This window comes from Sinocyclocheilus grahami, unplaced genomic scaffold (assembly GCF_001515645.1).
Source record: "Sinocyclocheilus grahami isolate Dianchi unplaced genomic scaffold, SAMN03320097.WGS_v1.1 scaffold200.1, whole genome shotgun sequence".
Taxonomy (NCBI): Eukaryota; Metazoa; Chordata; class Actinopteri; order Cypriniformes; family Cyprinidae; genus Sinocyclocheilus; species Sinocyclocheilus grahami.
Window position 1 is genome coordinate 193,994 of NW_015505379.1, and position 72,089 is coordinate 266,082.

General features: G+C 39.2%; 1 protein-coding gene across 3 annotated transcripts; it reads right to left on the reverse strand.

Moving 5' to 3' along the window:
• Positions 1-5,420: 5,420 nt before the first annotated feature.
• kdm6ba (lysine (K)-specific demethylase 6B, a) lies at positions 5,421-53,866 on the reverse strand. 3 transcript variants are annotated; one of them, XM_016285632.1, is made up of 22 exons: positions 53,541-53,866; positions 28,840-28,901; positions 18,023-18,115; positions 17,568-17,691; positions 16,786-16,881; positions 16,497-16,707; positions 15,999-16,250; positions 15,719-15,883; positions 14,788-15,294; positions 10,560-13,630; positions 10,310-10,436; positions 10,050-10,155; positions 9,703-9,908; positions 9,375-9,487; positions 7,552-7,620; positions 7,232-7,380; positions 6,984-7,098; positions 6,676-6,863; positions 6,241-6,382; positions 6,018-6,144; positions 5,616-5,786; positions 5,421-5,534 (listed from the first exon to the last, which is right to left on the reverse strand). In XM_016285632.1, exons 4-22 carry the CDS (start codon positions 17,684-17,686, stop codon positions 5,511-5,513), a joined length of 5,958 nt encoding a protein of 1,985 aa, XP_016141118.1. In that variant the 5' UTR covers positions 17,687-17,691; positions 18,023-18,115; positions 28,840-28,901; positions 53,541-53,866; the 3' UTR covers positions 5,421-5,510. The 3 variants fall into 3 exon arrangements, with proteins under 3 accessions (XP_016141118.1, XP_016141116.1, XP_016141117.1); XM_016285630.1 differs by lacking the exon at positions 53,541-53,866 and adding an exon at positions 29,148-29,525; XM_016285631.1 differs by lacking the exons at positions 28,840-28,901; positions 53,541-53,866 and adding an exon at positions 19,519-19,619.
• Between the last annotated feature and the right edge of the window lie 18,223 nt (positions 53,867-72,089).

The window sequence follows — 72,089 nt, forward strand, 5'->3', positions numbered from 1 at the left end:
GTTGCTTTTGTCTAACACAACATGCACTCCTGGTTTTGTTTTTTTCAAGTTTGTTTGGAATTCCTTGTTCAAAAAGTTCTAGAATTTCTAAAATTCTAAAAAAAATTATCCTTGTGTGCAAGTCTGATCGTGGCTCTCATTTCTTGTTCTCTGAAGTGTAGTTGGTTTCGTCTCAGATTTGCTGTATGTTGTCCACTGTCTCTCTTTCTCTGTGAAGCAGACTGAGATATGGATGTGTCCTGCCTGGCAGTTATAGCAGTGCCTTTCTCTGTGCCTCCTTCATGCCCCCTCCCCTTCCTTGCCCTTTTCGTCTCGCTCTTTCTTCACTCTTTGGTGGGGGAAGGAATGTTTATTTACAGAGCCAAAGTGAGGACTTTAATTACTCCTGATGGATAGAGAGGACATGAAACCACTTCACATTTACACCACATCTTCCAAACCTCCATTCTTCTCTGCTCATTCCGTAAACTGCTGACCACATGGCTGCAAGTGTTTGTTTTCCTGTAATCATGTGTTGGTTTGGTTGATATTGCCATCTCGTGATATGATGCCATCATCCTCCACCTATAATACAATTGTTATGCAACAATCGCTGGTCTTTTAGGGGACATCCCTGTTGAAAAAGCCAGCAAATGCAGGTTAGGTATGTTTTGAATCATGGCAGCTGGTTTAAGCTGGTCATGTTCTGGTTCTAAGCAGCTAGCTCCTGCTCAACCAGCTTAACTTTCCAGTTAACAGCCATGATTCTTAGCCACCAGTCCAATTTTTATATATATATATATATGAGAGAGAGAGAGATCTTTAACGGTTAACAAAGTTGAAAGTTTAAAGTGACTAAGGCTAGTTCAAGGCAAGGCAAGTTTATTTATATAGCACATTTCATACACAATGGTAATTCAAAGTACTTTACATAAAAAAAAAAGATTAAAAAAATCACAATAAAACAAGGAATTTAAAACTTTGAAAATGATTTAAAAACTGATTTAAGAGGTTTAAAATGAATTTAAAACCGTTAAGAATAGAAAATGATTATAAATAAAATATAGTGCAATCAGTTTGGACATAGCACAGTGCTCATTCAGTAAATGCACAGCTAAACAGATGAGTTTTGAGTCTGCATTTAAATGTGACTAATGTTTTAGCACATCTGATCTCTTCTGGAAGCTGATTCCAACTGCGGGTGGCATAATAACTAAAAGCACATTCCCCTTGTTTTGTGTGAACCCTTGGTATTTCTAACTGACTTGATCCTAATGATCTGAGTGGTCTGTTAGGTTTATATTCAGTGAGCATATCTGCTATATATTTAGGTCCTAGGCCATTGAGTGATTTATAAACGAGTAAAAGTACTTTAAAATCAATCCTAAATGTAACTGGAAGCCAGTGTAAGGACCTGAGGACTGGTGTAATATGCTCAGATTTTCTGGTTCTAGTCAGAATTCTGGCAGCAGCGTTCTGGATGAGCTGCAGCTGTCTAATGGTCTTCTTGGGAAGGCCGGTGAGGAGACCATTACAATAGTCCACCCTGCTGGTGATAAAGGCATGAACAAGTTTCTCCAAGTCTTGACTGGAAACAAAACATCTAATTCTTGCAATGTTTTTGAGATGATAGTATGCTGATTTAGTTACAGCTTTGACATGACTACTGAAACTAAGGTCTGTCTCCAGAATCACAACAAGATTCCTGACTTGATTTTTAGTTGTCAAACCCCTAGTCAAGGTATGCATTCACCTTGAGAACTTCATCTTTGTTTCCAAATGCAATGACTTCAGTTTTTTTCAGTTTAGGGCCTTTTGATTTCGTAGGCCACATGGGATGAGAACAGAAAGGATCACACACAACTGATGGCAAGGACAGATTGAGAGAGCTGAAAGTAGAAAGAAGAGTGGGGCAGCATGGCTTCTCCTTCTAGATGAAAAGAATATACGAAAATGCAGTGGGAGTGGTTGCACATGGGAGGAATAGAGTAAATGTTTGGTTGCGTAACTGATAAGAGCCCATCTGTGGTAGAAATCAGACAGATCAATTAATGTGTGTCAGATATGATTTCCCTCTGCTTTCTAGAGTCTGTGTTTACTGTTTCTGTTCCCCCGAGTAGTGACCCCTGACTTCACTCAAAGCAGGACAGTTTAAGATAAATCCTGTACTAATATGCAATATATAGGAGCACTGAAAAGGACGCAACCAGAAGAGTGACATGATTTTTTAAGGAAAAATAATCTTTGAAGTGTGACCGATATTGATAAATGCTGCTGTGCAAATTATATCCCAAATATATCTCGTCATAGTTTGCACTGTTTTTTTTTTTGTCTTTGAGTTATTCACATTCACCAGCCTCTGGTTTGTTGGAAGTGCTATTTTGAGTTCACCACAGTGATGCTTGTCTTCAAGCTTTGTACATTAAACAAGGAGTTGGCTTTCTGAATGGAGCAAAATTGAGCATTGTGATAAAGGAAGGGTGAAAAGAGCTTCCTATACTTACAGGAAGTAGGAAATCCGCAAGCCTGTGCAATGTTAACCTCTGAATGAACCTCTAATGTCCTTTTTGAACTCTTTACTTGAGGTCCTGGATAGTTGGTGTTGCTACTTCCAAGTCACTTTGGATAAAAGTGTCTGCTAACGTATTGGGAGTATTATAATGGGAGTACATTTCTGCAATAACAGAGCATGAATTATAATTTGTTACAAAATATGTTATCAGTTGGACTGAACGCTTGATGTATCTGACCAGCGTTTCAACCGCTGGAGCTGTTATCTCCAGCCCTCATGGTTGTGTTAATATGGAACACTTAAAAGCTGCTTCATGAAGTGACCATTCTTGTGCCAAAAGTTTAGTGATCGGGCATGCTACTGAGAGCTGATCACAAACGTAAACAAGCTCTAGTTCCTCTGAACCTGCGTCAGCAGAGAAGAACAGGAAAGAACTTTGATAGGGATGAACCTGACACGAAAACATGAGATGAATAAACAAGGATAAATATTCAACTGAAGATAAGTGTGCCTGGTACAAGTTGATGAATTGGCAGTATAAGTCAACGATAGTGTGGGAAACCTTTGCAAACATTTTTGCAAATTGGTAACACTTTAAAATAAGGTTCCATTAATTAATGCATTAACTAACATGAACAATGAACAATACATTTTTACAGTATTCATCTATCTTTGTTAATAACAATGCAGTTGTTCATGTTAATTCACAATGCAGTAATGATAACAAGCACTTTTGATTTTAATAATGCATTAGTAAATGTTGAAATGAATGTGAACTAAGAATGAACAATACTTCTACAGCATTTATTAATCTTAGTTAATGTTAACTAAAGTAGTTAACTAATGAACCTTATTGTAGAGGGTTGCCAAAAAATGTAAACTTGAAAAATGTAAGCAACCTGATGACAAATATAAGATATTGTTTTACTCACCAAGACTTTGTGTTTGGATTCCAGCTTGCTAATGCCCCTTTAAGAAATGTTTTAAGGTATGGTACATCAATGTTTTTGTCTCATATATACAGTCGGTAGTATATAAATGTATTTTTTCCCCCGTTACTGCTTTAAATCTCCCTTCTACTGTTATAAGTACTGGCCTTTGTTTGTGTCATGTTAGAAAGTAATAAAATATCATGAAGGCTTTTGAAACCTTATGCTTTGACTAAATGAATACAGAGACATGGCACAGATCAAAGTTTATCAAAAGCATTTAATATTATTCAGAGTAATCACACGAATTCACAAAGTGTTTAAGACATGTCTGGCTCAGTTTGCTTCGTGTGAATTCCAAAACAGTGCAGATTTTAAATAACCACAAAAATAAAATAAAAATGAGGAATAGAGGAAAGTGTGTATATTGCAACAGGAAAAAATATTTCTTAAAAAAAAAAAAACAGTAGCTCTAGCAGAACTCAGCACCATCTATATCATAATAAAAACCATTTTCCTGATAATACATGAATTATTTCATGCTAACACCTCTAAAGCTGTAAAAAAATAATGACAGTATATAAATCAAAAACAATAATGCGTTAAATCCCCTTTCAATGTTACTCATTCCAGTAAAATGCCACAATTTACAGCTCAGTATGATTTTTCGCCGTACGGTTTGACAACCCACTGCAGCCAATTACTGTATACGGTGTATATAGAAAGTTTATGCCTGCTGTAATCAGCACAGCAAATGTGTCCTCAAACGAACAGCATTTACAACAGGACAGAAGCACCACTATGTGTAAGAGTATCAAAAACTGTTTTTAGCCCCAATTCATGAATCACCTGAATTCATGATAGAGTAGCTGCTAATCTAGGCTCAGAATTACTGACATCAGTCATCATCAGAGTCAAAAACAAAACGAAAGCTTCAGAGAGCACAGGTCTAATTTGAGAACTCGTATGAATATGGCCCCTTTAAATGTTTATTTTGGAAAAAAAAAAAAGAAACTGGTAAGTCAGCAGGTGTTCAAATACATAACAGTGCTCACATATGTCACCTGTTAATATATGTGGGGAAAACTCTTTTTTAAACATTGGTGTATAACAGACAACGTCCAAATTAAAATCTACCCTCTGTGCCCTACAATCTACATGGAGTCAGTTATGAGAGATTTAATATATATAGACAGTAAAAAAAATTTAAAGAATCAGCACCCTTGAAATCTTACAGAGGATTAAGTAACAATCGAACCCCTTAATACATCTCTAATAACCATGTTGAGGCAGGGGAGAACATTTAATATCCAATAAATAGAAAAACATTTTAAATAAAATTTTTTTTTACAATTTAAAATAAAAAAATCAGAGAAGAGCTCTGTATAGAGGTGAGAAACAATTCACTGAACAAAACGGATGAAACTGAACAATTATACTCACAAAATGCAGGAAAAATGATTGATTAAAAATGAAATCCTAAAATGCTTATATAAACAACATTCCATATGAAAACTGAAAACATCTTTTAAAACCCGTATGTTTTGAAGCATTCTGATCAACTGTATTTCTTTTAATTCTTAATGCTTTAGAAAAATGTCCATAGCTCTATTATTAGTATTATTAATTTTTATCTCTTCACTAAATACAAGTCACAAGGCCAATGTGGTATATATCTAGGCTGTTCTAGGTTTAAAAATAAATTATTGGAAAAAAAGAAGCACCCACGAAAAGTACAAAGAGCATTTACACACAAAAAAAGAGAGCAACAGGAAAGAAAACTAAGAACAAAAACCCAAAGGACAGGATCTCGGCAACTCTGCCGCTGGAAGCCATGCCAGCACCAAACTGCGTTCCATCTGAAGTCCCGCAGAGCCATTCCGACAGAAGTAAACTCGAGTCTTATTGGCTGATTGGTTCTGTAAACAATGCTGAATAAACTGGTTCTCAATTGGCTGTTCAACGAATATTAACGGTAGTCATTTTTTTCTTTCCAACGGTAAATGTTTTAATTGGACTAAAATAAAAGATCTTGTCCTGCGAGCAGGAGTTTTGGTTATGGCTGTGTGAGGGAAAGGGATGAGACGTCCTCATTGGGAGCTGGAACCGGTAGCCTGAGAAAGCACACATACAAATGACAGATGTTAGCTTTGTTCTTGTTTGTTCACATTGAGAAAACATGTGGATGCACTCACCAGGCTGAAAGAGTCGTACACGTTCATGAGCTCCTCCATGCGGTATTGCTCCAGCACTACTACACTGGAGAGGTTTGGGTTGCGCTGTCGTGCACAGTCCTCACAGTGCACCACATACATCTTCCGACTGCCATTCTCACTGGTCACAAACAGCAGGTCAAACACCTCCACCTGCACAAGAGCAAAACGAACACAAGCTCTTAAAGCCTGGGCCTTTTATGACACCAAAAGAAAACATCTTTTAGAATAATTAAAACTTGCATTATTATTTTATAACTTGAGATGACAGCTGTATGTTAATTATATATTCTTTTTTTGGAATAGAATTCTGCAGGTCTTTAGTGGGTTTTTCTATGTTGAACCTGCCAGTACTTTACAAATAATGAAGCACAATCAACTCACATCACACTCGTTACAGTAGTAGGCCGGCTCATCCTTCACTCTGCTCTGGTAGGAGATCTTCTTTCCTGTTGCCACCAGCTGGTCCCTCAGAATCTGAATGTGCTTAATAGACTGGAGGAGACAGTGTCTGAAAAGGAGGAAAGGCAAATGTATTAGATGTCCATGCTACTTAATTGTGATGCGACTTGATGAGAACAAGTCCATAATGCTACTGCATACTCACTTGATCATCTTGTAAGTGTCTGGGTCAGTGACTGTGACGTTGCTTGCCACGTTCCAGGATACGTGAATCATGGGAACGATGGATTTGACTTTCTTCACTTCGTTCCACTCAAATCTCTCTAAAGCCAACTGGTACTGATAAGCTACAAATGCAGAAAACATTTTTTTTCCCTTTTACATTTCTGTGCCCAGGATTTTCGTTTTACACATTTAGTTGCAACTGTTTACGACTGATAAAATGCAGTTTAAAGCAACTAGATTTTATTTGCCACTTAAAGAATGCTATTCCTGGCACACATCATGCATATGTTATTGTAATGACAATGAAAAAAAATCATAATTTTCAGCTACAGGCACTAAAACACCCGAAAGCCACCACTTTTTGAATGAAAAACAGAACAGAAGTTCTTAAAAGGTTATTGTGTAGGTTACTCACAGTTGACAGGTCCCACATTCCAAGCAATGTTGTTGCACCAGCCCACGGCCTGAACCCAGTGTACAGTGCCTGCATTGATCCATACCAGATCTCCTGGCCTTTGGATGAACCGGTACACGGGGATGTTAGCGCGGTACAAGTCATCCAGAACCGGCCACCATGATCCTGTCAGGTAATCGACGCCATGTCTGAGAGAAAATTCACAAACTTGTTAATAAAGTATTTATTTTGACAAAAATATATAAGATTGTTTGATTATTAGTGTCATTTGACTGTGTTTTTGGTAAAGTGACTTAACACTTTCTTACTTTTCACAGAAATCACTGATGGCCTCCCAGTAGTTGTCATGGACAGCAAACCACTCGCAGTCTCCAGGCCCAATATTGATGTTTAGAGAACAGAAGTTATTGTTCTCCTGGTGTCCTGATGATACAAGCATTGAACATGAAATTGAACACCAATACTACTACAATATGACTACCTGCCAAAGCAGACTATCTATCCTTGATTCTCTACAACTCATAAATTAAGAAAGCTATTTGTGATTGCGTCAAACCTGGTGTGCGGCAGCCAGGGATTTTCATGTAGAGTTGTACTGTATTCATTCCCAAAATGGTGTGGCCAACATGACTCAGCATATTCCCACTGGAGGACACACGCATAAATGCCGGCAATTTCTGCAGTTCCTGCAGCTGAGGCTTCCATCTAAAGAAAGACAACACAATTTAGGTTTGTATACATGCTTGCACATTACATGCGGAGCCACTTATTTCTGTATCCACAACTATGTTTTGAAGTTTTACATATTTAAGTTTTTTTATATCATCCAAATATGATGATGAGAAAAGGTTACACATTTATGCACAGTAGTCTTACCTTTTGTGATCGGATAGGTCAATGTTGGTGCCAAATTTGATTATCTTCCCCACAGGTTTCTGCTCTGAACTATAACGATAAATTAAACCATTTTAAGTAACACTATAGAGAGATCTTTATACATAGTCAGTGTAACTTCTGGTCATTAGATTTTCTACTTGTTTTAAGAAACAGACAAACTAAATTTTTGCTGAATTTTTTGAATGGGTAAAAATATGATTATGCTTTAATATTTGTTTTGTATGTGTAGGCCCTTCCGTCCCCCATCTTCCATAGCTACAACACTGTATAAGAGGCAACCGCAAGTTCAATTCATTTAACAGGAGAGATGCGCAGGCAAGTCAGACTTATTTACAAGAATCATGCGGCTTTGTTGTGTAAGCTACTAGCGGCGCTTTCAAGATAAAAAAATATATAAAAATTCCATGACTGCTGCAGATTTTATTTTTTTATTTTTTTTACATAACAGCAGTTTGTTGGGGGGAACCCAAACCACATAAAAATACCTCATAATTTATAACGCTTTACGCAAGTTTTCACTGTAATATTTAGTCTAGTCTTAAGGCCCAATTATAGGTTATACTTTGGAATTATGAACTGAAGCGAGATCATATTAATGCCTTTACTGTCATTGTTCCAGACCATTTCAAGTCCTGCATTGATTCAGTTTTCCACGTAAGCCCAACTAGTAAATGAGTACAAGCTTATGTAACTATGTAAGAATGAATGATTTTCTCTCGTCAGAAATAATCTCCTCCACTGAATCAAGCCCAGCATCGCATTGCATTCTTCTTCCGAGGTAAATACAAGGTTTATTCCTTGACCACTACAGATAATGAGCTCAGATGGGAAACACTGTACTTCTCGTTGGTTTCATACAAATTACATGAACAGAAAATAATTGTTTTCAGTTTGAATTGTTTAAAGGCAGACATTTCAGTCTTTGTTTGGTTCATATTTGTGACGCGTTTCAGAAAGACGTTTACAGAGACGGCAGAAAGCACATTCTGTTTGTTTTCTTTATTTTAAAAAAGGGTTTTGTAATGTTTTGTTGTTATTGTGGGTGTATGACCAAAAATTATGGAGTTTCTTTGCACTGTTATCGGGACCGCGTCGGCACCTCTGCCGACCTGAAGTGCAGTAGCCTACTTGTTCCACTCTATATGAGATGTATAGATCAAATTGCTGTTGTTTGTAACAGCGAATGAAAACATGTTACCTGTGAGGTTTTTCTTTAATAGGTCTAGAATAAAATGAGTAAGCTAAAATCAGCATGATTCATATTTTATTCCATGTCATTTTAGATAATACAGTAAAAGTCAAATGCCATTTTACTGGTTATGAATAAAGTAATTTCTGTTTTGTCAATAACATGCAGCAGCCGTGAAAATATAGATTTTTTATTTTAATCTTGTAAGCGCCGCTAGTAGCCTACATGACAAAGCTGCAGAATTCTTGTGAATAAGTTTGGCTCGCCTTGCCACGTCACTCCTGTTGAAAATGAACTTAGCTTGCGGTTGCAGCCTATACGGTGTAGTACAGAAGATGGGGGACGAAAGGGGCATTTCAGGGCCGCCCACAAATACGAAACAAATCTAATTTTTTTGCCAATTAACAAATATACGAAAAATCTAGTTAAATTTTCATTTTCCGTTTCTTAAAAACAAAAAATGAAAATCAAAACGTTTCTCATTTCTATTTATTTATTTTTAAGCAGAAAATCAAATGACCACAGGTACACAGACCACACATACGTATAGAAAAGTACAAATAAATAAATAAAATAACAAATGCAGATATTTGGACAAATTTCAAACACTTACCTGGAGCTGGGAGCTGAGGAGTTACTGGTTGGATTCTCAGAGTTGGTGGCCAATTTCTCATCATCATCATCATCATCATCATCCTCCTCCTCGTTGTCACTACCCTTCTCTTCCTTTAAAGGCAGACAATGGTATAGGTGCATGTTGAGTGCATGATGTATATGATTCAAATGGCATTCATTTTATAGTTTATATCAGACAGAACTGTACAAACAAGAATTACAAATTAATTGCAAAATGACTAATAAATCTCTGGAAACCAACAAACACTGTCCTAATTTTTGTTGTGTAGGGGGAGGGGGGGGTGTGTGTATGTTTGCGTTCAAACCTGCAAGCTCTCTTGGAAGCTGGAGGCCTGGTACTGGGCATACTTGGCAATTGTTGTATGCGACCTGCTGCTCTCGCAGGGCCAGGTCTGGCCAGTGCCGCTGGGATCCCAGTTCTCATCAGCTGGCTGCTGGACCTGGGTCCTGACCTCTACTGCATGCTCCCCATTTGCCTCCACCAAAGATTTAGTGGAAAACAGACCAAGATCTATGAAGAGGAAGGAATGAAAAATGAATTTTAGTTAAAAAATAGAAAAATTGAAACTTAGTTTCCACAACAGCAACAGTTAAAAGTTACAAAATGTATGACTTGGGTATCTGTCCATCCATCCATTATACATAAACTTACTTAATCTGAGGGAGCCAGCTAGTCCCCGGATGACAGTAATGGGGTTCTTAGAATCTGTGCAAAACTGCAGCAGGACCGGAGATAATGCATCTCTTTTACTTTCCAACTGCAGAGAAACAACAAGATGGAGTCATTAAGACAAACTTTTATACACCTGAACATCAGCTGTGGCATTACTTAAGCAGAGGTTATTGTGCATGTAATACACAAAAATACCACAGGGGGGCAGAAGATGCTGGCAATGCTACTGCAGTGCTTACGTAGATGCTAGGTGTGGGGGGGTTGAGTTTCTCTCGAGGGATGGGCTGTTCTGTGGTCAAAACTGGTTTAACAGAGAGGGCAGGTAGGAGGTACGACTCCTTAAATTTCCCCTTCAAGCGAGCTCCCCTGAAACAACAAGACATTACGTATTAGATATGCCTTTCATGGTCCAAGTCGCATCAAAATAATTGCAACTGCAGCCAAGAAATCATTTGTTTTAAAGATTTCCTGCACACAAATATTGCTTACTTGCAGGCTCTGACGATTTCACTAGCTGTGTTCTTTATGGTGATTTCCTCCAAAGGAATCCTTCTCTCCTCTACCTCTGAAGCAATAAATGTCTCCCTGTCCCCACTCTCTACCTTTATGAGGCGTATCTTCAGTTCTTTGGGTGGCCCATCTGTCAGTGCTTTCAGTTTCTGAAAGTCATCAGAACATAATGCTGAAGAAGCTGATGGGAGATCAGAGGAACGTCCTGAGCTGGTGCCCTTGTCTTTACTCCGTGCCCATTCTTCTCTTTCACTCTGGGGTCGGCTACATTCCTCTTTCCTTCTCTTTTTGTCTCCGTCATGCTCTTGTTCCATCTCCCTAAACTCCTTACTCTGAAGGTACAGGTTACCCAGTACCTGCCGGCTCTTTTTTTCTTTGTGTGACTTTCCCTCCCTGTGCCGTCGACTGGAGCTGGAAGATGAGGATGAGGAAAGAGACGCATCCTCGTGTCTTTCTCTGTGCTTTTTCTTTCTCTCTTTCCTGTCCTCATGTTTTTTGCTACTGCCACTGTTTTTGTGTTTCCTCTCTCGTTCTCGGTCCTTTTCTTTATCAGGTTTGCATGTCTCCTGTGACTCTGCCTTTGAGTGGTCTTTATAAAGGAGTATATGTTTGTTCACCTCATAGCTATGACCAAGCTCCGCTAGGGAAGACTCTGAGATGGTGGTCAGCTTTGGTCGTTTTTCCAACAAGTCTTTCACAGTTCCAGAATCCTTTTGTCCTGTGGGTTCGTATGAAATGTCTTCCTCATCATCATTGCCCAAAAGATCTGACTGGCTTGTGTTATCCCCTCTCTTCCTCTCCGATGCCCAATCTGTAGGTGAGAGGGGACGAGGCTGACCTGAGCTGCTAATGGCAGGGGTTTGTGTTGGACTGCTGAAACCTGGGTGATTGGCTGAACCTGATGTAGGAGAAGTGCTTTGTTGTTGTCTGCAAATGTCAGGCTCCAGTGAAAGAGATGAAGAGTACTTCACTCCCATAAAAGCAGAGGGAGGAGGACGACCAAAGGGCCCACCTCGGTAGGTGTACTTCTGGCTCTCAAGTACAGATACAAGGTTTTTAAACATGCTGTTCACACCTGTCTGATGGAGATGTGGCCGCTGTGGTGGTGAACAGGATGGAGTTTCATCTTCCCGATCCGCTTCTTCTTCATCATCCTCACACTCACTTTTCTCTAACTCTGGAAGGCCATACAGCTTGGCCAGGTCACTATGGCGATAGTTGGTTCCTGTTGTGGCAAGACTGCTTTCTTGAGACTGCATGTAAATGGAATTGGCAGGCTTGGGAATGACCTTAAGAACCTCCTCTTCTTCCTCAAGTGAAGTACGGCTACAAGGAGATGCCAGCGAACCTTGCCGACTTAACACAGGTGGGCTTGCATGGCCAATTGGCTGATAATCCTCAATTGGAGATTGCTTAAGGGCAGGCATGAGGTCTGGTGCACATACATAACTCTTCATAGGTACCACGTTAGTAGAAAATGGAGGTTCCGGTACTGCCTGTTCTCCACTCTGACCAGAATATAGCTCCTCCTCTTTCTTGATGGACTCATCCAGCATCTTTATAATATTAGCCAATCCATCAGGCAAAAGCTCAGAAGTTTCCTCCTCAAATTGGGCACCATCAGAGTCACCACTGCAACTTCTAGCACTGCTACCCAGACTACCAAGTCCTGTACTGGGCATACGTTTTTGAAGGCTGCTTATAGTCGTGCTGATAGGCGTGCATGAAGAACGAATATCCTTGGGGAAAGCCTGGTAAAGTTTGGGTGGCTCGCGCAGAGGTGGAGGGTTGGGAATAGTGTCTATAATCTCAGCATTATGAGAGGTTTTCAACATGGTGACATCTTTGTATGGATCAGGCTTCAATTTCATGGTGTGGCTATGGTTTTCGGAGGGGCTGATGAGACCCGAATCTGAGGGGTATGTGGGATTCCCAGTGGAATTCTGAGATGGTGCTCCATTCTTCCATTTCTCTCTCTGCCTTTGCTTCTCACGGGCATATTCTGTCTGGGGGGTAAGAGGAGGTGGTTGTGACCGTTCCAAAACGTTTGCTGGAGTTCCAGAAAGACGTGGGGGCACTCCTCCTCGACTCAACCAGGGATAAGGTGGTGAATTCTGGCTAGGAAGTGAGACGGAGGAGAGTGCATTGGTTGGTGACAAACGAGGAGGTGGAGGCTCAGCTGCACTACCTGACACCAAATGTTCCAGACTCTTGATAGTAGACTCACTGGGTGGCTTTGTCTCCACTTCTTGTCGTTCTACATTCCGTTTCCTCTCTTCATTCTGGTCTCTCCTCCGCTCTTCTGCTTGCATGTGGCCTTGCAGCTCTGCATCAAGTTTATTTAAAGCATCAGCAATGGACTGAGAGCTTAGGGCAGCAGGCTGTAAACAGGACCTTGGGTAGACTGGGGCTGGAACAGTAGTAGTTGCCTGAGAAATTGAGGAGGAAGCTTGGATGGGTGATGAGCTGTATGAATTACAAGAAATTGCCTGTAGGGCTGAGTTGACTTTTATGTGTTCTGGAAGCTGAGGGCAATGTAAAGGTGAACTGACTTGAGGGAGAGTGTTATAAGTCTTGCTGGTGATGACGCTCTCCCCTGATCTCTGAAGTCCTGAGTTTAGGTTGGAGGGAGAAGAGGACACTGGGGTGTAGTTGGGTCTACCCAACTGTTTTGGAAGGGTTCCAACACCAGGGTGGACACCCTGATACCCTATATGTGTTAGATTTTGACCAATCATGGATACATGGTTTGGGTTTGAGACTAGCACTGAAGAATCTGTCGCTCTCCAACTGCTCAGGGAGCTAGGAATGGAGGAGGTGGTAGAGGGTGCTGAGCTCAAGGCAGGAATGCTTCCAACATTGGTGTATAGTTTTAGAGAGCAAGGAGTTTCTAGGTTTGGGGTAATGACAGGTTTTCGAGCAGGGGCCTGAGGAGGGCTCACACGCTGGTGGGTCCCTGGACCCTGTTTGGCCCCAGCAAACCTATTCGGTGCCTGAGAAAGGCGTGCGGCAACCTGAGAATCCCCTCTTGCTGAAAAGTCACGTGATTCCTAAAGGGAAATTAATATTACAGTCAGCAAATCATAGGACACAATATTGTAACTACTAGGGTTGGGTATCATTTTAATTTTATCGATTCCGATTCGGCTTATCGATTCCGATTCTTATCGATTCCTAGTTTTGATTCCAATAAGATAAAAAAATCCAATATAAAAGAAATTAAGTCAAACATTTACAAAGCATTCTGTTGCAGCTGAATAACACGAGCAAAAATCAGCAGCCTACAGAACACTGCAAGAGGAATTTTGCCTATGCTTTAAAAAAAAAATACCACAGCAAAAACAACTAGATTAATATAAATTTCAAATATTAAAGTGTTAAAGACAAGTAAACAGTCAGTTATAAGATAGGGACAAACAAATCAATTAGCAATATCATAAATAAATACAACTGAACAAAATTTCAGGTACGGAAACTGTAATTAAAAGTTTAAAAACACTGCATAGTTTTCTTTTCATAAATAAAACCGATTAATCAAATAAAGATCAGTGAATTATGTTTTCTTCTTTGGTTTACATTGATGACAGGCAGCGCGTTTATTAGGCTGCGGTCTCTTTAACACCGAATGCACGCAGATCTAAAAATACTGTACATGTGTGTTTTCTTTCTCATCTGTTTACGTTCACGTAAGACAAAACCGGCTGTGTTTATGATGATATACTGCATATTGGTTGACAAATATGAAAGTCAGTTTCGGCCCGGAACAACATTTTCTACAGTGGAAATACACTGAACGTTTTGAGAACGGACACAAACCGGGAACCCGTACCGCGACCTCTGTGCTCGCGCATCGTTTGTGCTGCACACAAACAGGGCATAAGTTCTTTACATTCCTGCACTTAAATCGTTTTTAATCACATTAAAATGCGAACGCAGGAATCGTTAGGCAGAATCGAAATGCACGTGTCTTATCGAATACCCGGTTCTTGTACATTTGGAACCGGTTTTCGATACCCAACCCTAATAACTACTGATAACATTTATGGTTTATAGCATATATTGTGTAGCATAGTATTTATTAGTATTAAACAGCCAGTCATTTTTAAGCCTTAAGCAGGCAGATCTGTTTGCGTATCAAATTGGTTTTGGTTAATGTAAGTTGAATCTATGTGATCATCAGCTATCATTGTGTGTGTGTATGTGTTACCTGATTCCTCCAGGGTTTATGGGGGTTGTGCTGAGGTACTGTGGCCTGGGCCTGGTTGCTGGCTGGTGGGCTGGAAAGGACCAGCCCTGGGTGAGGCTGGAATTGGGGGTGACTGTAAGGCACAGAGGTGTTGTTTGCTGGTGATGGTGCAGGGCGCACCCCATCTGCCCGTGGTGATGATGAGGATGTATGTGGTGGTGGAGCCTGGTTATCCAAAGAACTCACTCCAGAACCATGTCCTCTTTGTGGAGTAGTACCACGTGGTTCCCCTTGTGTCTGAGCTGAAGGTCTGTTGTTGGGGTAGGGGTATGGAGAATGATGGATGTGAAGGTTCTGTGAAGGTGGTCCCAGAGACTGTGGTGACAGAGCAGTCTTGTGGGACTGTGGTGGAGGACCCCTGCTTTCTTCGTAGCCTCTTATGGCAGAAATGGTGGGTGAAGACATGGTTGATGGATTCAAGGGAGGCGGTTTATAGGTGAAATTTTCAATTCCTGACTTAGCTGAATCCTGTAAATAGAGAATAGGAATTGGCCAAGTAAGCCAAGCACATCTAATGTAAAACAAAAGGGAAGACTCAACGTCAGTAATAACGGTCACACAATACACAACTTTCTAATTTGTTGGATTGCTGTTCTTTACACACACTACACAATTCTCTATCATTGTGCGAAGTGAGTTACAGTCAAAACATATTTCACACTACATTACTTGGATTGCAGACAGGTCTAGATATTTAACCTGCTAAATAGATTTGCTCCTGATTTCTGGCCTTTGTTACAATCTCCACTGACAAGTGGAAAGTCAGGGCAAAAATTTTGAAAAAGTGAAAGCTAATAAAGTGGCAGTGACAGATGATACCATACATTAAACTGTCAGACAGAAAACAAGAAAATATTATTGAATATTAACATTCAGATCAGTGATGACTGACCTGGAAATCGATGGGTCTGCTTTTGTGTTCATTCAGGTTCCAAGGTGCTCCTCCTTTGTGCAATGGGTTCCAAAAGCCAGGTTTGGGTAGGGGGTAGATGGAGGATGGCTGCTGTTTCAAATGTACAGGCAGCCCAGATATGCGCTGCATGGCTGAAGGAGTCATCTGCAATAAGAAAAGTTTTAAAAAAGGGCTTCTTAGAACACTTGTTAAAGGCGAGTTTTAGTACAAAAAACGTAGAGGTGAGGACATCAAAAGACGTGATATGCTCTCGACTAACCTGTTCAGACCCAGAGCTCTTCTTTCTCTTGCTCGGACTGGGGCAGTCCTCCATGGGCCAGTGCAGAGATGGATCAGGGGTATGCTGAATGACAGAGTGCTCTCCCAGTAGGGGCCCAGGCCGTTTTAACTGTCCAGAATGAGAGTGAGGTCCCCTGGGTTGCTGCTGAGTCTGAGGTTGAGTCCATATATCAGGTAATGGAGGCATGGGCCGTGAGACATGGGCTAGGAGCTGAGGATGAGGCGCACCATACTTGTGGATAAAGCAAGAGAAAGAGAAGTTGGCGAAAGTACTCTAAACTATAGAACACAGTTAAGTGCGCTATACATTCAATTAAATGCAAAAATTTGTATAACAACTTCAGTGTAATATAAAGCTAGTCTTTCATAACTTGTAAATTTTAAAATACTGATATATATATACAGGAACACTATTCATTTTTATATAACAAGAGCGCATATAAAAGGAACAGTAATGAAATAGAAGGTCAGTAATCACCTTCAGTAGCTGACTGGCTCGAGCTGTGAGGTGTGCAGGAGGTCCTGCATTGTAGCCATTGTGCAGTCGGTTGTGGTTATCAACAGGCAATGGCTCATATCCCTGGCCAGTTCTGGTTGGTTCCCAAGGCTTGGGAGGAGCAGGGGGCATCCTTTGCAATCCTGGCAACAAAGCCTGAGACAGGTCTTGCTTATCTCCTCGATGTAAGGGACTGTAAATACAAAGACACATTAACAAACCTATGCCAGAAGTATTTGTAAAACGACAATAAAGCTTAATTAAAACCCACCCATTGTTTAAAAATTTACTAGAATGATTTAGCCCAGTCATGTGACTGGGTGGCATATGGGGGAGGAACTGGTGCTGATTGACACCTGGTAAGCACCTATCAAGAGAAGAGAAAACAAGGTTTTGCTTTGATCATTCCTTCTTATAACTCAGGAGCCGTTTACACGACAACGTTTTCAGCCAAAAACAGGAAACTTTTTATGCTTTTTGCCAGTTTGTTTACACGACAACTGCGTTTTGTGGACTTAAAACACAATTTTGAAAACAGGTTTCAAAGTGAACTTTTTTGAAAACGTCACGCACGTGCGTAGTACGTGTTAGGTATGAAGACATGTGCAGTACGTGTCGATTTTAAAGGCAAGCGCAAACAAACATACACAACAATGGCGGAGTACGTTGTAGTGTTGTTGCTGCTTAAGAGTTTGCTAACGCTTTTTCAGCAAAGTGTGGATTTACTTACAACCAATATTACAACCAACAGCGGAGACGCATCATATACACATGGCAACAGGTTTGTTTACTAACAAGGTGACAGCGCCAACTACTGGCCTGGCATACGTAATACAGTGTTTTTGGCCATTTTCGCGGATATGTGTAAACACGAATCGTTTTGAAAACGTTGTGTATATACGTCGTGTATATGTGAAACTTTTTAAAAACGCAAGGGAAAAACTTTTCAGTTTTTGCCCACATCGTTGTCGTGTAAACGTAGCCTCAGTTAACACAACTTTATCAGTGAAGTCACTAAAAGCATGACGCGGCCCTGATCATGAGGTATATTACCTGGAGGGAGGTGGCCAGGCGCGGCTGCCCACAGGAGCCCATGGTCCCCGGTTGAGTCCGTCCAGAGGAAAAGGGTCCCGTGTGCTGCACCCGGCGAACTGTTCTGCTGTGTGATGCATCCAGCCTAAACAATAAACACACATCTTTAATATCTTAGCCAATACATCTGTCACTGCACTGCTGGGAAAAATACTTAAAGAGATTGGATGTCTGCTATTTTATTTATTAGCTACACTTTAGTCTATTTATTAGCTGTTACTTTAGTATTAGTTATTTATATACTTTTAGTTTTAATATTTTGAATTAGCTGTTACATTTATATTTTAGTTGAAATTTTAGTCATTTTGTTGTGCTTTTATCAGTTGATTTTTAATTTTCTATTTAGCTTAAATTTTTTATTTCAGTTAGTAATTTTGACTTATTTTAGTTAGAGAACAGTACACATGGTTACTTACCACACTAGCTGTGAGTGTGAAGCCCTCCACTGCAAAACAGAGAGGGCCACTCACCAACACGACGGAGAAGCTGTTTACTGCTACTCCTGTCAACTGGAGAGAGAAAGAAAAGAGGAGAGATGGGGAATAAGAGGTTGAGGCACAAAAAACGGCCAAATCCATTAAACACAGGGGAAAAACATATCCTTTGTAGGCTGTATGAGTGTTTGGCCTGAAGGCAGCTAATAACAAAGGAACCCTCCAGAACTTCAGTGCCACTCGCTACCTCTAGGGTGCAGTGCTCTTCTGTATTCTAATGGGAGGAAAGGGTGCACAGATGGGCTTGTGGGTGTTCACCTGTAGGGTGAGTACACTGAGGTCATTATAACCCTTCCTAGGGCCTCTTGGCAGAGGGTGAGAGTGATGGGAAGGAGGGGACGAGCAGAGCAAAGCCCTGGAATCAAGCCAGCGGTGTCTGTGTGCATGTGTACATAAAGGAGTGTGTGTACTTGTGTTGTGTTGCTCGAGTTTGATTATTTGCATGTGTATGAGTGTGTGTCTATGACAAGAGAGACACCGAGGTTAATCTCATTAGGCCAGGCATGATGGAGAGAGGAAAGGATAGAAAGAAATAGAGCAAGGGGTGGAGGGAGGAAAGGAACAGCAGAAGGCTTGAACAGGATGGATGGACAGATTAGGGAAAAAAGAAGGGTCTAAAATTAAAGTGTTCTTTAGGGAGACACCAAAGTGAGAAGACCGGCTGTGCTCCCATGAAACACCCATGCATGCAAACACACTGAGCTTCCCACGCATTTTAAACACACATGGCACACAAAGCACACGCTGGATGCACAAATATTGGCAAGCGTGTGCACACACCCGATTGAAATCGCTTGGCACACGCACATACATACACATACAGCAAAGGATGCCTAGTGCACACTAATTATGGACTTGGCAAAAGCATTTCAAGTGTGACACGCACAGGCTTTCTCTTTCTATAGCACAAAATAAACCCACACACACTTATTATACAATCAAATAGGCCACAGATGCAAATCTTGTCATCCATAAAATGCTGTATAACCTGATGGGTTATTCCGGAGTTACAAACTCAACATGCAGTGTAACACTTACTAATGAAATGTACAAGCCATTAATACAGTCTTTAAGATGCAATTTTGGTGATGAGGCCTAAATCAGTCTAACAATAAATAAGTATGTGGCAGTATTCAGAGATTGTTTGGATACAGCGTGTGTGAGCTATTCATTGCTCAGCAGGTTTAGTCAGACAGTACGTATGTGTGCGTATTTTGAGCAGTGCACAGGATCCCACCCACTCCTCTCTGGCTCATGGTGTCGCACTATTAAAAGGCTTCTGCGATATTTCAAGAACTCTGCATTTAGCTGCTGGGGACTGAAATAATCGTGACCCTGCAGTGCATTGCATTCTTAGAACGGTTTCTGCATATTCACACACACACACACACACACACACACACACACACACACACTACCTGTCAAATAAGCATCTAGCACCACTTCTCAAATGTCTGAAGAATTAGGGTTTAGCACCAACAGTTGATCATCCCAGCTGACTCTGTGGTCGTAGATTGCTGGAGAAAGAGATAAAGAGATAATCACCAGTGCATTGAGTTTACACGCATTGAGTTTATTCTCATTTGCGTTCCTGATCTTTTGCATTGGCTTAATTCCATCCAATCAGAACAAGTGCTGTAAAAACAGCCAGGGTTCACAGCTGTGCCATCAATACCCTATCACAGACGATGTCAAAAATGACTCCATTGAGGAGAAAAAGTTGACAAATTGCGATTTGGAATTTAAAAAAAATCCAGACGAGAATTTGTTTTTAATAAAACTCATTTGTTTTCCCCATATTATTCTATTCTCTATTAGGAGCACAATAAAGAATAAAACTATTTTATATGGACAAACTGCACTCTAATAAATAAATTCTTTATTCAATATTAACCATGAAGTGTCAGTTGTAACATGAAAATTAAAAATAAACTAAAGGAAATCTGTCCCTGAAGAATTAGGGTTTAGCACCAACAGTTGATCATCCCAGCTGACTCTGTGGTCGTAGATTGCTGGAGAAAGAGATAAAGAGATAATCACCAGTGCATTGAGTTAACACGCATTGAGTTTATTCTCATTTGCGTTCCTGATCTTTTGCATTGGCTTAATTCCATCCAATCAGAACAAGTGCTGTAAAAACAGCCAGGGTTCACAGCTGTGCCATCAATACCCTATCACAGACGGTGTCAAAAATGACTCCATTGAGGAGAAAAAGTTGACAAATTGCGATTTGGAATTTAAAAAAAATCCAGACGAGAATTTGTTTTTAATAAAACTCATTTGTTTTCCCCATATTATTCTATTCTCTATTAGGAGCACAATAAAGAATAAAACTATTTTATATGGACAAACTGCACTCTAATAAATAAATTCTTTATTCAATATTAACCATGAAGTGTCAGTTGTAACATGAAAATTAAAAATAAACTAAAGGAAATCTGTCTGCAACACTGGAATCTCTTAAGTGGTGAGCAGGACAACAGTGAGAGGAAATCCATGATACTGTCTCTCACACACAATGGTGAGAGTTATTGTGGGGAGGTGTCTGAATAAACACAGGCCTGGCTCTCATAGAGACATATCGGTGTGGAAAGCCAACAATCACATGTGAAAACTGTGGCTCAGGAAAAACACCCCATGAGAAATAAAGGTGGAATTGATGGGTTTATAGAAAGTGTTTTCAGTGGTTGGTATATGTGTTTTTTGCATAAGAGAAAAATTTAAGCTTGTATAAAAGAGGCACGTACACAGAGTAAACCAAGGGTCTTCAGCAGTGAGTCTGCCATATTATTGTGTAATGGTTTAAAAGCTTACTGGTTTAAAACTTAAAAAAGCTAAAGCTTTATGTCCAACTGGGAGGTCTTTTGCCTAAAAAAAAGTTTGAAGACTGCAGAGGCAGACAGCTGTGGGTAGTGGCTTTCAGTGTACATTCATAGTATAAAAACACAAACTGAAACTTCTCCATACTACATTTCACATAGAAAGACAAATCATACTGCTACAGCTTTGCTTTTACCAGAATATGTTTTGGATTACTACTAATATAGATTTCTAGTAATGTGGGAACAATGCAGCTCTCCGAAACTGATTCTTATTATTGTAAGAGAGATATATCGAAACACACATACATTAGGTCTGATAATAGCTAGTGGTCTGCTGCATAACTGGGGAACTCCCATGACTCAACCATGGAAAGGGCTTACCCCACAAGCCAGACTCTGCCCCCTTCTCTCACACACTCTTTACGGTCAGGTGATCGGGGACGCCCACCTCAGTGACAGCATAGGGAATTTCTGAAAGTGTGCCGTCATTGATATCTGTCACAGTGCGTTGTTTTAGATTCAAAACATATGAACTGTAAAATTACAGTGGGGTTTTTTTAATGTTTCACCAAACCGGGGAATCCAAAACTCACTGACATCGATCAGACAGGAGAAAACGGGTGGCTTGCGGTGCAATTGATTATACGAGTGAACGTGGTTGTGTGGTTATTGGTTTATTGCACGGCATCGCATCTCTATTCGTTTTCATGCTTTAGCCAACTGTTTTCTAGAAATGTCATGTGTATTTACTCATACTTCAAAAACTCTTTAGAATTAAAAAAAAAAAAAAAAAAATTTAAAAAATAAATTTTCCAAAGCATTTAAGTAGATAAATAAAAATGTAAAAACTTGCTATTGACCAATCAGACGGACCAAAACTAGCATGGAACCAAACTGAAAAGAAGAGGACATCAAAAAATTCATTTTTATTTACCCAAAACTAAAAAACCCTTTAAAATAAAAAAAAAAAAAAAAAAACTTTAAATCATAAATGTTCCAACGATATTATAATTTTAAAAAATTCCCCATTCACCCCCACATCGCCCCTCAGCTTGATAAAATTACCCATGACAATAAACATCAAAAAACTATTCCAGTCACTGGCTTGGTCGTCACACTTACCAGACCAATGCCTGAAAACACCAAACCAAATGAGGGCCACGCATGTGGGCGTCTACAACCAACCTGGTCCAATCAAACAACAACAAAAAAAACCCTTCAGGAAATCACCGTGAGAACTAACCAACCATACAGCTGGACCAAAAGATATGACGTCTGAAGTAATGTTTTCAAAAACTGATTCAGCTTATGATCCACTTTTAAATAGATGGGGACTGACATCTGGAACATGGCAATGTGAAAGCAATTCCATTTTAAAATAGTGCTACGGGTTGTGTGAATGATGGCATCTCCCAGCATGACGACAACGTCCTCATTCCTGCCAGAAACTACCATGAAGCAACATGGAGAACCAAAACAGCTGAGCAAGCGAGTATGTGGAAGAGAACGACATGGAATGGAGTCAAGGAATTAGGCCAGGAGAGGGAAAACGGATTGGTGGTAAAGCTAGGTACATGAGAAGAGCAGGGGAATTGGGAGAGCTGGAATGTTCCTCAGTGAGCTGGCGGAAAGGCCTGTGGGTGAGGGCTCACATGTGGCCATTATACAACCCACCTCAGATAGAGATCACACACACACACACACACACACACACACACAGAGGCACAAGGAAGCACGTCGTCACAGTAGGCTTGCATCTGTTCCCTTCCCTATGTGTGTGTGTGTGTGTGTGTGTGTGTGTTTGTGTGTGTGTGTCTGCCTCTGCCAATGATGCAAGGCTGAGTCGTCACAATGGCGCCGCTGCCTTCCAAGCCCACACTCATAGTCTCCACACAAACATGCAACAGAGTGTACATCCTGATCCTGAGAGTGAGTTCAGCTGAGGACACATGCAGCGCTCGCTTCTGTTTGACTCTCTGGCCGACTCCTCGCATACATGTAACTTTGTGACAACTTTTCCTCAACCTTGCACCACCCTTACAAAAATAACATTACAATAAAAACTTTCACGACTGGCCCCTATGCACCGACCACGATTGTTTTCCCTGCTCTCGTTTTCATGTCATCGCCCTTGACCTATTTCATCGTTCCTGATTTATGGTTGCTAGACAGATGATAAATCCATCTGGATGGAGCATTTGAAGATAAGCACTAACATCACGATATGATATTGACACTAAAATGTTGTCCATCTGGTATCAGCTGTTAATGAATACATATGTAGGCTAATATATAAACCAGGACACATCAGTGGTGTATAAAAGTGCTCAGACTGTCTTACTAGAGGGGGAAGGACTCAGGTGACCCTAATCTAAATACTCTGTCATTCCTGACATGACACCAAAATCAACAATTTTACTAATAATGTGAATCTTGAAATCAGGTGTCAGTTCTCAGTTGTTTCTCGTTGAGTTGACACAAAGAGAAATATGAATCTTTTCTTAGTAACTCTAGTGGTCATGTCCTGTTAAGAGTAAACCATGCTGTCACTGTGGTAAGCACTGCTGAGAAAACACCCTTAGTCATTACCTAGAATGAGGTGTATAACTGACACTGATATTACTCATAAAAGGAGAAGTCAACATGAAACAGTTTACAAACCATTTTACTTCTGTAACGTGTCATTTCTAAGTGAGAAAGGATATGCATTGAAAAACAAAAAAAAAAATGTAGTGTTGGTCTTAATTGGATTCTTAAAAGTGGCATCATCTAAAAAGAAAAACCATTTCAGAGGTGGAGTGAGTTGTTACTTCGATGAAAGGTTATGTAGGCTTTGAAATAAAGTGGACAAATCGTTCACAATTAGACCAGAAATGTGCATTAAGAAAGTCTATAGGGTCAATTTTGATCTCATGTTGACCTGATGAAATGAAAGTGACGACAGATCTTTTCTTCAGGTTTGTGACGTACATCACAGATTATTGGAAAAATAAATGTAGGGTGGGGACTTGGTTCTATCCATTTGTCAGACCTAAGATATTTTGAAATCTCTGTCTGGATAGCCAGAGAAAGTTCTGCTGTTGTGTTTGTCTGTGAATGTGAATATACCAGCATGTGAGTTTAAAGAAAGCAGAACAGATATAAGAAGACAGGAAGTTGTCGTCAGAGCAACAGGAAGTGGGCCTCTCAAAAGAGAGAGGGGGGTCTTAAAAGGGACTGAGGGGAATGATGTAACATCCTGTGGAACATATTCTCTGTGTGTACATATTTATGAATGGCCCAAAAAATGAAAGCTAGGCCTGGTCAGGTGTCTAGCTTCTCATCATGTTAAAGGTCCCCTATTTTACACCGTTCTGGAGTTTTATTTTAGGTTTTAATGTCCTTAAGAATATATATTTGCGGTATAAGTACCAAAAACCATCTCAATATATTTTTACAGCTCCTTTCTCAGGAGCTCTGCTGAGAACAGGTCGATTTTGGCCTGTCTAATTAATATTCATGAGCCTCTCTTCTGATTGGCCTGTTGTTTTCTGAGTGACGCACGGCCAGGCCAACCACAGGTAACTAGGGTCAGCGACGTCACAGCGCTAGCTGCAGGCAGCAAAACAAAGAAGAAACTGGAGGCAGCCCATTCAAACCAGCGCAGATTCAGCTACATCTTCTTGTGATGTTGGGTGCCAGAATCGACATAATACAGCCTCAAATTAGAAATTTGATTGCATATCTGATGCCACTGCCTGACAAAAAAACAACGACAGCTGTGGTTAAACGTGATAAAACGAGCAGACTGGACAGAAACGATCGTCAAAAATGCTCGCGTTTGCAGCACACACTTCTTACCAGAAAAGGTTCAATAAAATATTGTCTTTTGTTGTTATGGGCGCGTCTACAGATTTCTTGCCATATGTCTATGTTTCTTGCATCTCACGACTATGTCATGTATAAAATAATGTCTGTGTGCATGTGTATAAAACAACAAACTGACCATTTATATATATATAATCATTTGTAATTGTATATACATTGTTGTGATTAATTGTGGCTGGAACAATAATGTAGCTGTAAAAATAGTTGCCTGCTGAAATTGAAATGTATATACATCTTCATCATGACTAGATAGACATGGTGAGTTTGTCTTTACTATACACGTTAGATGTGATCACCTCATAGTAACAATCCTGTCAGATCGTCCATCCTTTGAGTGAGAGTGTAACGTTACAGGTCGGCCGATCTGGTTTCGTGGTTAAAGTTAACCTTTACGACATGTTTCCGCAATGTTGTCTGGGGGTTTGGCAAAAGGAGACTGGGACGGTGGGCGGTGCTCGGGGTTGTGACTGTGTAGTTCTGACGTCAACTTTTTACGGAAGTCACAACGGTTCGTGAAAAATCCCAGCTACTTTATGCAGGCTGTGTGCATTTTACTGTAGACTGACTGTTTTGAAACTTATATGGTAGTTACATAGCACCTAGACCTCAGTTATCATGAAAAAAGCCAGGAAATTTCAGTTTTGACAATATGGGACCTTTAAGTCCTCTGAGTCTCGGTTTCTGATGTATTTTCTGTCTGGGTTATATCCACACTGCAGTCAGTCAACTTGTGTAGTAATTCTTCAGAGAACTAGAGTAAAACTTTTAAGGAACAGAAAGATTGATTGACGTGCTAGCACATTACCCAACAGACACAACGCAAATGGCAAAAAGCTGAAAGACGGGTGCTGTGCGTGAATGGCAGTGACTCAGTGTGTGAGTGTCTGCTAGACATGAAAGTCTGGAATGTGTCTGCACAGCCATCTGCGAGAAAACTTTTAATGCACTCAGCCGCACAGACTGTACAAATGTGTCACCGTGTCACTGTGAGATGTCAGGAAACACGAGTTTGCGCTTTCATTCTCTTTTAACATTATGAATACAAAGTACCAGAAATGACCTTTCTCTGTAGCCATCAAAACATCTCAGCTTTTCATTACTGTAACAGTCAAACCTTGAACATCTGTCTCTCTGCCTTGTTTGCATCTCATTAGCTCCCAAAAGTCCCCACCTACATTCAAACTCCTCATTTCCCAGAAGCAAGTGCATTAGACACCAACAAAACAGGCACACTTATTAGTTATTAGTAACAAAAAGATAAATCACAAACAAGCTGGCTCTCAGGTTGCCATGGCAACTGGTTGTCGTGGGGTACAGCAGCACTCGTGTCTGACGCTCACAAAGTTGGAGAGGGATCCAGCTGAGCAGGATGAAGAGTCACGTCTGGCATGTAAAATATTTCAGACACTCTAATTGAAATATGATACAAGTTATTGACCATAAATAGATGGAAAATTTTGATGTGAGAGAGACAAATCAAGATGTTTGCAATACAGGAAAACAATCCCTCCTCAGTCACGTCTCCCCCCACGTTATGACGCACGTCAACGATCTCGGTGTCTTACCCTTGCAGCTCACGCTATCCAAAAAACATCTGACTGAGTCACAGAAACATGACTGATCTTTTTTGTTTTCCACCACTCTCCCTCCCTTCATTCCTCTCAACCACTCCCACTAGAGTTTCACCGCCTCTCCCTTTCTTATACTCACTTTCCCTTTTCCCCTAACTCTGGTTTTCTGCCAAAATGTGAGATAACAGACCGGCAAAGTGACAAAGGAAAAAATAAACCAATCAAAGGGGAAAAAATGTGGTGTCAGACAGTATTAAACTCTTTTCTTTCTTGTTGTCTTTAATTGCACAACCTAAGACCAACTCATCAAACTTCATAATAACACGCGTTCACAGACTCACATACTTTCTCTTGTGAAATTCCTCAAACTTGCCAATATCACTTCCTTTTACCACAAAAGTACAGTCCTAAAAACTCCCCCACACACAACCGTTAGAGCTTGATGGAATGAACAAGGAGGAGTTTACAGTCTACAACTTTTATATATTTTTTCCCATTTGGACAGTCCTGAAATACGAGTACAACCACACTCTCGTAAGCCTGGCTCTCTGTCATCATCACTGTCAAATGGCTACCGTGACAAGCATACACTGACTAAGCACTCCAGCAAGCCCCCTGAACTACATAATACATCATCATTCCTTGGTTTCACACACTCACACATGAAATGTGCAACCGACACCGTTCTCTCTTTACTCCACCTGTTAGGATCAAATTAACACCACAAACACACGCTGAATGTTCTAAAGTAAGTTGAAATTAGTAATGGGAAGATTGACAATTCTGCGAAACGGTTCATTTCAAAGAACAATGATTTAGCGATTCTTTTAGGCCATGACGTAATTATAATTCAAACCAATGGTTCGTGTATCCTCAAGATATTGCCCTCATTCAGTCTCATACACAGTTCTACACACTTTCAATCCATTAGTCACAGAATGAGTGATATATATATATATATATATTCACACCAAGTTTTTTTTGTTTTAGTCTGACCTATAGCTTTAACGCAGCTTTATGCCATCACAATATAAGGGCAGTGACATTGCAGTAAGGCGGCTGATTCAAAACACCCGCTGGTCTGAGGAGGACTGAGTCTCGGCAGCTCGAAATTTACAACCCACAACTTTGAAGCGAAACAAATGCAGCCTCTCTGTTTTCATGTCAGTTGTGCTAATTGATCAGAAGAAGTCGATCTTCAAAGTGATCTTTCTGTTCTTCATATACTCCTGTATTTACTTCCACGGGTGTTTATGACCGCCCATAAAATGCAGTGTCCCAACTCGCTCCCCCAGACATGCTCATACAACAAACACCTAACTGTTTCACTGTAATTTTACATGTTGTCAGCAATCTTTATTCAACGTCAACACAAATATTCCTCCTAGCATGTTAGAGTAATTTCCCCTGCATATTCCCTTAACCAAGACACCGGAATATGTTCGAACGCACATGTAAACGCTGAGAGAAAAAAACACCCCACCTCCAGGCAGGGCTGGAGGCTTGTTGTAGTAGAAAACGATGCAAATGATTTCCTTTCAGACAGACGCATTCAGTTCAGCACGAGCAGGCTGAGGCAATCCATTCAGCTTTATGAGACAGCCCAGCTCGGCACATCCACGCAGTGCTCTCCCGTGTCAAACAAACATAAATAAAGTGAGGCTCTTTTTTGGTTCTTTAAAAAGAATTTATTGCAACATTTTTTTCGTCCATAGAGCTGAAAGTCAATAACATTCTGATGCATGAAGATAGTAATAAAAGAAACACTAGTAGTTTGGCATACTATTGTGCTATTGCTTAAAAAATGCAAATAAGCGACTTTGCTTTCAAATATTATTAAGAGGTCACTATGGCTTAACAAGTATGCAGGCTATTTTGTTGTCATGTGACATGAAAACCATATAATGGGACTGGTTTAGACACTCATGACTGTATCAAGTTCATCAAGATTTATATAAAACAAAGAAAAAGAACTTTTTTGTCTGTTTGTTTTGATAAATAGTGTTTTATATTTTAGTATTTTTAAATGAAAAATGTCTGTTTGACCCAGGTAGGCAGGACTCGGCAGTGGGGATGGGCCGGGTCCGTTTACACAGTGAACCCAACCCCCTTACACACACGTGGGACTGAGACTTTACGACCTACATCTAAACAATGTCTGCCTGAACACCCCGCGGCGATAAATTACACCGTCAAACGACCAACTCAAGAATTAAACAATGATTTGATTTGTCTAAAGAATATCTCTCTAAAGACAGAAGGCCAGCCATTGTTTCAAAGGCACGAGTTGTGGGTAGTAAAGAGTTAATGCGCGCGGATCTTCCGGTCACCGTTACTACAACGCGTTCATTCTCAGACTGTCGCTAGCCTGTAATAAGGAGTGCAATTTCTTTCAGTCACGGCCAACACTCAGCTATGAAGTAGTCACGAGTTTACCATGGGGATAACAATGAGAAAACAACTGAGGAAACTGACTTACCTTTAGTAGTAAAACTCGTTCAGCTTGCGTCTCCACTAGCGCTCCCAAAAGTTAGACAGGATCTGTTGGAGAATAAACGAGGACATCTTTTAGTTTTCCTTACAGGTGATTCGAGACGTCTGATGTAGGACACTCTGAAGGTGAAATGATTAAATTATGAGTGATCACATATAAAGAAGCTTGTATTACAAGCGGCGCTTTTGTTATAAGCGATGCGGGAATAAAATGCTGAAGCGTCGCGTCAACGCTGCCTGAGAACAAAAACAAGGGCTAAAACACCAATGTGCGACTAAAATTCCCGTCAGTACCCGTGAGTGTCGCGGGCGCAGTTTATCCGCAACTTCTCCTTGGCGTATAACAGTTACCAGTCCGACCCGGCTGAATAACAACAGTAGTAATCCGCAAAATCGTTTATTTTCCTAAATCCTTCGGTTTAAAAGCCAAGTCTGTTGTGTCTCTCCGCAGAGGGCGTGCTGCTGATATGTAATGTTGTTGCTGGGTAAGTCTCCGCTCTCTATAGCGAGCACAGAGCTGTGTCTGTGAGTTAAGACAGGGATCGAGTTGCGGTGAGCAGGGAGTTTTTTGAAGGGACTCGCAGGCTCTCTTTCTCCTCTCCTCTCCTCAGCGCCGCCCCTCGGGCTGCCTTACGTCAGCGCGCACGGCCCCGGAATTCCCTTACAGCGTCTCCGCCTGCTGCCTGATTTAAAATACTCCTGACTCGTGACTGTCCTACTCTCACGGCCACCCGGGACAGCGCTTCCGCCTCCTAACTATTAATAAGTCAGAACACGATAATCACGCCTCATCACACAAAAAATAGTCGACAAAAAAATGCTGTACCCAAGACTCACTCTCCTCACTCATTCAAATAACGTCAAAAACACTTCATACCATATATAGCCTTAGGACATGCTGTTCAGTACATAATGGGGCCAATAATAATAATAATAATTATCATCATCATCATCATAATTATTATCGATTATGTTTATTATTAGTAGTAGATTTTGTAATTTGTTGATTTCAATTTTGTCACAATTTATATTTTTATATTTATTTATATTTATTAAACAACAACAAAGATGATAATAATATTCCTTTATTATTATTATTATTATTTTGGCATACATTTAAAAGCAAAAACAACCAATTGCTAACAAAAAATGTAATCTGATGTTCAGATTAACTGAAAAACAATATGGCAGTTATTGCAGGGTTTACTCAGGACATGATCGTTTTGAAGTTGAGAAAAAGTTAAAAAGAATAATTTCACAGAGAATGATCTGAGAGCGGTGGACAAGCCGGATGAGCACTGTAAATCAAAGAGGAGTAAAACTAGGACAGACATAACATATGGACCAAGAAGTGCTGAAATCATTTTTAAAAAAGGACAGGAAACTGGATAAGAGTTTCAAAATTACACTTGGAAGAGTATCTACTTTTTTTCTGACTTATTCAACAGTCCCGATTGAAGTGTTTTTTTTTTTTGTAATGGCATCTGCAATGTCAGGATGTTTCTTGACTGTGTGAGGACAGCATGGTATGTTCATTTAATGGTGAACAGATGCTGCATATGTGTGTGTGATCAGCACGTTATTTTTAGCAAGGTTACATTAGTGGCAGCGAGACAAAACAGGCTGGTCAAACCACGGGAGTGTGTCACGGGAAGCAGGCTTCTTGGACACAGGACGTAAGCTGCTCTGACCACAACGTCTACCAAAAACAGGCAAATATCGACAACAGCAGATGTGCGAATGGCTTCTTTGGGAAACAGTGAAGAAAAATATGGCTTTTCTTCTTCTATTATTAGCAATCTATCTATCACTTCTCCTTATCACATTCCAGCTACAGCACTGTCTTTGCTGTTCACTGTGGGTGTGGCGATGACCACATAATAGGATACACCAGACAGGGAGAAGGGATATGACCAGTGTGACCAGGGTGTGACGCCCTGTGATCTCTCACACCCACACTCACCCATTGTGCTCATGTGCTCATGTACACTAACATACTATCATTACAACAGATTTCAAGAGATACGTGCATGTTTTTTTTTGTTGAGCACTTTCATTCCAGAGGCAGGCTAGTAGTTCCGATTGGTTGGCTCTGGCCTTACAATCAGGGAGGGACAGAGCTCAGTCTCCCGTTCTCACACGGCAGCTAAGTATAGCAGCGTTCCCACGAGCAAAGCAGAATCCAGAACACACACATACACAAAACTGAAATACACAGAACTGTCAGATGTGCAATGGCAAAAGTGAGTGGTATGCGTGTGTGAGAACTGACAGCAGCCTTTAGATCAAGACTCTGCTCCCACTTTGTGGGCTCCACTGAGTCAGCACTAGGGTGCACTAGTTGTCACAGCTGTCACATATGGATGGATGGTTCATTCAGAGGGTTAACTCCCACCTCTGCCCACTGTGCCTACATCTACCCCACATACACACACGTATGAATTACACTCCAAGAGTCCATGCCAACTGATTCTGAAAGTGAATGTCCCACTCAAATCGTAAGGGGGCTGTAACCACCCTTTGAGGACACAGGAGGAACAATATATAAAAATAAGGATTGCAAGTGGAAGCAGCATTGCTAAATCTTACATTCAGTGATCTTGTATATGTGTATTTTTGCCTCGCAAACGTATTAACTATAGTTTACGGTCATATTGCATAAATAGTTTATCGCAAAGAAAACTTGACATTTAATGAGTCATATGAATATTGTTTTAGACACATTTAGAAATGTAATTTATACTTTATTTTTAAGATTTATACTTGGCTTTTCTTTTCTTCTTACACACATATGCTCAACATCTAAACAAACAACAAAGACACATAATGAATCATGTGTGTGTGTTTATATAAATAATTTCTCAAAATAAAATGTATAATTATGGTGGTGGAAATGCTGGAAAAATTTAAATAAAAAATAGAAAAAAACATTTCCCGACTAGGACAGAAGAAAAATCCTTACTGTAATTTATTTTGGTACTCTTTAATTTTTGACTTTCTCCAAATCTCCAACTTCTCTCTGTTTCTACCCAAAGCTGTAGCTTGAGGGTAACATTTAAAAGCCCCACTCAAACCCATTCTCTCTGTAGTATGAAAATTACAGCAATCTTTGGTCAGATAAAGTGGGTTTATTTGTTTATTGATGACTATAAAACAGAAGTGGTTAGGCTGCTTGACTTATGACCTTAAAGTCAAAAGGTCACACCCCTGCAGGCTGACAGCTGCTCTGAGTTTTAAAACAGGCCTGCAGCAACAACTGTAAAGTCAACACAAACTTAAAATCCAAAAGCTGTGTAGCTGCCAAAAGCACTGCTATTACTTAGAAAACTGTTTAGGATGAAAATAAAACACAACAGGCCAGTGTTTACCTGGCTTTAATATAACCTGACTGATCACTCTGCGAGATGGAGAGACAGAGATGAAAAAAAAGTGATATCTTTGCTGGAATCAAACCCTGATAGCAAATTTCATAGCTAACATCTAATGCTTCATTTTAAATGTCACTGTGAACCCTGACACACTCCATGAGCTCAAAGGTCACAGTGAGGGGGAGTTTACAGGATTTAGATGAGAAATTGCCAGTATCTATCTCCACTACCAAAAGACAGAGGACTAATCTACTCTCTGAAGGAGAAGAGAGGATTCAGGGAATTCTAAGAGAACACAGACCAAACAAGCATGAGGAAACCTAAGTCTACGAGGGACAGTGTGACACTCAGACTCAAAGTGTTCTTGATACAGACGAGAGGAGTGGTGCTCAGAGAGCATGAAAGTGAGAGACAGCCTGAGAGTGAGAGAGACAGAATGAAAAAACAGTCTCCATACCTGCTGGGAAATCCAGCTCAAAATGGCAGCTGGTAAACCAGCCTGAAATGAAATATGTTCTAAATGCATGTTATAGATCTTATAGTTAAAGGGTTAGTTCACCCAAAAATGAAAATTCTGTTATTAATTACTCACCCTCGTGTTGTTCCAAACTCGTAAGACCTTCGTTCATCTTCGGAACACAATTTAAGACATTTTTGATGATATATGAGGGCTCTCTCAATGATGACATCATTACGCCGGATCTGGGTCAGCGCCGGCACCGTCACACGCTCACGTCATGGTACTGTCGTGAACACGTGTCAACAAATGACGCAGTAGAGACGAAAATGTGGAATAAAGTCGTTATTTTAGTTTTCCTTATTTTTGTAGCTTCGAACAACACGAGGGTGAATAATTAATAACAGAATTTTTGGGTGAACTAACCCTTTAACAATTCATCACTGCATGTTTAATTTTTACTTCTTTTTTTTGTTGTTGCAACATTTAATCAAAATACCATTATGAGATCTTCCAGCTGGTTTGTTGCTGGTCCAAGATGGGTCACAAGCTTTAGCTGGATTTAGCAGCAGAGATTCTCTCCCTTCCCTATTGCATGTGCACCAGCTGGGAACATGTGCACACACATACACACGCGTTTACTTAAGGCAGGCGTACATGGTGCGATTGTTGTTGTACGAGCTCGCAGGCAATTTTTTTTCTCTCGGGAGAAAATCGCAGATTCTCGCATGGTCGCAGCTTGTACCGTGTGAGAAGAATTATGGGGCCGATCCGAGAACGAGTTACGAGCACCTCCGATAATTTTCAAACATGTAAAAAGAAATCGGATGCTGTCGGTTGAACGAGATGATTTGGCAATCCATCTGAAGTTGACCAATCAGAAGATGACAAAAACAACGTATGTACAGTGGGGCAAAAAAGTATTTGAACTTGCACAATTGGTGGCTGACTAAATACTTTTTTGCCCCACTGTATATAAATAGTCTATATAATAATTTTAGTTTAATTATACAGCTCTATTTTTTATTTGTTATTCTGAATTGTGCCAAATTTGCCGTTCAGCTTTATGAATGAATATGCCTGTTGTATTTCCGGCAAAACGAGCAGAAATTCTGAAATCGCTTACTTGACTAATTTCGTCCTCAGAATCCATATTTTTATGAATGGTGCGAAATGTAATGCTTACGTCAGAGTTTGTAAAATCGTAGTAAATTCGTGTTGTGTGTGACTGCCTCCATACGATTTTCAGATAAACTTAATCATGACATGTGCGAGGGTTCAAGACGTTCCGACCATCAGAATCACACCATGTAGGCCCGCCTTTAGCTATCTAAATGGGGACATTACATAGACCTCTATTGTTTTTATATACAGATAGTTATACACTTTTTAACCTAAACCCACCCCTACCCCTCACAGAAAACTTTCAGCATTTTTACAATTTCAAAAAAAACTTTGTTTACTTTATTTTTATACCAGTTTTACAAACGAGGACGTCCTCAAATGGAGGTTTTTGGCGATTTTGTCAGGTTTTGCTAACTTTTGGGTACAAATTTGTCCTAAAAATATGGTTAAGTAGGTACACACTAGAGCCCTGCACGGGCCTCAAATATAGGCCCTAGCCCGGCCCTTGTCAGACAGCTCATCAGAATTGGCCAGAGTCCGACCCGAGCCCGTCTTTTTTTCCCCCCCTTCTCCCAACACAGCTCATACTACTGTTTCAGCCATTAAAATAGTTCAGTTTTGTATGTAATGTCGAAGTGATTATATTTAGTTTTGTTTTTTTATTAAGTTAATTAAAAAAAACGTTTGGAGCATTTTTTTGTTTGTTAAATGTAAGTTTTTGTTTTTTAAAGTAACGACCAAGCGGCCAGCGGCAGACAGTGAGTTGATCATAGCCTATGTTTGATCAATTTAGCCTTCTCAAATCATCACGACTTGCCTAAAATAAAATCTATAGATATAAAACAGTTCAAGCATATCACAATGTTAGTTTAAATGTTTAACCTATATAAATGTGCGCTATTAGACGCATATCTAATTGTTTGTGCGGAGAGCTAAAGCGCGCTTTACAGGACATGGAGGCGCCGGCGCGATCACTTGCATTGGAACAACTTAAAATATGTAGTCATTTGTGCTCATAAAGGTAAGAATAATACATCACTCGGAACTGTAATGAATAATTCAAATATCTCCTTACTATTACAGGCTTGCAGGTCTCTAGTACACACACACACACACACACACACACACACACACACACACATATAACATGATGACCTACTGAATACACACTCATCTCGCCCAACACATACTACACTTCTAAACCCGGATAAGTTGAGTTTACTTAAACATTTTGAGGAAACTGGTTGCCCTAAAAAATTTAAGTAATGTTAACTTGATAAACTTGAGTGAAATTTACTTAAGCCATTTAAGTTTTGTTAACTTGATTGAATCTGTGATCTGAGGAACATTACGACTCAGAATTACTGACTCCCAGAGTGCATTTATTTGTAAATAATTTATGCAATTGCTTTGTTTTACAGTAGTTGTTTTTATTTTCCAATTTTATTTGCTGTCTTGTGTCAGTAGTAGCACAACAAAAAGAGCAAATAAAATGTTTATTGTTACAATTAATAAAAAGAATTTTTTTTATTAATAAAAAAAATATAAAAATTAAGTGGAGGCAGGGTATTTAACAATTTAACAATAAACTTTATTATTCAAAATTAGTCTGACATTAGTGCACTTAACACTAAACTTCACTTCACTTATTATAAATAACTTAAATAAGACAAATAGAACAAAATATATATAACCTGAATTAATAAATTAAACAAGGTAACTGTGTAGAGCAAGCTAGCTACTGCCAAACCAACAGGGGCAGGTTTATGCAGGAAGCACAGCTTTTCCAAATGTAAACATCTAAAATATTTTTTTCACAAATTCTGTGTTGTGTATTTTCTGGTAATCAAATGAACATGCAGAACATTCGTATTTAAATAAGTCTTTTGCAGTTTTGTACTGACCTGTTTTTTTATTTATTCATCAAAAATAAGACAAATTCCATGAAATTTTGCATTATACAGTAAATTCCGTTCTCATTGTTAGAGTAAAAGACGGGGACATTGTTGTTTATTTATTTAGCATTGAGTCTCTCCAACTAGGTGACAACGTAGCGTTAAATCACCATTCAACAGACTCAAGCCACCACCGCACTGCCGTCTACTGGACTGCAGAAACATACTAACTTTTCAATCTGCTACGTTACTGACTGTACTGACAAACTATGCTGACACCGTGTCTGTGCTGCGCGCAACAGGACGCAACAAAGTGACCATTGAAAATCATTTGAACTTTGTGTCAGCACGTCATAAATAGAACGAGGCATCAGTTTACTGCATCCAGTGCACCATTCAACAGACTCAAGCCACCACCGCACTGCCGTCTACTGGACTGCAGAAACATACTAACTTTTCAATCTGCTACGTTACTGACTGTACTGACAAACTATGCTGACACCGTGTCTGTGCTGCGCGCAACAGGACGCAACAAAGTGACCATTGAAAATCATTTGAACTTTGTGTCAGCACGTCATAAATAGAACGAGGCATCAGTTTACTGCATCCAGTGTAGACAACATCACTGACTATAATGGGTTCTATTCAACACCAGATGCGAGCGGCGCATCAAAATACAATAGAAATTATATTGTATTTTGTCGCGCCGCGCGATGTGATGTGACCGATGTGAGAAGCATGAGTTCTGGGTCGTGGCGCGGCCGATATAAACACCAGCATTGACTGAGTGACCGCAATCAGTTCCGGTGGCTGTAACACAGGCTTTAATGCACTGCAGACGCTTGCCGTGATGCACAGATCAGCTCTAGTCTCTAACGTCACTGAATCTGCTGTTAAAAATGAACCATCCATTCATCATATCATCATGCAAAACTAAGAATTAGAATCATTGTAATGTGACGATCAAATATAGGTGCGGATGGGTGGCGGGCGGATAATTTGAAGCAGTGGACTCGGGTGCAGTTTGAGCTCATCCGCGCATCTCTACACTACACTGACCTGGGTCGCCAGTAGCAAACAATGGAGCACACTCTGCTGGACAAACTAAGTAATTACACCATTCAGAAGCATTTAATCTGCGTTATATGTTCTGTGAAAAAAATTTCATATTGGCGGAATATTCGCCGATACTGAAATATCTGCGACAGGCTCATATTAGCCGATAATAACGGCAAAGCGATATATCGGTCGGGCTCTAAAAACAACTACACAACCCCAAGCTGATTTATAAGATGGTAAATGTCAGTGTAATCAGGTAGTGATGTGTGCATGTGTGTCAAGACTCAAGTCCATTTAATCTCTTATTCATGACCAAACTTAGCTTGTGACACGGATTCTACAGATACCCACAATTCAAGTAAAAACAAGATTACCCCCCACTTGCATTCGCCATTACCCCAGAGCTGCAAGTCAAAACATTTTAGTAAAACAGTAACTATGTCTGAATAGCTTTTCCACCCCTGAGGGCCTCAAACCCAGATTACAAGCTGTGACACAGTTTTATCAACCTGTGTGTTATAGAGCATTGAGGTTATATCACTTTACTTACCTAACCAAACTCCTTACCAAACCTACTCCTTGCAACCGACACTCAAGCTGACACAGACCTGCATGCGTGCACCGTTTTTATGGGTGCAACGTGGAAATCTAAGTGTCCATAAATTCATGTGTGAGCTTGTTTTGCATGAATCAAGGTACTGTATTCAGCTGTTCAGAGGGTTAGTCACTATATGACTCAGAGCTGTTCCTCGTGTAGGGACAATAGACCACATACCCCAATGTGTACACAAAACACACACACACACACACACACTACAACATTCACGTGAGCACAGACATACAGCTACTTTTTGAAGAAAATGTGCCTGTGCAAAAGTCGAAAGTGTGTTGTGGGTGCCTGCAAAGGCATTGCTATGTAGTTGCTAGGCTGTTCAAGGTGGTTACTAAGGTGTAACTTGGTGGTTATAAAGGTATTCTAGGTTGTTGCTAGGTAGTTATTTACTGGCCAAAAGAACCTACCAAAAGTACCTGTGATATTCTGCAGCCAGTTGTTACAAACCCTTAAAAAAAAATAACAAATAAGTAAACCCTTATTGATAATTTGTTCATAATTATATCTAAGAGTTGTCTTAATTTAAGGAGCTTGTTACAATTGGGTCCTGGTACCTAACGTTTGAGTTCATCTCTCAATGTAAGTCTACTATATTTTTTTCTCACTGTTTCGTGGTCAACCAAACTGATTACTTTAAGATAAAACTACACACCTTTGCTTAACAAGTGCAGCAGAAGATGTAGGCAAAACACACCTTGAATGCATTGTAGGCTGCCTTGGATAAAAGTGTCAAATGCTTAAACAAGCTTTGTTTCAGGGTTCAAAATTTACGGGGGTTTGGTCAAATCCCAAATTTACCCACAGTTGTTCCATTATATATTATTTTATATTGTATTTATTGCCTGTATTTGCTGAACATTGTTAAGTCTGCACTGCTGTTTCCTGAAGGAACCACATTTGATTTTCCTCCACAGCCCTGCAATGTGTTAAAATAACAATAAACATGACTTTGACTAAACACAGTATGAACAACTGTAATAGCAACTACCTTGGCAAGCACTCCTAAATACAGAAAGTATGGTACACTGTCAACATCAAGCCTTACAAATCATTAAAGGTATATAATATTATTAGTATCTACATTCTATGGAATTCAAACCCACAAACTTTCCGTCCTGTTGAACTAGAATGTTACAGAAAATCTTGCAGAGACAAGTGATACCAGGTCAAATCATGATCCTGCTTACGTCTGCAAGTCCATTTCATTTGTTTTGGTCTAGCAGGTTGCTGCCCACTAGTCTGCGTTAGTTTGTGTGGTTTTGATTGCGATCAGTCGTGTGTGTGGGTGTGCATCAAGGTGGGCGGGTGCAAAAACCACGCTGAAGATTTGGTTTAGTGAACTTTTGCCACACATTGCATGAAAAGGTCAGATTCAGCCATGTATGGTTTGCGAAAATTACCCACATGCAAACCTGTACCCACACACATGCTAATGTCTAAACAGTAACCAACAAAGCCAAGCAGGAATCCCTAGCGCTAAACACAGAGCGTCTGTGCGTGTGCATGTGCATTTGAACTCTCTCATGAATATTTAAAACGTCTTTGAACATTTGTCAGTCATTCATGAGGGTGTGGTGCATTTTCTTTAGGTCACACACACACACACACACACACACACACACACACTGACCACATAACAGTAGCCTGAGTTTGAGAAACAGACAGCAGCCCACAACAAAACAGCCATTTCTCTGTTTTTCCCATACAAAGTTCAATAAACGACTTTCCATCTACATCTACAGACAGCCAGACTAGACAAAACTGTCTTTCTTACACACACACACACACACACACACAGACAGACACACACAGACACACACTTGCGGTTTACGGGGACTCTCCATAGGCATAATGGTTTTTATACTGTACAAACTGTATTTTCTATCGCCCTACACCTAAACCTACACCTTACAGAAAACTACTGGCAATTTTGGAATTTCATAAAACACCGTTTTATGTTTTTTAAGCCTTTTGTTTTACGGGGACACAGGAAGTGTCCTCATAAACCATGTTTACGTTGTAGTACCCATGTCATTATGCACATTTGTGTCCTCATAAACCATATATACCAGTACACACACACACACACACACACACACAAACAAAGCCAGTAACAAGAACATCCGCTAGTCAGGTAAAACCATGCTGAGGTGATCAACAAACAGGCTCACACATGTTTCTGCACCTTCTCCATTACAAACACACACAAATAAATCCTAAACCCTGAGGGACCAACTTCTTCTGTAAATCAATCTCACAGATCAAGAGTTTTAAGCCAGCATTTCTTTACTGACTTCAGTTCCTGCAGAGCATAGCCAGTGCAGACGACTAGCACAGACAGACAGTGCAGACTGTCATTATACGCCACACCAAACATAGCAAATATAGTCTTCAGAGTTTAATGGCACTAGTGTTTCTACCGTCAAAAACATTGGGGCTGCATGTGCATTTGTGACCAGTAAAAGCTGTTTTACTATGTCCCAAAGAGGTAAAGTCATACAGAGGCAGAGATAAAGTCTGTTTTACAACCCGTATAGCCCATAGTCTATGTTTTATAGCCTGTAAGTCAGTGTTTGTTCTTTTTTTTTTTTTTTTATTATAGTCAAATAGCTACTTTTTCCTGATTGTACAGTTACATAGACATAATTATGCCTTGACGGGATAGTTCACCCAAAAATTAAAACTCTTGTCAACATTTACTCATGTCATTACTTCATGTTGTTCTAAATCGGTGTAACTTTCTTCTGCAGAATAGAAATTAGTCAGTGAGGTCCAAATAACATTGGACTAGGGTTGTAATGGTGAGGAAATTTTCCCAACGGTTAATCGAGGTGTGACAACACCGGTAATACCGGTATCACCGCGGGGGCGTTCCCTCTTTTCCTCACTTTCCTTAACTTTTAAATAGCTTAAAATTGCCTCACTTTTGAATTAGCGGCAATTCGGCGTCAGTTGCTTGAATGCAACAACAAAATACAACATCAAACTCACTTTAGCCTATATATAAAACATATAACTTTTATTACAAAAATGAATAAAAATACACCATGCTAAAGGGCAGGCTATGCCTAATATAAAATAACTTACATAAAGTTTAAATAGGTATACAAAACTGGAAATAAGTAAACATGTATAATATAACCAAATAAATAAGAATGAATGTTTATTAGCAAAACAAATAAGAAAGCTTGGAGGCACGACATACACCTTGATGTCAAATAAAATCAATAAATTATACAAAGTTGAAATAAAGTAAAAATCAGCAAACATTGTGGAACAATTAAATAAGAAACGAATGTTTAAAAAAAACTTCCAAAATCACCTTAGATAAATGGCAAAATTCAATAGGCTTTTCAAAATCCAAAATATTGCCAAACAGGCGCTTTTGCATCTCGTTTCGAAACTAAATCATCCGTGATCGTCTTGTCTGTCTCCCCCCCCTCTTCTCGTCAGTCAGCTCGACTCACTCTCCTCACTGGATAAATGAAATCTGATCTGTGATGCGACTGTCGTTCGGCACGCTGCATTGAGCAGCCGCGTTCAGTTTTTAATCGTAGCGTCTGTTCTTTTACTGAACTAAATGATTTTTATTACTATAAAAAAATCAAAACGACGGTGGGGGTCGGTGCCGTGGTGGGAAAGTGACGTAACCGGTGTTGCGGCTTAACACCAGTATCACCGTCAGCACCGTCTATCGCGGCAAGCCTACATTGGACCCCAATAACTTTCATTGATTGGAGTATGTAAAAAGTGAAGTGAATCAGAAAACATGGAACTATTCACTCTGAGTGAGTGCACTTAATATTTGTTGGGCTGAACGAAAAGGAAATGCACTCTAGTATTATCCACCTTATTTTTTAACACAAGAGGCACGGCGATTTTACTTTGAATGTGCAGGGCTTCCCGTGTCAGCTGTTTCTGGCTACTCGAGCTGTACAAAACCAGTTTGTTACACTGCTTGAAATTGTCGACTGGTATTTGTTATCATAATTGTTTCATTTATTATTATAATTATAAACACACTGTTTTGTTGTGCAAATAGTTTACCGCACTTTGTTATTTTTGTATTTATTAACCTATTGGCTAATTCAAAGGAAATACCATAATCCTGCACTGAAAAATCAGATGGATAGGTAGCACAACACAACTTTTGGCTGGCCTGCCATCCACAGTAAACTGTAAAGGGGAAAAGAAAGCCAAACAATACTAACTAATTACAAAGAGCTGTTGAACAAAAGACAAAGAGTAAGTAATTTAAACGTTATCTGATGGTTTGCAAACTGACCTAAAAGAAAATACCATGTCCATATTTAATTGATGCTCTGAATTTGTCCTCATTTTGTGTCCGGTGTTGGTGAGCAAAATAGCTTTTGGTACATTAGTGCAACAAATGTGCTGGAGTAACCAAGAGGTCAAGGTCTGGCTGGTTAGCATGATCTGTAGGTAATGCAATGTGTTGACACATTATGTCAATTTGATTCTTGGTGAATATGATTACATTTAAATGACTAATGTTTTACATATGCAAAATAACAACTTACACAATTTGTTTAACTCTGTGTCTGCATGCATGTACTTTATATTCTATTTGTCTGTGTGAGGGTGTGGGGTTAGATGAGTGTCGTATTCATAAGTAAATCCATCTGTTTATACTAAAATTCAAATTCACGCAAAAACGTACAAAATTGTTTAAACTCACATATGATTCAAACACACACACACACAAATACTTAGAATAAACTTTGTAAAGCAACACATACTCAAATTAAACAAATTTGTGTTCGTATAAACACTTGGTTTAAAACAAGATGCTCAGTCAAAAACACTGTCATCAAATCTAAAACATGCGGCAAATTTAAGGCATGATGAGTATGTGATAATGTCTGCAAAAGAGGAAGAGAAAGCAGACTGAGAAAAAGTGAGATGTGGGGATGTTGAGGGGGATTCTGGGAGTTTCGTACTGATGTTTTGATTTTGTTTTGACTGGAAAATGTAGAAACCATGTTTAATATCATGTGAGACCACACACTACATCATAGCATCAGTTGACATTCCTCACTGCAGAACATCAATCAGTGATCATGAGATTATCTAGCCTCTTCTAATAATGGGGTTATACACAGCATAGTAAACTGTCTTGACTAGAAAAGCATTTTCTAGTGTTCCCTTTTTTATTTTAATTTTTTTGTGCAAAGGACAAAGTGTTGTTTTGTTTTAGTTCAACATAATCAAATGGAAGTAAACTTTGCCAATCTCAGCTACAAAATACAAGCATAAAGTCCAGGACTGCTCTGGTTCATGACATCTTGTTTCTTCTGAAATCATCCTAATTATATGGCAATAAAGCAAGGTAATTTACATTGATATCTATAAATATGACCACAGCAGCTGACTGTCTACATGATAAGCACATGTAAACAAAACAAATAGAGATTCATTTTAACAAACCAATGCAAACAGTTCCAAACAGTGTCAAAGCACAATCCACTGCTGTCACTGAGCAACACACACCAGTTTTGTTTCATTAATGAATGAATAGGAAAAGTGTTTTGAACAAATCATTTGAGTGAACAATTCAATGATTCACTCATAAAAAGACAGTGGCTAAATTCAAGATATACAGTATCTCACAGAAGTGAGTACACCCCTCACATTTTTGTAAATATTTTATTATATCTTTTCATGTGACAACACTGACGAAATGACACTTTGCTACAATGTAAACTAGTGAGTGTACAGCTTGTATAACAGTGTAAATTTGCTGTCTCCTCAAAATAACTCAACACACAGCCATTAATGTCTAAACCACTGGCCACAAAAGTGAGTACACCCCTAAGTGAAAATGTCCAAATTGGGCTCAAAGTGTCAATATTTTGTGCGCCCACCCTTATTTTCCAGCACTGCCTTAACCCTCTTGGGCATGGAGTTCACTAGAGCTTCACAGGTTGTCACTGGAGTCCTCTTCCACTCCTCCATGATGACATCACAGAGCTGGTGGATGTTAGAGACCTTGCGCTCAAATTTGATGCAGTGTGCGTCGTATGGTCTGAGCACTGGCAGGCTGACCCCCCACCCCTTCAACCTCTGCGGCAATGCTGGCAGCATTCATACGTCTATTTCCCAAACACAACCTCTGGGTATGACGCTGAGCACGTGCACTCAACTTCTTTGGTCGACCATGGCGAGGCCTGTTCTGAGTGGAACCTGTCCTGTTAAACCGCTGTATGGTCTTGGCCACCGTGCTGCAGCTCAGTTTCAGGGTCTTGGCAATCTTCTTATAGCCTACGCCATCTTTATGTAGAGCAACAATTATTTTTTCCAGATCCTCAGAGAGTTCTTTGCCATGAGGTGCCATGTTGAACTTCCAGTGACCAGTATGAGAGAGTGAGAGCAATAACACCAAATTTAACACACTTGAGACCTTGTAACACTAATGAGTCACATGACATCGGGGAGAGAAAATGGCTAATTGGGCCCAATTTGGACATTTTCACTTAGGGGTGTACTCACTTTTGTGGCCTGCAGTTTAGACATTAATGGATGGGTGTTGGGGTATTTTGAGGGGACAGCAAATTTACACTGTTATACAAGCTGTACACTCACTACTTTACATTGTAGCAAAGTGTCATTTCTTCAGTGTTGTCACATGAAAAGATATAACAAAATATTTACAAAAAGGTGAGGGGTGTACTCACTTCTGTGAGATACTGTATGTATACTAGACTAGATTACTACAATTTCTGCCATTACTTTCAGAGATAGTACAAGAATATATATAATTGTATATATTTGTGTTTATGTATTTGAAAATTAATAGGCTTGCATGCTTTATGTTGAGTTGGTGTGTGATGATGTATGTGTGTTTGTGAGCGTGCAGGTGTGTTAATGCGTGTGTGTGTGTGTGTGTGTGTGTACAGTGTCGATGAGGCAGAACTCAATCCGTTCCACACCTGTCCGTCTCTCCCTGGGGGAGGAGCCTGAGGCTGCACAAACGCACGCACACTCACACGCACACACATTAACATACAAAAGCCTTTTGTGTTCACTGTCTTGCTGTCCACACATGCACACGTATACACATGTAAAATATGTGCTGCATGTGTGCGCATGTGTGTGATCAGGGCTGATGACACAGGAAAAGACAAACTAAATGTATTTTACAAATGCATGTTTGACAGATGCTGTCATATCAAAGGAGTGTGTGTATATACACAGTAAGTGCAAATAGATAAGGAAATATGATGATGTATAGAGAGCGAGTGAGAGAAAAAGTGAGCGTTTAGTGTGAAGGAGGGGGAGGTGGGTTACTCTGGGACGGCAGAACCCTGTGACATGACACAGATGCACTGATGCTGAAGAGAGCGAGAGAGAAGGGGGGATGGGAGGAGAGGAGGAGGGGTGTGAAATCACACTGCTGTTCTATTTATTCTCAAGTAGAGCACACGAATGCTCACACACACACACACACAAACAAACACTTACATACACACACAGCAGGGGACACCACTATAGCTGCGGGCAAATGGCTCCACATAAACATTCAATAAAAGCAATGTCCACATTTGCCTGTGATACTGCTGCTAAAAACAAATGGGGATTAGCTTTACACACTCCTCGTATCTCGCACCTGGCGCACTGAAGGTGATAACACATCCACACCAGCTAGCAAGCACACCAAATGATTCAGACAGTATTCAGCATATCAACCTCAAATCCCAAAACCCACCTCTCTTTCTCCATCTCTTATTCATGATGCTACCTCACAGCTAAGAGCTTAAAGCGTCTGTATAAACAGCCTGGTATTATGATCTTAGAACAAAGAATTACATTACAACACCAGTTTACGACAAAAAACAGAGCTCTGTTTCCAAAACATGGGTACAGTCAGGCACTTATCAGGGCTCAGCTATAAAGAAGGACCAATGGTGCTGCATTACTTGCCAATTACTATTATTATTTGATATTACAGGGCTCCAGACTAACATTTGAGAGCAGTGGCACCAGCAACACGAAGTTCTACAGATGGTGGTGCCAGAAGCAGTTTTACTAATGATTAGGGATGCACCGATACCGGTATCGGGCCCGATACTGATCTCTTGTACTCGTACTCGTTAAAATGCCCCGATACCAAACGCCGATACCACACAGCATGTGATAAGTGCCATATTCAGACAAAGAAACACCGACAACAGAACAACAGACAGCAGAATGGAGTTAAGGATGTCTACTACGAAGTATATGTATGCAACGAATATAATGTTAAACTTTCAGTGTTAACGCCTGTATAGCTGATATGCGCGAGCTGATAAACAAAGCACGCTGAGTGGATTAAGCGCGCGGCGGCGCATATGCGCGAGCTTGTCGAGTGAATATACCTTTCTCACAGACATCACTGGAAAGTTTGTAGTAAGTAAGTAAAACAATGCACAAGTTACTTAACGGTAGGGAGAGAGTGAGAGAGAGAGAGCGCGCACACTTCTGTTGAGTGATCTTTGATGTTCACTCAGCACACGCATCATTTGGATTAAAACTAAACCGTAAAAATAAGACCATTTATAGATGCATTCACTATAAACTATTTATTTTTAACCTTAGGCATACACGACTTTCTGGCGAAAGTGAATCTAGCAGCCTGTGTGAAATGCGCTAGGCTGTACTTGTCCCTCTCATTCTGCACCAGTACAAATACGTGCACGTGTTGCATTATATGAGTGGCTTTGGAATATAAATCGCAGCACGTTTCAGATGAAAAAACGTGACTTCTATTTCTGAAAATATCGCAGTTAGGAGATTTATAACTGCATTATTACAGCAAAGCACGTGATTACAGTTCTAAGCCACTGCAATGGAGAAGCTCTAATGCTATTAAATTAAAGATGATGTACCATAGAGCAAAAAAATTAACAGTGAAAGTGACAAAAACTTGTAAAATACATTTTAATGGGCATAATTAAGTGTGAAAATAACCGAAGGATATACAGTCAAACCAAAAATTATTCAGAGACCAGATATAATTTTTTATATTTTTTTTACTAGTGGGTGCAGGACACTATTGTTCATTTATCCAAGTGAGGATAGCAAAATAAAGTAAACTGTGACAAATCATACCCAAAAATTCTTCATACAGTGGACTACCAGCAAAACTGATACAAATTTGGGACTAAAAATTATTCAGACCGAGTCTGGGGAAAAAAACTGAAGTTGAGGTTTGCATGAAGCTGGGTGACAGCATGCCCAGGAGACTACAGGCTGTCATTAAGGCTAAGGGATGCCCGACTAAGTATTGATAGTTGTGTAAATACTGTCATATTTGATAAATGAAGTTAACCAACTAACATTATACATACGCTTTTGGTTTCTGTACCCAATATTTAAAAAATGTACAAATGCAATAAAAATATTGGTATCGGTACCGCCAAGTACCAAAAATAAAAGTATCGGTATCAGGCGAGTACTGGAAAAAGTGGTATCGGTGCATCCCTACTAATAATATTACACGCTCATTTGTTGTTTATACACATTTGACAGTAAAGCACCGACCTTGATTTGGGAAGCATACAAAATTTACTTTTATTAACAATAATTATTAAATTTTTAAACAGAAAATGTATATATATATTCTACTTGTATTATTGTTCTTCTATAGTATACAAAACTGACAACTTCAGTGATTATTAAAAGGAATGCTCTTTATGTGAGATTCAGTCGTAAATTGAAGAAAAGTTTGTTTTTCAAGGCACTTTGTGACATTTCTTACTTCATGTTCATACACAAAAAAGTGCAAAACTCTGACAAAATCATTGATATGTGATATTTTATAACAGTGATGACTAATAAGCCAATAAGTGCTCTCTGCTTCAAATTGAACCATTTTTAGGGCTTTTAAGTGCTGGAAATAGTTGTGTGAAATTTGACTGCCAGTCCAACTGCTCAAAAAATGTAGTCGCACCAGCAGAAAAAATAGTCGCAGTCTGGAGCCCTGCATTATTTTGTCAAAATAGTGGGAAAGAGTAGATAGTCTTGGAATCAGCAAGCCAATCAGTTTAAAGTAGGCATGCCATGAAAATTCACCCTATTTTGTACATGTATGTTATCGATCTTATAATAATGTCATAACTTGGTCCTCCGGTGAAAACAACAGACTTCTCTCTGGTGAACTATTTCGGACTTCTCCAGTCATTTATTCTGCTTAAACTCTGCCCCTTTCTTAAAATTTACTGCAAGCTTCAATTCACTTTTAAGCTAAACTGCCACATCTAAAAATCCAATCTGCAAACCAGAAAAAAAGTCTGTTCTACATTTTTTCTTTTTCAATGATCTGTTACACTTTGATGTACGTCAAGTCAAGTCACCTTTATTTATATAGCGCTTTATACAACACAGACTGTCAAAGCAGCTTTACAGTGTTAAACAGAAAGAATGTGTGCTGATGATGCAAGAGGACTATAGAAAACAGTCAGTTTATCAGTTAAAGTCAGTTCATTGTTGATTCAGTGATGTCATCGTCCAGCTCAGTTCAGTTCTCTTCCAACAGTGTCTGTGCAGTCAAGTCAACAATGTTGCCAGAAACTCTGTCCCCAACTAAGCAAGACAAAGGCGATAGTGGCAAGGAACCAAAACACCATCAGTGACAGAAATGGAGAAAAAAAACCTAGGGAGAATCCAGGCTCAGTCAGTAGGCCTCTGGCTAAACGAAACCAGCATAGCGTGGTTTAATTCTAGGCTGCAACGTACATCAGATTGAGCAGAGGACTCGTCTGGTTCTCAAGGTCTTGTGCCGATGGCCGGCGAGGTCTTCAAAGGGGATCTGTCTCTATAGGGTTTGTCTAGTTGACATGGTCTCTGCTGATATTATGACATGTACGTCACAATGCATAAGAAAATATTATTTATTATATTCGTTATTTGCTTTTTTTGTAATTTTTTTAAACCATTAAGTATAATGAAAATACATAAATATAAATATTCATTAAATATAGAAAATATAAATTTATATGAATAAAATGAACATTTGGAACAGAGTTCTGTTAAAATAAATTTTACTTACATTTAAAACTAAATTAAAAGAGACTAAATGTTTACGTCCGAAACATGTTGCACAAGTATCTTCAGTCGGGCAATGTGCTCATGCATAAAGTTTCTGGCCTAACACTTTTCATGCAGGTGAACTGCAAACTAAGGCCAAGAGATGAAGACAAATTGCCAATTTATTATAAGGCACAAAGACAAATTCAACTTCATCTACAAAACCAATAGTCATTCATAAAACACATTTATAACACACAAACCCACATTAAGCCATCTGAATTAGAGCTCCAGACATCTCACACTACACAAACAAGAGCAGTGAGAAATCTATTACAACATCAACAATGACTTTGAATGCAACATGGCACACATACATACACGGACACACATGGGGGTCGTCTATACAGGCTCCCACATCTACAGGAAACAGATCAGGTTACTGGAGTGTGAAACACAGCAGAGGCAGAGCAAACACACACACACACACACACAGATCTCAGTCCAGAGAAAGGCACTAAATCTCGTACAGACCTGCAGAGAATCTCACCCTTGTGCAGTGGCTCCAGTTCTTATCGCACACCTCACACATACACTAATGTGGAGTCTTACACAACACGAACACAAACACACACACACACACACACACACACACACACAAACCTTAACATACAGACCTTACACAACAGGTCAGAGTACAGCTAAAATATCTCTGACACACACATACTGTACACACCTTACTCAAGAGGTCAAAGCTCACTGGAGAACTGGGTTAGAAAGGCAGCTCATCCTTAATGGCATTACAGAGGACAGAAAGAGAGAAAAGAGGGATGAAAAAGTGTGATAAAAGAAAAATGAAGAAATGGGGCTCAAACACACACTTTTGACCCTGATATGACCTTTCTCTCTTTCCATATCACTATGATCTTGCCATCGATTGGCTGGGTGCCATTTCACCCATTGATGGCGCAACTCTATCGCTCAGTCACATGACTCCATTTAAGTAATGAGAAATGGCCATCGATCACACCAAGGGGCCACAGAAGGGTCATGCCCCATAATGCACTTTGCAGAAAGACACATTTTGGGGTGTTTGATAAATTCATCTGGCAAAACATCATGCAGTTTCCTCTGAAACAGGTGTGTGATGTTTCAAAAACATTTCAAATAGCTCATGGCTGACGGGACGTGTGTATACTGTAGAGAAAACTGACAAATCACAAATCAATTCAAGTTTAAGAAAGTGTTTTGGGATGTCAGCAGACAAATATAGAGGGGAGGAGGAGGAGAGAGAATGAAAAGAACAACAGAGGCAGATCAGAAAGTTGACAGAAAACGCGCGCGCGCGCGCGCACACACATATTTTGGTTTTTTAACCCTCCATGGTCAGCTTTACTTTAATTTTTTTATCGAATTTAGAACGTCTTGAGAGTAACACCGTCATGAAAAGCAATAACATCTTTCACTTCTCATTTTATATTCTCACCAGGTAGCCCCACCCACACTGAAAAATTACTGGACCAAAATCCTGCTTCTCATGCATACTAAAAATTAAACATAGATGAGTGCAATGATTGTGTACGTTTTTAAATATCAGCAACGTTCCACAAGGAAAACCATAAAAAGCACAGTGTTGTCATTGAATAAGCTATAAGGTATGTATTCTTAGATTTTCACTAAAGTGCAATGAGATTGCGAGATGTCACTCAGTCTGTATGTGTTTAGCTATATATATATATATATATATATATATATATATATGTGTGTGTGTGTGTGTGTGTGACTTAAATGTGGTTGTCATGGTGCTTTTCTTATAAACACTCCATGCACACCAAATAATATTATAAAATAATTGTGTCAGAATCTCTGCAGTATATTTTTTTTAAACAAAAGCATTGTAGCATCCATGCTAGAGGACAAAGATGCTGTTAAATATAAATAAACTTGATATTCCGAGAAAAATAGCTTTGGGTGTTTACTCAAGAGAATGTGTGCTTGTGTGTGTGTGTGTCAGTACCACCTCATTCCCAGGAGACTAAAGCGAGACAAAGGAGGCGCAGGAAACACAGGTGTGTGTTTGGAGTGATCGAGTTGCATGCTAACGATAATAAGGAATTTATGAGAGTGTGTGTGAGATAGAAAACGCCTGACTCTAAGAAAACAGAGAAACAGAGGGGAGACAGACATACTGTTCACATCTATCCTCCCATTTCTGTGACTTTAACAAACTTTACCAAACAAAACAAATCAAACATGATCTCACCAAAGAGCCATGTGCACTGTCAGCACTTTCATCCTAACACAATTCACAGAAGCAGCAACTGCCATGATAAAAAGTGTTCACATTGGCCAAAGTATTATTGAAAGCACACATACAACAGTAGTGCCAATTTTTAGGCTTGATTAAATTCTAGAGATTAGACTGATTGATAGAACGACGGATAGAATGATTGATATTAGGACTGCACGATTATGACAAAAATCATAATTGTCGATTATTCCCTTGAAATTGTAATTGCGATTATTAATTACGATTATCACAATTTACATTGAATTATGTTTATACCACTGTTTGATGCAACTGCATGCTGTATTTTTATATGAATATAAACAAGCTGAAAACACTCCAACTGAAAAACTTTTAGTGCTTTTCTATAGTATTAAGCCTCAAATGTCAAATATACATCGGATTGGTTTCTTCTTTAAATTATAAAAAGTAAAAATATGAATGGTATTATAATGTTATACTAAAACTAAAATAATGGGAAAAACCCTTAAGATAACATGTAGAAAGAAAAAAACGCATCTTAAACACGCAGAATAACATTTAATTAACATGAACAATTAATTGCCGCTCTGAACGATTACGTAATTGTGGCATCCATAATTGTAATCGCAATTAGAAATTCGATTAATTGTGCAGCCCTAATTGATATATAAATAGAACTATAGAAAGATAGACAGGCAGTCTATAAAAAGTTATTTTATAAGGTTTCAGTTCACTAACTAGTATTAATGTCAGGTTATTTCTATGCATGTCAGTGTTTATGAGCATTTTTTCTGTGGAAATAGTTCCTGTCACGTGATGTTTGTGTTTTCACTTTCATTTAAGCACATATGACCCTGTTCTCCAGCAATCTGCACATTCTCTTGTCCTATGATGTTTGCACATCTTTCCATCTCAAACTAACCAGCTGGGTGTCTACCTACCCACCTCCCCCTCTCCTCCTTCAACCAAAGAGCATAACACCAGCCAAGCAACATTTCCCCTCCCCCATCCCCCTCTCTCTCTCTCTCTGGTCTCCTTTTCTTCTCCAGGCAGCCCACTCAATCATTCCTGCCTCCCTCCCTTCTCTCTCTCTCTCTCTCTTCCTTCATTCCAATGAATGCACAATCCCCCGTTCAGCCAGGCCTGTCCTGGGGGGTGGGGTTCAGGGGACACACACACCCACACCACATCTGCAGAAGAACAAACGCCCATCACAGGGAGTGATAAAGAGAAAGCTTACAATGGGGACTGAGTCAAAGCCAACATGATTGGGACAGAAAGCTGAAAAAAGCATACTTAAACCAGCCTAAAATGATTTGATGGTCTTTAGAGCCGGTTTCGACACTTCAGCTGGACAGGCTGGGAAGTCTCAGCTAAATTAGCTAAACACCAGCTGGGCTAGCGTAAGAAACCAGCTTAAACCAGATTAAGACCAGCAAACCACCTTAGGCTGGTTTTTCAGCAAGGTACTAAATACAACAGCATGGTTTATGCCAAAACATTATAGCAATTACTTATTGTCACTACTGTAAACAACAACAACAAACAATTAGAAATCAGGTAAGAACTTTCAGAAAAAACTGTTGTTATTATTATTATTACTATTATTTTTGTCTTAATTTTATTTTACTCTTTTTTTTTTTTTGATGACAGTGGTGGCAAACGCCATGTTAGCTATGACTAACAATGATGTTTGGACATAAATGACTATACAAAACTACTTCAGAAATGCACAACCAGCCCAGTCATTACCGGTGCTGACAATAAGATTAGCAGCCAATGAATAGATTAGCACACTGCTAATCACCATGGCATTGTGGGTAATAATAGTCCTCACGCTACTAATGCTAACAGAGTTGGACTGCGTTCGGCTTAAGCAGCACCTAGAGGAGCTCAAACAGGAATGTAGGTTAAAAGCAAAAGCAGCCTGAGGGCGACATGCACACGCTCTGATGAAAACAGGCACCGGCAACACGAAGGCAAATTAATTTCAGGGCAGATAGTCGCAATTTGCTCTTTTGCTGATGGACGGGGTGAGGAAGAAGATAGAAAGAACAAGAATGTGAGATAGATGATATTGAGGAATGGAGAAACCGAATACTGACAGATGAAGACGTGCAAATGTTTTACACATCTCCTGATGATAATGATGAAGTGTGCTCTTCCGGCAATGTTTTGTGTTTCTTTATCTTAGTGGAGCACTTTAATGAGGGGCGGAGCCAACTGATATACGCCCAGCAACGCACACATACACATCCGCACAATGACTCTTGATTGATCGAAACACTCCAGGATGCCGGTAATGGATGTGGGTTGTGTGAGACGGACACACGGCCAGGAGGAAGTGGAGGTTCACACACTTACGCCGCTGGGGTTTTACTCTAGTTCTCAACTAACACAATCCATAACCACCACTTCCTATGACCACAATGGACAGCACACATATACGCCTACAAAACAATTACACAAACTCACCCCACTTAACAAAGAGTCACTAACAGAACAGGAATCTTGTCAGGAACAATCATGTATACATCCTGCTTTTCCATATGGATGTGTGGGAAGCAGACACCGGAAAATTGCCTAGCATTTGTGTTTTATCTTTCCCTTTTTTTGCAGTAGAGTGAGTGTGTGTGACAGTCAGAATATAAACAGAGCCAGCCGGACTGACTGCATACAACAAGCTTTCTTTGTGCGGCATTCCGACTAGAAAAAGCAAAGCAACTTTCTCTGGCTCTCTGCCTAGTGTGTGTTTTTATTCTGCTGAGCTGTCCAAACGCAGCCCGGATACTTTCACGAGTTCAGTTTAAATGCCCTGCTGGAAGCACAAAGAAACAGAGCGGCAGTGGTGGATAGAGGGAGAATGCGTGTCTTACCGTGTTTCCCAGTGTTATTCCCTGTGTTTCTGAAGCAATTCCACACTGTGAACTGCTCGTTCAGTCTGTTCGGTAAAATCTCGGCTCTTATTTTCCCTTTAACCAGCTGCAGGCTTGACTACCTGCCCCCCTCACACACAAACACATGCATGCACACACACACACACACACACACACCGGCAGCAGGGCTTGCAAACAAAAACACCATGCAAAAGCTGACACAGTCAAGAGGATGCAGGATTCCAGCTCCAAACAAAACAGAATTCCTTCTTTTTTAGCCAAAGAAAAAAAAAAGAGTGCGTCTCCCTCGTTCTCCTTCTTTCTCTGCTTTCCTCCCTCAATCCTTCTCCTCTCTCTCTCTCTCTCACTCACTCACTCACACACACTATTTCTCTCTGCTTTTTTCCACTCAGCAATCAAACAAAGAGAGGAAAGGAGCTGGTCTCTCACACACACATACACACACACACAGCGCTTAAGCCCAACCCCCGCTATAGGCCAGCCTGCCTCTCTTCATTTTTTTTTCACATCTCTGGCTCTCTGGCTCCCCTCCCCCCCGTCCCCTGTCACCTCTCTCTCTCTTAGCCTCATTCTCACCCTCCCTCCCTCCCTGTGTGTCAGATAGAAGGGATCGGAGAGCGGAAGGGATCCTTTTACTATATTTCATTCTCTCATTCCCTTCCAGTATTTCTGTGTGATCTCAGAATCAGAGTGCATCATGTACCGGCACCTGCAGAAATCCATAATGCACCACAGATTTCTGCAGACGCTCGTCATTCACAAAGTTATACGGCAGCAGGGCTTGCAAACAAAAACACCATGCAAAAGCTGACACAGTCAAGAGGATGCAGGATTCCAGCTCCAAACAAAACAGAATTCCTTCTTTTTTAGCCAAAGAAAAAACGTCTCCCTCGTTCTCCTTCTTTCTCTGCTTTCCTCCCTCAATCCTTCTCCTCTCTCTCTCTCTCTCACTCACTCACTCACACACACTATTTCTCTCTGCTTTTTTCCACTCAGCAATCAAACAAAGAGAGGAAAGGAGCTGGTCTCTCACACACACATACACACACACACAGCGCTTAAGCCCAACCCCCGCTATAGGCCAGCCTGCCTCTCTTCATTTTTTTTTCACATCTCTGGCTCTAAACAGCCCCTCCCCCCCGTCCCCTGTCACCTCTCTCTCTCTTAGCCTCATTCTCACCCTCCCTCCACTGTTGCCAACTTCTTTCAGTGGAAAGTAGCTAAAGCCCGCTTGAAAAGTCGCTAGACGATGTCATACGCTAATTATCATATTCCCAATGTCATTGCGTCGTATTTCCTTTACAATTTGTTTGCCTCTCTGTGCTGACATACTGTATTTTAATGTAGCCAAATTCTCAATAAAAATTTTTTCATTTATATATTTTTTCTGTTTTTTTTTTTTGTCAGACAACGGAATGAATATGAAACGCGGCCCATTAAGACTACATAACCAGCTCTCCCTTTCAATATATTAATCTGCACAAAAATCCTGATTTTTAATTGAGCCGTCGTCTGATGAAATAAAATACACATAAGATAAAGATGACAATGGATTTGCTGTAATTTCGGCTATATTTGCATGTAAAATTAGAGTTATAAGCAACAGAATATCTATTTTAAGCTGCAGTCCGTAAGTTTTGCCTCTTTGTCGCCATCTCTGTTTGAAAACCTGCAATTGCAGTTATTTGCGCAATTATCTTCCTTGCCTGGGTTGTGCACCGGCACGGCTCCAGCTCGGATTAATCTAATGTTTTGAGGTGAATGTGTGGCTGTCAGTCACCGCACCGGAGTGGATACTGTACTTCGGAATCACAGATTCTAGCCTACGTCTTTGAATATACGACCCAAATAAGCATTTTCACCGGGTTTTGTCATCTGAACAAGTAACAAGTCTGCCACGTTTGTTCTGACCAACTGAGGAAAAAAGCATTACAATAAATTGCGCTACCCAATGTAATTAAATCTAACAATCACTTAGCTCATATCACATCAAACCGTGCAAATTATTATTATTGTTATACTTTTTTCTCAAATTGTTAATGTTAACAACATCAGCATTGAGTGACTATGTGTATAGTGTGCATAAGAGAGTAGATTTCAATTTCTGTACAGTCTAATCTCTAATTGTCATACCATTCAAATTTCATTTAAAGAAATTCTTTTAACTCAAAAGGCAAATTATTCTTCCTTCGAACTGGTCCTCTTTAAAATACAAATCTTTTGTAATCCCATGTATGCTATCTGTAATCAGATGCCTATTTAAAACTGTATATAATTTAACTTCAGTCACATGTGTTTCATAAACACATAATCCTTTCCGGATTACAATCCACCATCAAAATGATCAATTTAATTATTCCAGCTGCTGTGAGAAAAGGCTATAAACGACCCACCACCTGCAGCACCCTCACATGCGATATAGCCTACTAGCCGGGACAACTTCATGTTTACAGACGTGATGTAATGACGCAGCGGCATGCTCGAATTTCCCGCAAATTCCTACCAGTACCACTCAAATTAAAAAACATTATTATAAGCTAACCGATGTGAATCAGGCTAAAGTAAGGCGATAGTTTTGAACAATGGCTGGTTATGTACTTGCTCAAATATTGATTTTGGATTTTTAAGCAAAAAAAGTTATGAACTGCAGCTTTAACTGAAACTGCTGCTCCTCTTAGCCGCTCGCTGAACAGAGCAGACCAGTGTTGCCAAGTACACGGTTTTCCCACGGAATTGGGCTACTTTAACACTGTTGCCGGAGGTTGTTTTTCATGTCCGTGGGTTAAAGCGACTCCAATAACATGATATTCATCCCCTGTAATAGGGCTGAACGATTTTGGAAAATAATCTAATTGCGATTTTATTAACCAATATTGTGATTGTGATTTAATATGAAATTATTTTTTTTAAAAGCTCTTTATGTTCTGTATTATTCAACACAGACAAGCTATAAATCATTGTATAGTATGACCAACACACTATTAGATAGATTAAACATAAATGTTCTTTTCTGTAGGCCAGGCCTATATGTTACGATGAAGGTGATATATGAATGACATTTTTATTTAACAACTACAATCACAGTATATTGACTGATTTGTTGAACTTCTAACCTTGTAAGCATGTAATAATTATGACAACATAAAGCACTGACAAATAAGCCTGGTGTAAACATTAATATGAAAGTCAGTAACAAATCACACAAACTAAAGTAGATTGCAGAAATATAAAAACAAATCTGTTGCTTTACCACACTACTTTAGGTAATTCACAGTCACTGTAATAAACATATGTAAACATGTGGACTGCACTTTTTAAACACGGTCTGTTAACTTTAGACCAGTGGTTCTCAAACTTTTTTGGTCGCGCCCCCCTTTAAACCTATAAAAAAACAACAACATTAAACTGATGCCATATTCTATTTATGACGTACTGACACAAAGTTAAAATTATTTGCAACGGTCGCTTTGTCGCGTCCAGTGTAGAGCTGTTGCTGTGTGACGCGACAACTGTAGCATCCGGTATATGCACGGTGAGTGAAGCCGAGAGCAAGATATGCCTCGTCATAATTTCTGCATTTAGCTTTTAAATGACCAGCACCTGCCTGGGTCTGTGCGACTTCATCTATGGCTTTTCTCTTCGTTTTCACAAACCGATCCATCTCCTATTCTAAGTTACGTCCTTTGGCTGTTTACTGTTTTATTTCTTTTCTTTTTCTGCTGATGGCCCGCGCTCGACTTGAAGCAGCGCTGCTTAGACCGATGGGTGTGTGTCATCAAAGTACTGCGAGAGCTATAAGAGAGCGCGGACGTCTCCTTATGCTTTCTCTCGCCGTACTTTGATATCATACACTGATCCATCAAGTCGAACACACCTCTTTACTCTTGTGTCGTGTGTCAGGTGACCGAGTGTAATCGCAGCCTCTGCGATTGAAAAACCGCGTTTTTTCATATCACGATATTATCGCAAATGCAATTAATTGTTCAGCCCTACCCTGTAATGGGAATTTTAGCCCGGAACCCTGCCAAAAGATGTGTATTTTCCCCCCGGAACGCGATTTTTAACTGGGGACCCCCTCGATTGTCAGCGATTGGGCAAGTTTTAAGTAGTGATTGGGTGGGTTTTCTTGTGAAAACCTGGCAACCTTGGAGCAGACGCAGAGAGAGGTGTGAGCACTGGGATAGCAAGACCTCGTGCTCGTGCGACAGTACCGGCGAGTCTCAGAAAGTAAATAAGGTTTGTCTAAGAAGTTAAGTAAAAAAAAAAGTCACTAAAGGGGTCTGAAAAGTTGCTAAATCTAGCAACAAAATCGCTAAATTGGCAACACTGCCTCCCTCCCTCACTGTGTCAGATAGAAGGGATCGCTTCCTTCCAGTATAGAAGGGATCAATTCCCTTCCAGTATTACTGGGTGATCACAGAATCAAAGTGCATCATGAACCTGCAGAAATCCACAGAATTCTTCACAGATTTTTGCAGTTGTCTGTCATTCACAAAGTTATACACTCTCCTTCCATGTTCGTTTATGAAATATTTTAAGTATGCAACATGTTCATTGTTTCTGCCAAAACCTGAGAAACCTGGTAGGTTGAAATGGTCAACTTCTGCAGTTACTTCTTTCATTTGGCTGATTAATGTCGCAAACTTTCAACAGCTTAAATTCTGGTTCATATTTTGTACACAGACTGATCAGATTATTTTTCCTTTTTTTTAATTATGTTTTTCACAATTTATGTATATGTGACCAAATTACAAAGGTGACTACAGAGGAGCCAGGAGGGGCTAGTCATTTCTAAAGTTAAATCTTAGCTTGATTACATTGGCGAGTTAATTTTTGAGTAGAGCTTATGCTACATAAATATTAATTTATTTTAGCCAGCAATTTTTTATTTACTATCATGAAAATATATCACAGATACTCTACTGTTTCAAAAGTTTGGGGGCCATAAGACTTAATGTTTTTAAATGTTGAAAACAGCCGTGCTTACTTGAACAGCAGTGTACACTGGTATTATGTTGCCCTTCATGTTCTCTAGATAAATGCATCAAGCACTGAAAGAAGACCCGAAAAAGCAGGCTGGATGGAAAACCTGCTGACTTGGTGCAAAGAAGTCATGCTTACATTGTTTAGTAATAAAGTAAAACACACAAACGCATAAAAAAAGTCATCCCCTGATACTACACTGATGCCGTTTCAAGCTATTTTTAGTGTTCTTTCATGAATTCCATTCCCATCATTCACCAAAGAAGAGAGTTATTCTAAAAATCTCTCTGAGAAAGGAGGAGAGGGAGAAAGAGAGATAATTCAGAAGCCAAATAAAGCCAAATTCACTATTGTCCACAGTGTCTTTGGCCTAACCATTACATAATTTCCATTGTATTGATTTATTACTGTAGAGATGTGGCCGTGCGCCAACAAGAAATGAAATATTTGACTCTTGGCCAATAGACAAAAGAGAAGAGAGTGTAAGTAAATGTGTGTCAGGGAATGCTGGTGTTATCAAAGTAATTTGTGGAGTTACGTAACTAAACAAATAAAAAAAATTGACAATGACACACGACAAATAACCATGCGTCAGCATGTCAGATCTAATGTCGTTTGCACTGCTCCATCCTTAATTAACTTCTTTGCAACACCTGCATTACATTAAGCATGCTTACATGCACTGTAAAAGTTTGATTTCTGACAGACTACATCATCTTTTAAAATGCCACGTAAACCTTTAAATCTGAAAGAAAATTTAACAGTTTGATTTTTCTTTTTCAGACTATCCGATCTATGTCATGTGATTGTAACTTGGCTTCGGCCATTATATATATACACGCAATATATACACAAGATAAAACACACGAAAACATCTTTTTCTCTCTTCTGTCTACTGTTCTTACTTCACTAGCATTAGATGTTAAAGAGGGAGCAGAGAGAGCAAGTGTTGACACAGAGAAAGGAAATTGTGATAGAAGGAAAGGAAAGTAAGAATCACACTCTTCTGCTCATGCCACAAATCATTTCCTCTTTTTAACATTTCCAACTTCTTATTCCCCTTCTTTATTTCCCTTTAAAATACACAACGAGGCACTGCTGATTAATTGGCCATTAACGTCTAATGAGCTACAGCTGTGTGCAATTACCAATCAGCACATTCTTAACAATGCAGCCCACAATGCACCACTTCAGTCTTTTGACATAGCTTTAAATGAAGTACATTTTTTTCAAGAAAACTGTCAATCAATTCATATAAACACTGTTAACCCATTAGGAATCATTATGAGCTGATTAGTGACAATGGTATGGCTATGAATACACTGCAAAGTTTTAGAAGTAAAAACTACATTTACTTTCAAGAATGAGAATAGAAAGCAGCTCCTACCCTGAACACACACACATACACACACACACAAAAGATTGTGTCTTGAAAGAAATTAATATTTCTATTAAGCAAGGATGCATTAAACCCGTCAAAATATGACTTGTATGTTATTTTAAAAAATATATTAAAAATAAAAAAAATAAAAAAATAAAAAATAAAATATATATATATATATTTATTCATTTAAAATTGTAACACTTTTTCACAATTTTTTTATCAAATCAATGCACCTTTGGTGAGCGATTTCATTAAAAAACTACATTTTACGGACCACAAACTTTTGAAAGAGTATAGTATAAATAGATAAAGACTGATTTCAGTAAGGCTTAAACAATAATTTGTCTTTTTAAAATGTCATGTAAGCACTGACTGAAACCGTGCCATTCAAATTTGTCCAGAATGAATACACGTCAGTGTAACGACTACAATCTAAGTGTTTTGTGCTTTCTCTGAAATTATTCCATTATTCAGTTACACACAACAATAATTCCTTTGAAAAAGATTGAACCATATATCCTATTCCAAACTGGGTGGCTGTATGTGCGCTCCACAAAGATTTGAAATGTCTGTATGTGTGTGAGAGACAGTCATGTGACTCACACTTCCTTTTTCATTAAAAACTGATACCTCAACCCATCTGTTCAAAATACAGACTAGGGAGAGACAGATAGAGTGAGACAGAGAAAAGGGTGTTATAGAAAAAACTCTATTATCACTTCCTCTCATCCATTCTTGCTTTTGTCTAATTCTGTCTCTCTCCTCCATGAAAAATCGTTTCCTCTGAGGATGTAAATTAGTATTTGTGTTGTCTGTCTGGCATCATCACAAATTATAGGTCCATTTCCACCTCCATCTGACTGTCAACCATCACAAGAGTGCATCAATCACCTATTAAATGGATGCCAGCAAAATGCACAAAGACACTGAGTGACACACACACATTCCCACTGTGAATGTGAGGTGAAGGTTAAGTGCTATTCAGTGTGCTAGACTGCCAGTCAGCCGGTTCTGATGAACATACACACACACCTTCAACACTGATACTGAATGTGCTTCAGTGCACCATTTACTTACATGACGACAAAAACAGTAATTTCTCACTGCACTTTGCCTCTGTTTATATCTGACATTAACATCCATCTCAGGTGGATCCAATCACAAATGGTCAATTGAGATAGGATGCTATTAACATGCAGATTTCATTGAGAAGTCTCAGATTTGAGATTATGTATATAACTTAGGTTAGTTTGTCAGTTGTTCTGTTAATGAAATATGTATGAAACTTTCAAAATGTTTTGAACAAATGGTTGCTTTCTTCAAAAGAAGGGTCACTGAAAAAGTGTAAAACTTTTGTACATTAATTGCATGTTAAGCAAATAGCCAGAGTTCTTTGATTTTTCCAAATGTGGTTTATATGGTCAAATCTCCATTTAAACTATCGTTCAAAAAGTTTGCGGCCATTTTTTGAAGAAATTAATACTTTTATACAGCAAGGAAGCATTAAACTGATTAAAAGTGGCAGTAAAGACATTAATGTTACAAAATATTGCTATTTCAAACTAATTTGAAAATTTGAAGTTTCTATTCATCAAAGAATCTTGAAAGAATGTATTATGGTTTCCAAAAAAAAAAAAAAAACTTGAGCGTACAACTGTTTTGATAATATTAAGAAATGATCTTGAACACTAAATCAGTATTTATTAAAGTTTTACTAGAAAGGATCAGGTGACACTGAAAGTTGGAGTTTTAAAATTTTAAGATACATTAAAATAGAAAACAACTGATAATATTAAATATAAAATTTCTCTCTTTTTTTTTGCATACCTAAACTCACAACTAAACATGTTATCTACATCTACAACACACAAAAACACTAACACCTACAGCAACTAGATGATTATACAGTGAAACTAAACTCTTCAGTTCATGTACGACTGAACTCTGGCTACTAGAACGTTATTTTTTTCCAATCTATATCAGAGAAGGAATAAGAGTGAAAAGAAAGAGAACAAGAAACATACAGTTTATTTGTAACCCTAAAAAAACAGGAGCCAAAGTGCTTCCTGTTTAGACTAGTGGGAGTAAAAAGGGGGCGGGGCTGGCATCATGGTACACCAATCCCAACATTACAGCATTAAAGGGGCCATGAACTGCATTTAAAAAAAATTAGTTTATAATGTTCTCTGAGGTTCACAATATAATGTTAGTGTGATTTTATATCAAAAAACATAATTTAGTAGAAATAGGCTATTTTCTATCCTGTTTTTGAGCCTCTCTTCGAATGGACGCTGCTGTGACATACTCATGGGTCAACAACATGGGTCATTTATGTTAAAAACGTATATAGATCGGTGATAAATACTCAGTATATATGAAACGCTCTGGAACAGACAATGCAATAGTGGTAAAAGCACATTTATTCACACTTATGTGTTCCGACATTACTGTTGGATCCACTCTAGTCAGACTCAGCACTGCATCATCATTTACTTTCAGTCCCTCTGAAAAGCCTGCATCATACTGTCTTGTTTAAAATGAATCCGTAACAAAGTAAAGCAAATAATCAAACAAACAGTGTTTCACTGACGCGATCTGGAGCTCTTTGGTAATTTTACCCCATGTTTACACTGAACGCGAGCAGCGTAACGCGACTACATACAACAGAACCATTATAATCTGCGATTCTGGCTATATACTGGATGCGGCACGGATTGACACAGCAAATCTCCAGAAGTAAACTGATGTCCAACTCTATTTCTGACATTCAAGCATTCGCGCCGCTTCTGACCTGAAAGAGAAATGGATTCGTGACGCAACAGCGCTCGCGTCCGATCTAGATAGGATCACAAGGAAGGCAATTCAAAGACTATTTTTCACAACTTACACTATACAGTGTCTTCTTGTAATGTCATCTGTACGGAGTAATCCTGAGATTGCATGTCTCTAGTATTTCCTCTACTACTACCACAAGCGCGTATCAGTGGGTGGAGCTAAAGAGACAGTGACGTAGAAGCAGGTGTTGATGATCCTCTGCGGAAGTGGTGCTTAGCCACACTATTACGTCATAAAGTGGCACATTCCAAAACTATTCGCTTTCTGAGCTTGGTTTCAATAAAAGCTGTTTTTAAACTAATGAGAAAGTTTTGAAACGTACAGGATGTTTTTATAGTACATTGACCTGTTATATGTCAAAAGATCAATGGATCAGAGCCCTTTAAAACAATACAGAGCAACAATCTGCAGAATAACCAAATATGCTATTTCTCAACTCAAACTAACTTCTGCTTATAAAAGAAACAGATGGAAAGTAAGACACAGAAAAACAGAGAGCCACGTGAGTTTTGTTGGGTTTGCAGTTTAGTCCTGGACATGTTCAGAGGGAGAATCGGAATTTGGAATTCGCCTGCTCTGTTTTCCAACCCCCCTCCGCCTGAAGTTTAAAGAATGCACCTCCACACAGCTGGCCAAACACACACACTCTCATACGGGAATAAAAACACATGCATGGAAACACACCTCATCCATACACGAGTATCAAACACATACTGGGAGACGACTTGCATGCATACTTAAATATGCACTACGGCTGCACACACAAGCACATGCATGCATATGTTCGCAAGTGTGTTGCAAAGTCAAACTTGTGTGTGTGCATGTAACAAAATATGGAAAAAAATAAAAAGTGTTCACATCATTTGCATATTGTAGGGCAAGAATGGCTGATTTGGAATAACCCCCCTTTGGTTCTGCAAGGAGATAGTTTGCTCTGCCATGTGGAATGTGCAGCAGGAGCAGCCTGCATTTCATGACAGGGTGGAGTGATCCACAGTGGGGGGAGGTTATCCAGCAGGGGGTGCAGGAGGAGGTGAGTGGGTTTATGGGATATTTTTAGTAATACCACTTCTGCTGGTAACACAGACATGAATGCAATACTATCAGCAGTGGTAGGAATCTCATAGCCTGTATGCACAAGCTCCAACATGATCGTGTTCACTGTCTAGTTCACGTGGGCCATGAGATAAACAGGCTCAGGAATAAACATTAGCAGGAACTTCAGCAGACCAGCAGAAACCATGACGACACCTCACTAATCCACACGCATACAGCTGTATCGTGCAAGACTGGCCTGCAGACACACAGACACATGTTTTGCACAAGGCATTTACACACGTACTTAACCAGATGTGCAAACACAAATGCATGCACATGCACACAGCACGTAGAGAAACTTCAAGCGAGACTCTAAGACTTTGTTTCCAAGGACATGTTTCTTCCACACAGTTTAACCCAGGGGTCTCAAACTCAAGTTACCTGGGGGCCACTACGGACCAGTTGAACAAGTACAACAAATGCTACTTTAACAGCCATGAATTTTATGTTATTTAAAGGGTTTAGTTATGTATACACACACAAATAACTATTCGGGGTAAGTCTGGGGTTGGTAAGAATTTGTAATGTTTTTTTAATCAAGTCTCTTATGATCACCAAGGCTGTATTTATTTGATCAGAAATACAGCAAAACAGTAATATTGTGAACTATTATTACAAATTAAAATGGCTGTTTTCTATTATAATATGCTGATTTGTCACATAAGAAACATTTCTTCTTATTATTGATGTTAAAACAGTTGTGCTACTTAATATTTTTGTGGAAGCTGTGACACAAAAGAAGAGCATTTATTTGAAACAAAACCCTTTTGTAACATTATAAATGTCTTTACTATCACTTCTGATTAATTTAATGCATCCTTGCTGAATAAAAGTTTTAATTTCATTAAAAAATTTTTTAAAAAACTTACTCACCCCAAAACTTTGAACAGTTGTGTAATATGTAATTAAAATTATATCTTGTATCTACATATAAGGCTACTGTTTGACCGTCCTGAGAACTACAGATTAACAGTAAAGGTAAAAAATAAATCCATTTGCGAGGTCGGATTTCAGGATAAATCAACACTTTTAGACAGGTAATTTAAGACTGCTTTTATAAACGCCACCTTTTGGTCATGTTTTGACTTAGAGTAAGTTTATTTGTGTTTAAAATGAGGCATTAAGATCAATTTTAATGTCTCAATCAAACTCTACAGTTAAGTACGTAAACACAAGTTAGCATAAACCTTTTTCAAGTGTTCATTTTCTTTCTCATGCTAAATATCATCATGGTAGAGGAAATCTTGCTAAGAAAGTTAAAGTTAGTTAAAGTATCAACATGTTTATATCTAGCAACCTGAATAACAACACAACTGGAACAGGGTGCAAATGAATATCGCTATCAGTGAATGCACACACCACATCTAAGATAATCCAGCATTGTCCCAACTGAATGAATCCGTAAGTATGTTTATCTACATATGTGCCTCCGTCCCCATGGCTCCCTGTTTTGCTATGGCAAAGATCACACACACACACACAGAGATTTATTCTGACCTCACATGGATGGAAATACAGGAAGAACAAAAAGAAAAAAAGAAATAAAAAGAAAAAAGTCCTTGGAAAATCTGCTCCACATTTCCACCACATCTCAACCCACTGGGATCCTGAACATCAAAGTCTGTGTGTGCGGTTGAGCTCGGGCTCGTCCATCCAGATGCATATTTAATCAGCACACACTTTGGTTTGTTTGCTAGGACATCTGCTTAGGACACGTGCTGAAGCATGACAGGGCTAGATGAACTTTGACCTTTATGAAGGTGACCTTTTCGACCCTGCAGTAGCATGGCTTTTCATGTGCCAACTCTCCCATCTCTCAACTTTCTCCTTTGGCCCTAATCCACAGCTTACATAGATAGTTTAAAAGTGTTTATAGGATGGAGCAAGTGTGTGTGAAAGTGAAAGTTATTTGAGAATGTAAAGGAATGTAAAAAATACTACTTAAAGTTCACATGTGAACAGGTGTGCATGTGGTCTTTAAATATACACACGCACAGGTAAACACAAAAAAAATGCAATTAATGTTATTTCCCATTCAATAATTTTAGTCTTGAATACTTCTGCCCTTCTTTTATATGTACTGTATGTGAGAAATTATAGACTTTGACACATTCACACACATTTATTGCTTGTGCAGTATGTGTGTGTGACCTTGGCCTGTTTACACCTGACATTAACATCCGTCTCATGTGATTCGGTCACAAGCGGTAAACGGAGACACATTGCTGTTTATACATGGTAGTAAAATGCATCTAAAATGCATCTCCTGTGACCAACTCAGAGTTGTTTTGAGCAAGAGGATCTCTGATTTCATGATTGTATGTGTAACTCACTATATCAGTTAAGGTTAATGCAATAAGGCACAGTGTATTAAACCCAGTTTACACCTGTGTTTAGCACTGACCACTTTTGATTGACTCAAACCAGAAGAATACTAGGTTTAAACAGAGGATTTAAGCAGGTTGATTAATAAATATTGAGTGTGTGAAGACTGACAGATGCCATACTGCTTTGTTTATACACACAGTATCTCACAGGAGTACACCCCTCACATTTTTGTAAATATTTTATATCTTTTCATGTGACAACACTGAAGAAATGACACTTTGCTACAATGTAAAGTAGTGAGTCTTCAGAAGTTTGTGTGTAGTAAGATGTTTTTGAAAGAAGTCTCTTATTCTCACCAAGGGTACATTTCTTTGATCAAAAATACAGTGAAAATCTTAATATTGTGAAACATTATTACAATTTAGAAGAACTGTTTTTTATTTTATTTTAAAATGTAATTTATTCCTGTGATGGCAAAGCAAATATTTTTTGAAAAAAAACTCTCCTGTCACTTTTAATCAATTTAATGCATCCTTGCTCAATAAAAGTATTTTTGTTTTCAAAAACAAATATTCCTAATTTTTATGTTTTGTTCTATGACAGGTCCACGACACAACAACCACAACTTAAAAGAGTCGAGTCTGAAAGTAGGGTCTGATTATGTGGCCAGAAAGCCCACAGACCTAATAAACTGCTGTTGGATCTGTCCTACAGACCCTATTAAGTGCTCACTATCAGCTGAGTCAACTACAGACAGCTCATACTTAGACAAAACACACACACACACACACACACACACACAGAGTTGAACAGGCACGTGCATCTGGATTCTCTTAGCTCACATACAAAAGAGTTAGTATGCGAACTGCTCTGAATGTGCCATTTGTGTGTGTGTTGGGATGTTCGGTCAGTGCTTTGATAGCTGCTGGATGTTGGAAAAGGAAAGGCATCAAGTCCAAAAAGAATGAGGGACAGGGAAAGAGAGAGGAAAAGAAAAAGGGTCCAACACACAAACACAAACCACATGCAGCTGGTCTGTACACGCCTCAGCACGTGAATCTTGCACACTTTCCTTACAGGTTCAGGGAGTTTTTGTGTGCACAGATGCATGCATATATATATATATATATATATATGGCTGCTGTTTACAAATGTGTGCAAGGTTGTGTGTTCTACCGCCTCGCTTCTGTCTTCACTGCACACACACTGGTTTTGGCCCACAGAAAGAGAGTGAGTCACCTTTTGGGTTCAAAGGCCTGCCAAAAAATATAAAAACAGAGTGGAAGAGACACACACACACACACACACACACACACAAACAAACACACTAACCAGAAACAGAGTAACTTTAAACTAAAATCCATCAAACTACTGAAAAACACTGGTTTCTCTGTCGCAGCCCACCTATTGGACAGAGACATATGTGTCCCTCCCACTGTGGGCACCTATGGTTGAGGGGGCGTTGACCTGTCTAATACCCACCCCCATCCCCCTCCTGTCTGACTCCATGGAGAATGTGAGAGAGAGACAGACAGGCTCTGAAGTTTTGGAAGTTTCTCTTTCCTTGGCTTTTATCTTGGATTTCAAATCCCCTTTCTGTTATTTCTGTCACTCACTCACACACACACACACACACGTTTGCTGCTGCTAAATGGTCACAGTGCACAAAACGCTACTAAAAGGGAGATTTCACCCAAAAAATAAAACTGTATCATAATTTACTCACCCTCATGTCATTCCAAACCCGAATCACTTTCTTTCTTCTGTGGAACACAAAAAGGGAAAACTACATGAATACTCATTAGAATGGATTCATTACAATAGCAGTACATCACTTTAACACTTGATGAAGTACCCAAAAGAGCCCATGCAGCATTTTTCAAATGCTCTGATCAGTAAAACTGTGGTGGCTGCCAGTGCTCCGTGAATCTAACAAATGAAGATGATGACTACATTTACATTTATGCATTTGACAGACGCTTTTATTCAAAGCAAATTGCATTGCATTCAAGGTATACATCTTCATGCATTAGAACCCACGACCTTGGTGTTTTTGGCACCATTCTCTACATGAATGCCACTTGATAAAAGTAATGAAGTATACATATTTTTTTTCTTCATTGTAGTGAATGGTGCAGGTGTGATTAGTCAAATGCAATTCATGCTCAAAATGCTTGTCTTGGCAGGGTAATAATGCAAACAGTTGGCTTGACTTGAATGGAAAAAAAAGACAAAAAAGAGAAAACGACTCACTGCTCTTATATTTATCACTTAACTTGAATGATTACTTGAAAAACTTATGTTAGATTGAACCTACGGCAAAACTTATATTTAAGATATAATTTATAAAAAAATCTGTCAAAGCAAGATAAAAAAGCTTGTTTAATAGCATACTACCTTTTAATTAATCTGTGTGTCATATGTGATGTTGTGTTGAATGCAGATGGGGGTTTCACTGCCATGGGGGAAGGGAGAACGTCTGGACGCAGAGGTCATGAGGGTTTAGGGTGTCTTAAAAGTTTTTGTGTGCAGACAGACAGACACGCACGCACACACAACTTCACACTCACTCAGACGTGTAAGGTCATGTTACTGCCCTGATTTCGCTACGCATATAAACGCCTTTACCACAGTTCAGCTGGCTTATTCAATGTGACGACATCAAACTATCACATAAATGAGGTCGGGTTTTTATAATGAGCTGATTCTTGATAGCTAACAGCATTTTGTTGTACATGTAAACACTGATTCCACAATGACTTTAAGATGGGATACTGATGACAGAACAAGTCCAAATTTACACTTGCATACACTACTGTTCAAAAGTTTGGTTCGAATATTTTAATGTTTTTGAAAGAATTTGATCATAAACAGTGAAACTGTGAAATATTATAACAATTGAAAATAACCGTTTTCTATTTGAATATATATTTTAAAATCTAATTTATTTCTGTTATGGCAAAGCTGAATTTTCAGCAGTCATTACTCCAGTCTTAAGTGTCACATGGCCCTTTAGAAATCATTCTAATATGCTGATTTGGTGCTTAAAAACATTTATTATTATCATTAATGTTGAAATCAGTTGTGCTGCTGAATATCTTTGTGATACATTTTTTGATGAATAGAAAGTTAAAAAATAATTTAAACAAAAAATAATTTATTTTAAACCGAAACCTTTTGTAACGTAATAAATGTCTTTACAGACACTTGAGATAAATTTAATGCATCCTTGAACAATAAAAGTATTACTTTTCTTTAAAAAAGAAAAAAAAAAGTTTACTGACTCCAAACTTTTGAACAGTACTGCACATGGTGACAAAGAGAACGTAAACTGTTGAATGTTTCAAATAGTGCAGCACAGATGTGCATACACATATAAACACAGAAGAAGTTTTAGGTGCATTTCTTGCGATGAGACTCCATAAAGACGTCTTTTTGTATAGGCGTATATGTGTGTTCATTACAAATGTGTATGCCTGTTTCTGAGGTTTGGACTCATTATAGCTAATGATCCATCTGAGTGAGAAGAACCTAATTAAAACACTATGGAGGACCACACATGACCAGAACCACCCTAAGCTCCCCAGACAGCACTTCTCTCTCTCTCTCAGGGGCTCGCTGTGGGTGGTGCACGGGGCGGTACTGCAGCTTAGATGCTGGTACCACTCAGACGGGCATACAGCGAGGGCAAAGAATTCATTAACCAAAATACTTAGTTTGATGTGAGGCCACACACAGCGCGAGACACACACACACTCACTGCCACACAGCGGCCACCACAGCTGCAGTGTGTGTATGGAACAGTGCGCGTGTGGAGGGTTGTGCGAGCTGGAGATAGAGCAGGCCATCAAAGTGAAATGATATCAGTGTGAAAGCGAGAGACACAGATAAAGCTCGCGCAGTGCCAGCGTTTGGGGGTTAAGAGAGCTGGATGGAGACCAGCTTTGTCCTTTCAGGCCCCGGGGACTCTGGCACAGGCAGAGCAGGCTGCAGCTCTGGCCCAAGGCCAGGTCACACGCAGGGGCCATGCACGCAGGAAAACCCCCGGCTAAAAGGGGATCACCAGGCCATGCAAGACAGACACGCTGCCCTGCAGCACTGCCACAATACAACAGCTTGCAGTACGACTGGTTAATAGAACTAATAACATACATATTGACATTTTCCAGCCAATGGTGACATTCAATATCTTAATCAATCTTGATTTTTTTTTGTATTTGCAATGAATTGGCTTAAAAGTATTTTTTTTTCATTCAGAGGAATCAAAATTTCAACTAAACCATCACGGTAGCCAATTGGATTCAAAATGTTAATGGTAAGTAGTAAAATAAAAGTAAAAATCAAGTTATATCAAATATTAAAAAATAATTTAGGTATGTTGTCCACATAAGGATGAATTATACATTCTGTATTTACATTTATATGCACCAATATAATTTTTTTTTGTTTTGTTAAATGTTACTAAACATTTTAATATAATGTAAAATGCCCAAAATGACTCTGATGGTTGATGCAAATAAATAAATGAATGAAACAGTAGATTCTCAACTGATTCACATAAATGAATCAAACTTAGCAAATCTAACGGTAAGTTAGTTGAAAGACAAAAAGTTTTTTTTATGGACTGGGTCACCAAATAAAATGTACATTAAGATATTCACAATGTTGTATGTTTTATACCACCAGCAAAACTATTGCAAATAAATCATGATCACACACACACTCACTCACAAAGACATCTGCTCGCTAAGAGCGGACAATTAATTAATCCTGAAGACAACTGCTCACTATCCGAGCCCAAGCTCAAGTGGCCTTCTGACTGTAACTGCACACAGAAAAAAGGGGTTTAAAATTGTACCTTTTGGGGTACAACAGCTTGTCCCTGGAGCAGTATCCTTAAAAGGACATATTTGTACCTTTTTTACTCCTAATAGGTACATATTAGTACCTTAGAGTAGTAATATGTACCCTTAAGGTACTACTAATATGTACCTATTAGGGGTAAAAAAAATAAATTTAAAAAAGGTACAAATATGTCCTTTTAAGGGTACTGCTCCAATTCTGGCCCCTTATTTTTCTGTGTGTGTAATGTCCAACCACTGCGGAAAAGCACAGTGGCCGTGCCATGGTACAGTCAGTGATGGTAAAACCATGGTGATTACCATGTGATTAGTGGTCGACCGATACTGTTTTTTTGACAGCCGATGCCGATTTCTTGGAAAGCAGGGTGGCCGATATAATTTTATTTAATATTTAAGAAATTTGAAATCATTTGAAAATGGATTAAAATAAATGTGTAAAATAAACATGCTTATACTCTAAATGACAAAGTATTTTTTTACAAATAAACAAATATTTAATAAAAATATAATTAAAAAGTAAGCAATTACTGTAACCAACAGGGCACTCAGTATTCTGGGAAGTTTGTGTGCATTAATCATATTTTTTCAAATAAAGCCAAGGTAACACTCATTTTACATACAGCACAAGTCAAGTCAAGTCATCTTTATTTATATAGCGCTTTTAACAATACAGATTGTGTCAAAGCAACTGTACAGCATTAATTAGGACACAGTGAAAATGACATGAATATGACATTGGGCAAAAGCATGAAGCCAGCATTTGAAATCACAAGATTAAAGTTTGTCGATCATGCGTCTCAATGAAGCTGAACTCTCCTCCTGTCCGTATTGAATTTGCACTAACCAACCGTCATGCAGACAGCACGCGATCATGCAGGATACAAATGCACACTTCATAAGATCTCACAGCTGGATTCGACTAAGTTTGCAAGGCTTTTGAAATTAGATGTTCATTAGTCATTCAAAGATTTGTTTAAATTATATAAATGCGTATTTGCTGAATGCTGACAGCAAACGAGAAAGTATTATAATGTTTGC

Coding starts and splice junctions, on each gene's coding strand:
- kdm6ba (XM_016285632.1), bottom strand. CDS start 17,686: ATGCATCACACAGCAGAACAGTTCGCCGGGTGCAGCACACGGGACCCT. Junction 15,295..15,718: donor GCAGACCCATCGATTTCCAG/GTCAGTCATCAC, acceptor CTCTATTTACAG/GATTCAGCTAAGTCAGGAAT. Junction 9,488..9,702: donor GCTTCCAAGAGAGCTTGCAG/GTTTGAACGCAA, acceptor CTGCCTTTAAAG/GAAGAGAAGGGTAGTGACAA.